The sequence below is a fragment of the Bufo bufo genome, chromosome 4 (genome assembly GCF_905171765.1).
Source record: "Bufo bufo chromosome 4, aBufBuf1.1, whole genome shotgun sequence".
Lineage (NCBI taxonomy): Eukaryota > Metazoa > Chordata > Amphibia > Anura > Bufonidae > Bufo > Bufo bufo.
Window position 1 is genome coordinate 509268149 of NC_053392.1, and position 72089 is coordinate 509340237.

At 45.9% G+C, this 72089-nt stretch overlaps 1 protein-coding gene across 1 annotated transcript; it reads right to left on the minus strand.

Moving 5' to 3' along the window:
• Positions 1 to 7037: 7037 nt before the first annotated feature.
• Positions 7038 to 47655, minus strand: LOC120999291 (heme-binding protein 2-like). The gene is made up of 4 exons (XM_040430163.1): positions 47647 to 47655; positions 38567 to 38696; positions 9602 to 9770; positions 7038 to 7463 (listed from the first exon to the last, which is right to left on the minus strand). The coding sequence occupies exons 1-4, from the start codon at positions 47653 to 47655 to the stop codon at positions 7289 to 7291; spliced, it is 483 nt and encodes a 160-aa protein (XP_040286097.1). The 3' UTR covers positions 7038 to 7288.
• Between the last annotated feature and the right edge of the window lie 24434 nt (positions 47656 to 72089).

Genomic DNA, 72089 nt, shown 5'->3' on the forward strand with positions numbered 1-72089 from the left:
TTCTGCCCCTGTCCTGCTGCTGTCACGGACAGCATACAGTGCGGTAATGCCGGCAAGGGGCCAATCAGAGTGGCCCCTTGCCGGCAATCGATCCGATTGGTTAGTCTGTGCAGACTAACGAATCGGATCGCGGCAGTGTTAAAATGCCGGTTTCAGGCTCTGATCTGCGCTCTGCAGATCACAGCCTGAAATCGGTAATGTGTCCTGAAGCCCCCGATCTGTGCCCCCTCCTTGTTCATGTCCTGCCCCCGATCTGTGCCCCCTCCTTGTTCTTGTCCTGCCCCCGATGCGGTCCGCCCCCTCCTGCACCGATCTGTGCCCCCTTCTTGTCCATCATCTCATCCTGCCCCCCCGAAGCGGTCCGCCCCCTCCTGCCCCGATCTGTAAGTAAAATGCTGCCCCCCCGTTTCCAGCGCTGCCCCCTGCCCCCGATGCGGTCCCCCTTGTGTGTGATGGCGGCGGCTCCATTCCTGAGCCGCCATCAGCAGCGTGTGTCAGCTCTATGCTGACACTGCTGTAACCCCATAGATGCCGCAGTAGCGGCATCCATGGGGGTAATAGAGGGAGGGGGGCCCCCTCTCTCTCAACCATCAGGCATAGGTGTGCGCAGCCTATTGCATTAGGGTGTGCACCCTAAAGCACAAACACATGCCGCGTGTGTGTGTGTATATATATATATATATACACACACACACAAATACACAAGGGGTATCAGGGTACATTATTATACAGGAGTAATATAACTAAGGAGGGCTATCAGGGACATTATACAGGGGTAATATAACTTATATTATATAAGTTATATTACCCCTTCATGTCCCCTGAGATAGCCCTCCTCAGTTATATTACCCCTGTATAATAATGTACCCTAATACCCCTTAGTTTTACCCCCTGTATAATTTACCCTGATCCTTCAGTTATATTACCCCCTGTAATTTACCCTGATACCCCTCAGTTATACAGTATCATATAACTGAGGGGTATCAGGGTACATTATACAGGGGTGTAATTGAGGAGGGGTAGCAAGCAGCAGGGAACATACAGGGCAGATTCCAGTGGTGTAGCGTGGGTTGTTAGCACCCGGGGCAAGCCAAGTATTTCTCCCCCCAATCTGTGGACACGCCCCTTTTTACAAATAATGCAGATGTCACCTGCAGTCCTATGTAATACTACAGATGACACAGTGGTAACTCTGAGTACAGATAATGTAGTAGATGGGTGTGAGGCCCCAGAATTCAGAACACGCACAGTGTGACCTGAAGTCTGGGACCGGACTGCGGCAGTGTGGGCTAAATCCTATAGCCACCTCCCCCAAACAGATATGTGGATGGACATTACATATAATGGTGCACACTATACAGTAGAGTACAGCACCACATACCTGTTACATCCAGTGACGTCTCCTGTGATGTAGACCTTCCTCAACGTCTTCATTCTGAGATAAGACCGCCATGATACCTTCTTTCAGCCGCGTCTCTGCAGAGTTTCACAGAAAAATGTTTAGATTTCTCACTTTACTATCATCCTCAGATAACAGACCCCCCCTCCACCCGTAGTGCCCATAAGTATAATGCCCTCCGTATAATTATAATATATACTGGCCCCTCTGTGTTGTTATTATTCTTAATATTATAATGGCCCCTCTGTATTAGGCTCCATTCACACGTCCGCAAAATGTGTCCGCATCCATTCCACAATTGTGCGGAACGGGTGCGGACCCATGCATTCTCCATGGGGACGGAATGGATGCGGAAAGCACACAGTGTGCTCTTCGCATCCGCATTTCCGGAGCGGCCTGCCGAACTTCCGGTCCGCGGCTCTGGAAAAAAATAGAACATGTCCTATTCTTGTCCGCAGCTGTGGACAAAAATAGGCTGTTCTATGGGGGTGCCTGGCGGGTGTGTTGCGGATCCGCAAAACACTGCGGACTTGTGAATGAACCCCAATAGTAATAATTATGGCGCTCTTCAGCCCCTCCAGCATACAGTCCCATGTAAAATACATCACTCCTTGCCTTCAGCCCCTCCAACATAGTCCCATGTAAATAATATCACCCTTCCTCTCTTCGCTGCCTGCCTTGAGCCCCTTCAGCATACAGTCCCATGTAAAATACATCACGCCCTGCCTTCAGCCCCTCCAACATACAGTCCCATGTAAAATACAAAACTCCCCCAGCCTTCAGCCCTTCCAGCATACAGTCCCATGTAAAATAATATCACCCCTCCTGCCTTCAGCCCCTCCAGAATACAGTCCCATGTAAAATACATCACTATCTCTGCCTTTAGCCCCTCCAGCATACAGTCCCCAGGTAAAAAAAAATATCACTTCACCCCCTCTTCAGACCCCTCTAACCTTCTGCTCCTCTCTGCAATGTGCTCTGTTGAATTTCCTGCATATCTTGAGGCCCCGCCCCCTGTATGACGAGACTCCGCCTCTTTCCCGACATCATACCTCCCTAGAGCAAATCCATTCTAGTGCTCTGTCTCATAGGATTAGGCTTCAGCAGGGCCGATCCTACACGGGGTGCAGTGGGTGCCCCGCACCCCAGCGCTGTCACCCGAAAGGCGCCGAGCGCAGGGCCGGACTGGCCTGCCGGGATAGCGGGAAATTTCCCGGTGGGCCGGCAAGCCTGAGTGCCGCAAGGCCGCGGCCCTGGTGACAAGTGGGGGCGGCCGCGGCCGGCGGCAGGGCAGAGCAGGAGATGAGCGCCTCCATTGCGGAAGCGCTCATCTCCATAGTCATCTGTATTGCCGTCCTCAGGACGGCAATACAGATGCCTGTGCTGCGGCAGAGGAGGGAGAGGTGTGTCCCCTCCTGTTCCTCTGATCGGCTTAGTGCTGGCAGCCTATCAGAGGCCGGTGCAGGCGGCGCGATGACGTCATCGCGTCGCCTGAGCCGTATAGCGAGGGACACAGACGGAAGAGGCGGCCTGCATCGCATTGCTGGAGGTAAGTATAAGTGTATTATTTTTTTTATTTTTTTATATAGGTACAATACTGGGCTGGCACATGATAAGGGGGGCTACTGGGCTGGCACATAAGGGGGCTACTGGGCTGGCACATGATAAGGGGGGACTACTGGGCTGGCACATGATAAGGGGGGGCTACTGGGCTGGCACATGATATGGGGGGCTACTGGCACATGATATGGGGGGCTACTGGCACATGATATGGGGGGCTACTGGCACATGATATGGGGGGCTACTGGCACATGATATGGGGGGGGGCTCTTATTTCTGGCATATGATTGGGGGCACTCTGGCTACTGGCACATGATATGGGGGCACTCTGGCTACTGGCACATGATATGGGGGCACTCTGGCTACTGGCACATGATATGGGGGCACTCTGGCTACTGGCACATGATATGGGGGGGGGCTCTGGCTACTGGCACATGATAAGGGGGGGGCCGTTGACTAAGTTATTGTCAAAGCAAATTGGTGGGGCTGAAGTTGGGGGCTGAAGTTGTTGCCATAGAAACATTGTAAAGGGGAGGAGTTAGTAAGATAACCACGCCCATGTGGGGGCGCCAGAAATATTTCTGCACCCAGGCGCCTGTGACCCTAGGATCGGCCCTGGGCTTCAGACCCTTAGCCTGAAGCCTATGTGAAGGATCGCATCAGGAGTTGGCAGTGCAGCACGGAGGTGATGATTAGGGTGTGCCCAGGCACACACCGTGCGCATGCCTATGCCATCAGGGCTGCTGCGATCGCAGCGCCCGATGGTTGCCATGGTATAGGCGTCCAGTGCTGCCACCTACAGGCATCTGATTGTATTATACTTTGCAATGCAAGAGCATTGCAAAGTATAGTACAACCATCAGCCCCACTGGATCTTCAAGATCCAAGAGGGAACTGATAAAAAAAAATGTGAAAATAATAAAAGTAAAAATAAATAAATGTAAAAAATAAAATTTCCTTTTCCTATAAAAAAAACAAACAAACAGAAAACCACACATATTAGGTGTCACCGCGTCCGTAACGACCATCTCTATAAATATATCACATCATCAACCCCGTCCAATAAACACCATAAAAAATAAAAAACGGTGTAAAAAAATAAGCCATTTTTGTCACCTTACATCACAAAAAGTGCAACACCAAGCGATCAAAAAGGCTTATAACCCCCAAAATAGTACCAATCAAACCGTACCTCATCCCGCAAAAAATGAGCTCATATTTAAGACAATCGCCCAAAAAATAAATAAGCTATGGCTCTCAGACTATGGAGACACTAAAACATCATTTTTTTGGTTTCAGAAATGCTATTATTGTGTAAAACTTAAATAAATAAGAAAAAGTATACATATTAGGTATTGCCACATCCGTAACGATCTGCTCTATAAAACTGTCACATGACCCAACTCCTCAGATGAACGCTGTAAAAAAACAAAAAAACAAAAAACTGTTCCAAAACAGCCAATTTTTTGGCCACCTTGTCCCATAAAGTGTAATAATGAATGATCAAAAAATCCTATGTACCCAAAAATGGTACCAATAAAAACCTCAACTCTTTCTGCAAAAAATGAGCCCCTGCACAAGACGATCGGTAGAAAAATAAAAAACATGGCGTTCAGAAAACCAATCCAGCAAAATCTGCCTTCCAAAAACCATGCGGCGCTCCTTCCATTCTGCGCCCTGCCGTGCGCCCTTACATCAGTTTACGACCACATGTGGGGTGTTTCTGTAAACCGCAGAATCAGAGTAATAAATATTGAGTTTTGTTTGGCTGTTAACCCTTAATGTGTTAAAGAAAAAAAATGTAATAGAAAAATCTGCTAAAAAAGTGAAATTTATAAATTTCATCTCCATTTTCCTTTAATTCTTGTGGAACACCTAAAAGGTTAATAATGTTTGTAAAATTGGTTTTGAATACCTTGAGGGGTGTAGTTTCTACAATGGGGTCATTTATGGGGTTATCCACTATGTAGGCCCCACAAAGTGACTTCAGACCTGAACTAGTCCTTAAAAAGTGGGTTTTGGAAATTTTCTTAAAAATTTTAAGAATTGCTTCTAAACTTCTAAGCCTTCTAACGTCCTAAAAAAATAAAATAACATTTCCAAAATGATGCCAACATAAAGTAGACATATGGGGAATGTTATGTAATAAATATTTTATGAGGTATCACTTTCTGTTTTAGAAGCAGAGAAATTGAAATTTAGAAAATTGCTAATTTTTTAAATTTTGGGGTAAATTTGGGATTTTTTTAAAAAAAAGGAGATATATATTGACTCAAATTTATGACTGTCATGAAGTACAATGTGTCACGAGAAAACAATCTCAGAATGGCGTGGATAAGTAAAAGTGTTCCAAAGCTATTACTACTTAAAGTGACGCATGTCAGATTTGTAAATTTTGACCTGGACACTGGGGCATCAATGACCTTTGGTCATGAAAGGGTTAAGAAACTCCCTTCCAGTATAAAAGTGTTTTGTATTGCAGAACTAGCTACCTGCACCATTGCCAGCTCTATAATAGGACAGATCAAGCCGCTGCTTGAGGGCGCAGAGAAGGGCGGAAAAATATGTGTATGTGTATGTATATATATATATATATATATATATATATATATATATTTATATATATATATATATATATATATATATATATATATATATATATATATATATATATAATTAAATACAAAACTTGCTGACTTACCCCGCTCCAGCCTGCAGGTGTGCCGTGCGGCCCCGGCCCTCCCCTCCTCACAGAGCGGCACACAAGCTCAGCAGCACGGCATCGGCAACAGACTGTCACAGGCTCGGGGGGGGGGGGGGGGGGGGTGTGACTGCCGAGTGGCACTGCGGCGGGCAGCAGCAACTGGTGTAGGCTGGGAAGCGGAGGTCTGGAGGCGGAGCTGTTGGTGGTGAGTAACTGTGTGGACAAATGTCTGAGTAGTCTGTCTGTGTGGCCCGCAGGGAGAAAATGTATGTGGCGGGGGGGGGGGGGGGTGAAATGGACATGATGGGGGGGGGGAGAAATGTGACAACATGGATGGATTGGGGGGGGGGGGGAATGTGGCAACATGGATGGATTGGGGGAGAAATGTGAGGGCTGATGTGACATAGGTGATTTGACATGAGGGGGAGAAATGTAACATTGAGGCCTTGAGGTGGAAAAATGTGAAATGGGGGGGCGGATGGCTGACCTGGCGGGGCTGATCTGAGGCATTGGGGATCTGATCTGAGATCCGATTAACATTGGGGGTCTGATCTGAGGCGTAATGGAAAAATATATATTTTTTCTTATTATTCTCCTCTAAAACACAGGTGCGTCTTATGGGCCGGTATGTCTTATAGGGTGAAAAATCCTCCTCTCAAACCAGTGATTGTCTGAAGCAGAGTGAAGATACCAGGACCACACAGAGGAGAAGCCAGCTGATGCAGACGGGACTGGGACCAGGGCCAGATGAGCGTCGGGGCCCTGACCTGCACACAAGTGACAGCCCTTCACTCAGCTTTTCCTGACCAAATTTGCTAAAAATCTACCCAATTATACTGGGTCTAATTCTCTTCCTATACTTTTCTTATATTGTCCCTATCACACTACATTTGTGGCAGTGTCTCACAAAAAGCAATTACACAAACCACTAAACATCCTTTCAGGTCAAAAGCTGGGGGAAAGGGGGGGGCGCTAAATTGCCCATAACAACCATTCCAATACCACCTTTTTTGAAAGGAGCTCTGAAAAAATGAAAGGTGAAATCTGGTTTTCCTTTACACCAGTTTTGATAAATCTTCAGAATGCCCCTGATTGGCTGTCAGTGTGAGCCAATCTCTTTTGCACTTTTCTGTTAAGTTATAAAAGTAACATTATTACATGTTTTTGTACATGTCAGTATGTAGCTCAGTGCTTGTGCACTCCTTGAAGTACTTAGTTTGTATATGATGCTAACATTTCTAAGATCTCATAATAAAATATTTTAAAAACTAAAAATTAGAAAATAGTGGATTTGTTAATTTTTCAGAAATTAATCTGCATTGCATCAGTTTACAACAGATTCAATATAAACCAAGAAGAGCCACGTTATACAAATATATTTGAATGCAACAAAAAGTTACAAAAACAGCACTATTCATGATAACCTGCTACATACACAAGACAATGCTCAAGATTTACCAGAGGCATTTGTTAGAAACTTTTTGCAAGTTAGTGTTTGAGTACCATTTAACACCATGTCTTGTAAGATCTTCTAAGATGGTATAGGGATCACATTTAGGGGTATAGGGATCACATTTAGGGCTGAGGAGCAGAGGAACGATGAAATCCCCACGGGTGAGAGGACTTTACTTTGCCATGTACCACACTTCATTATGGCGGTTAAAAATTTGAAAAGGAGCTTCGTAGCCAGCATATATGAAGTATGTATCATCAAACTGCAGACCAAGGATCCTCAGGTTCTCTGCTAGGGCTTTAGCTTGCTCAGCATACATAGTGTTTAGGGCATATCCTCCAAAAGTCCTAAAAAGAATGGAAAGCTTACATGAATATCCAGAAGATATAAATATTTAGGCCCTTATTTAATATGCAGTCACTCCAGAATTCTGGCTTAAAAAAATAAAATAAAAAAAATTCAGCTTTTGCAACTATTTGCATTTTAACTTCACTCACTCCAGCTTTGAAATATGGTGAGGAAGGCATGTGGTTAGCCATATTAACCCCTTCATGCCCAGTGCCGTACATGTACGGCACGGGGAGGGTGTTTAAAGATAGTGCCCGCTCCTGCCAGCTGCTGATGCCATAGCCTCCCGCTTCTTTTAGCAGACACCCGCAGCTCATGTCCGCAACCGGTAATAATGCCAATCGTGGACATTTAACCCCCTCTAAGCGCGCTGAAACCGAAAGTGCGCACTTTCAGTTATGCTCCAGCTCCCCCATGTGGCGATTGGAGGAGTCAGGGCATGTATGCATCAGCCCCTGTCTTTATGAATGACAGGAGTCTGCTGCATAGTATTTCCTATGGAGCCCTTGCCTATAATAGGGCTCCATAGGAAAGTAGTAAAATCATCATAGATTCCAATGCAAGTGCATTGGAGTCTTTGATAATACTGTAGCAATCAGACGATTGCATGTTATAGTCACCCCACCCCTTTTCCAAAAAATAAATAAAATAAAAAGTCCGGATTCGTACTGACCTGTAGAATAAAAGTAACCGGTCAGTTTTATTGCACATCGAACTCCGTAAATCTGTGGTGGAATTGCTTTTTTTTTGCAATTTCACCCCATTTGGAATTTCTTGCTTTCCACTACATCATATGCAATATTAAATGGTGGCGTTGGAAAGTACAACTTGTCCCACAAAAAACAAGTCTGCATATGGCCATGTGAATAGAGAAAAAAAAAAAATAGAAAAATAATAATGAAAAGGGTTAAAGGGTTTCACTACACTTTAAAAAGTTGCAATCTCACTCAAGTAGGAGGACTGAGTAGGAAAACTGGAGTAGCTTTTCTAGACAAGAGTGTTGGGGTGCCTTTAGGCCTCTTTCACACAGGTGTCATGGTTTTGGCACGGATAAGATGCGGGTGCGTTTTCGGGAAAATGCGCAAATTTTTCGCGCGAGTGCAACACATTTTAATGCGTTTTTGCACGCGCGTGAGAAAAATCGGCATGTTTGGTACCCAAACCTGAACTTCTTCACAGAAGTTTGGGTTAGGTGTTGTGTAGATTGTATTATTTTCCCTTATAACATGGTTATAAGGGAAAATAGCATTCTTAGTACAGAATGCATAGTGCAATGGGACTGAAAGGGGTTAAAAAAATAAAATAATTTAACTCCCCTTAATCCACTTGTTCGCGCAGCCCGGCTTCTCTTGTCGTCATCTTTGCTGTGCAGTAGGAATAGGACCTTTGATGAAGTCACTGCGCTCACCACATGGCCCATCACCACGGAGATCATTGAAAATGCATCAGCTTTGGAACAACTTGCTTTGCATTTATCAAATTTTTGCACACCAACCTTTTTGTGTTGGCCATTAAGGTGTTGTGCCTAAAGAGGCTCTGTCAGCATAATCAGCCCCATTAATCCAGGCAAACTGAATGTGTCCCAACATGATGAGCCCTAGCTATAGGATACAGCTCTGTCCTCATCATGCTGATGTCTAGGCCTCAAAGGAAGGAAGGGGGGGGGGGGGGGGCGAAATTGCGGACATGTGAATGGGGCCTTAATAGGGTTGATCATTCCGACTGCCTCTTTAATGGCTTTGTGGGGAATGACAATTTAAAAGCAGAATATTGTCACTTTTTTTGGAGTTTACACTTACCTTTAGACAGCATTAGTAAATCCGCTCCACTGTTTGCAGAAAAAGGGGACAAAAATGCAGCAAAGAAACAGCTGAAAGTTATTTTGACATTTTAGTACGAAAAAAAGCGCCAGATAATTCATGAAGAGGCCCTTATGCAGCATGTTACCTGTCAAGTTCAGCCTTTAGTGAGGTCTGAGAAATCAGCCCAGTCACTCAGTAGTTCGATATGCCCATATAAACGTTACTTTTTAGGCATAATCAGGTTGTCATGTAATGTCTAAGCCATAGTTAGATATTTTCCCACATATCACTTATAACACAAAAGTGGACCATGATCTCAACTGGTAATCACTTACTTGACATATACAGAAGCTGAAGGAAGTGGCTCCAGGTAAACCTCAGGGTCTCTAGGTTTTGCAGGATACTTCACTTCATGTGGCACAAAGAAAGACATGGTCGCATTCTCAGTGGGTGGTTTTAATGGCACGTATACCATCACAGGTACTGTCATACTCATCTTCAGCCCTATAAAAAAAAGGCAAGACTGGAAAATGAGAACTTTTACAGATACGGGATAATAGAACATCTTGCCGCCACATTGTCTACAGTATCCAAAACTCCTCACTGGATAACCAAATCTCATAAAGTACATTTATGGAGTCATTTATCAATTGTGTACAGTAGAACTGGCTTAGTTGCTCATAGCAACCAGATTCAACCTCTTATTTTCCGAAGAGCTGTGACAGAAATGGCCAAGACTGATGCAAAATGTGCATAACAGATGCTTAAAAATATAAGACCAGTTTGTCGTTTCCTGTTCTGATTTGAATTGTGAACCCAGCCTTAGTTGTCCATGGCAACCATATTCCACCTTTAAATTTTCTTATTAATGTTACAAGGAAAAATATATCAGTTGGTGCATAAAATTTAATCAATTTGAGGATACAGTAGTAATTACACTGGTCATCCGGTTGTTACAAATAGCAGTTTAAAGTTACAAGGCAAAAAAGGTATTGGGAGGCAAGTTTGAGGGAGCACTTCATTTTCTAAAAAGGAGCACACACAAAAAAAAAGAAAAAAAAGAAAAAAAAAAAGAAAGTTTAACCCCACCCCTAGTCACCAGTGCATTTTAACGGAAACCAAGATAAATGGTAGAACGTAGAAAATTAAATAAATAAAAGGAATAGAATAGGGTGGGAAATATGTGTCATGGAGACTTCCAGGAAACCCAATTACCGGTGAGTGCAATGCTCATTTCCCCAGTCATCTCCATGACAGCACATCCTGAGAACTAACAAAGTGAAATAAAACTTAGGGAGGAACCACAGCACCAAGGACCTTGCGTCCAAAAGCCATGTCCTCATTGGCGAAAACGTCAAGCCTATAATGCAGGGATCAGCAACCTCTGGCAGTCCAGCTGTTGTGAAACGACAACTCCCAGAATCCTCCTGTTGCTTCTGTCAGAGCATGCAAACTCAGAGCATGCAAACTTGGCTGTTCTTGTAACTCAGACAGAAGCGACAGGAGGATTCTGGGAGTTGTCGTTTCACAACAGCTGGAGTGCCGAAGGTTGCGGATACCTGCTATAATGTTTAGTGAAGGTATGAGCCCTCTTCCAAGTGGCCGCCCTGCTTGTTTGTTCTAAAGAGCCAGAGGCCCTTTCAGCCCATGAGGTAGACACTATGCTCACTGAATGGGCTCTAAGAGAAAGAGGGGGTTCTTAACCAGTCACTTTATAGGCCTCAGTAATAGCATTCCTTATCCAGCGGGATGTGGAGCTCTTTGCCGCTTTTCTATCCCTATTAGGACCGAAGAACTGAACAAAAATTTGTCTATCCTCCATTCATCTAAATACTGAACGGCCCTTCTCACATCCAGATTATGGAATTTAACTTCTTGTTCATTTCTGGGATTGGCAGAATGAGGGAATGACAATATCTTGGGAACTGTGGAAGGTAGATACTACCTTTAAAAAAGGACATTGGGGTCTAGTTTAAATATTAGTTTATCCTCAGACTCTTTAAGGGCTTGTGGATGAACAGAGCCTGTAACTCATAATCTAGCAGAGGATATTGCTACCAAATTTATTTATTTTTTATTTTTATTTTTAAGTGTAAGCCACTTGATAGACAGTGAATCTATAAGTTCGAATGGGGAATCTGACAAGCCTAAACTGTATTCAGGTCCCACGGAGCTGCCATATTTTTAAATTCTAGGCTTCATCCCATCTGCAGCTTTTAAGAACCTAGATATAGAGGGCACCCAGAGCAGACACCTAATTCCTTAGTGTGTTTGGGGAGAGAACCATATCCAAATCCATCCTGAAGAAAAATCAAGAATGAGAGGGATACTGTGAGAAGACTGGTTAAATGTGTCGCCACTCCAGGAGGCGAATTTCTTCCAACTTTTAAGATATGCCTTAGAGGTATTGGACTTCCTACTAAGCATTAGGGTGCCCACAACTCTCCAAGATAGACCCATAGGAGGATGGACTGCTCAGTAACCAAGATGACAGCTTGAGTAGCCTGGGGTTCAGATGATTGGACCCTGCGTTAGAAGGTCCTCTTTTGGAGAGAACAGAATATGATCCTCCGAACCAGCCTCTTCTGGGCCAAAAGGGGACCACCAGGATTAGGGTACATTTCTTGGTCTAGAACTTCTGCATGGCCCTTGGAATCAGGATTGGGGAAAAAAAAAAAAAACCCACACACCACACAAACTATATCCGATGTCCAACCCTGGGTGAAGGAGTTTACTGCCATGCAGGTATCGCTTGGGTTGAGGAAACTTGGTTTCTTTGAGGCGAACAGATTTAGACTTGGATTGCCCCAATGTTCCTGGATCACCTGAATGGTCTTTGTCAAACAGCCTTTCACCTGGATCTAGTCTGTCGACTCAGGAATTCTACCCTCAATTTGAGGGAGCGTTAGTTTGAGGTGCACCGCTGAAAAGGGACTTTTGAGGGAAGGGAATTTGAGGGAATTCTTCTCCGGCCAGGAAAATAAAAATATATAAAAAACAGCTTGAGAGGTCTTAAAGATGTCAGTGCCTCATTCCTCCCTGATGCTGGATGAAAGCCACCGCTGTGGAATTGTCCAAGTGGACTAGCACATGACGATTCCTTGCCTGAGCTGGTGTCGCTTTGAGACCTTCTCATATTGCTCGAAGTTCCCTACAATTGGACGACATCCTCCTCTGAGGTTCGGACCAAGTCTCTTGGAAGGAATCCATGGCTGCAAGGGCACCCCATCCCCAGGAACTGACGTCCATCATCAATGGAAAAAACACTTTCCTGACTCCAGAATACCCCGGTATACAGATTGTCTGAGCCACCATTGTAAAGCGATCCTTGCTTCTGTTTAGAGACATCTTCTGGTCCAGGGTGGACTGAGGCCTGTTCCATTTTCTTGAGGTTGAGGTCCTGCAAAGGTGTCATGTGGTATTTACCCCAGGCAACCACGGGAATGCAGGATGAGAGGCGTTCTAGAATCTTCTTGCCCTCTGAGCAAGTGGGTTTCTTTAGGAATTGCTGGATTCTGAGTTTTAGATCCTGATTCTTTAGGGGAGGCGAAAAGGATTTCTGGAGAATTTCTAGAAGAATGCCCAGGAGGTTGGATTTTTCCTAATTGACTATCCAGCCCAGGGACTGAAGATGGAAAAGAAGATCAGTATTTTCGGCTATGAACAAAAGATTGTCCCAATACGGAACTACCAGTATCCCTTTCTGACTTCAGTAGGCCACTACCTTCGCCATGATCTTGAAGATGTGGGGCAGAAGAGATTCCAAAAGGAAGGCAGTTAAATTGATAATGATAAATCCTTCCTTCCAACTGTACTGCAAATCTTAGGTATTTTCTGGATTGGGATGGGAAAATATGCATTCTTGAGATCCATTGTGGACATCATAGCTCCTGTCTTTATCAGCTTTACTGCAGACCTAAGGCCCCTTTCACACGGGCGAGTATTCCGCGCGGATGCAATGCGTGAGTTGAACGCATTGCACCCGCACTGAATACCGACCCATTCATTTCTATGGGGCTGTTCACATGAGCAGTGATTTTCACGCATCACTTGTGCGTTGCGTGAAAATTGCAGCATGCTCTATATTCTGCGTTTTTCACGCAACGCAGGCCCCATAGAAGTGAATGGGGTTGCGTGAAAATCGCAAGCATCTGCAAGCAAGTACGGATGCAGTGCGATTTTCACGCATGGTTGCTAGGAGACGATCGGGATTGAGACCCGATCATTATTTTCCCTTATAACATGGTTATAAAGGGAAAATAGCATTCTGAATATGGAATGCTTAGTAAAATAGCGCTGGAGGGGTTAAAAAAAATAATAATTTAACTCACCTTAGTTCACTTGATTGCGATGCCTGGCATCTCCTTCTGTCTCCTTTACTGAACAGGACCTGTGGTCAGCATTCATTATAGGTCAAGGACCTGTTGTGACGTCACTCCGGTCATCACATGATCCATCACATGATCTTTTACCATGGTGATGGATCATGTGATGACCGGAGTGACGTCACCACAGGTCCTTGACCTGTAATGAATGCTGACCAGAGGTCCTGTTCAGTAAAGGAGACAGAAGGAGATGCCGGGCATCGCAATCAAGTGGACTAAGGCGAGTTAAATTATTATTATTTTTTATCCCTCCAGCGATTTTTTACTAAGCATTCCTTATTTAGAATGCTATTTTCCCTTATAGCATAGTTATAAAAGGGAAAATAATAGCAATCTACAGAACACCTAACCCAAGCCCGAACTTCTGTGAAGAAGTTCGGGTTTGGGTACCAAACATGATTTTTCTCACGCGATTGCAAAACGCATTACAATGTTTTGCACTCGCGTGGAAAAATCGCGGGTGTTCCCGTACGCACCCGCACATTTTCCCGCAACGCCCATGTGAAAGAGGCCTTACTTTTTCATCTTGAATCTGTGATAGGTGAAATATTTGTTTAGGGACTTCAGATTTATTATAGTTATGAATCTGCTGTTTGTTTCCGTGCTAGAAATGGGGGAATAGTGACCACTTCCCATTTCCCTGCTGGGAACACATTGTCGGCATAGGAGAACTAATTATGCCTAGGAGCAATAAAAAGGGCATTTTCTATACAGTTGCGTTCAAAATAGCAGGGAGTTTAAAAATTAAAATAAGAGTGAATAAAGCTCAAAATCCTTCTAAAAGCTTTTTATTTCCATACAGACAAATGCATTAGGAACACTACACATTCTATTCCAAATAGAAACATGAATATATCAAATTTTTGTTCCTCTAAAAAAAAAAAATTGAAAAGTGAATATTAGACTTAAATAGTGTTTGTATTCATTACAAACTCAAACATTCACTATATAAACTGAAAACTGTTTAAAAGATTTTGCTTTCCTTTGAATCACTTAAATATTTAGTTGTATAGCCACTGTTTCTGCGAACTGCTGTCCATCTGTGTTGTATGTAGTCAACCAACTTCTGGTATTCCAGCCCAGGATGATTGGACTACATTCCACAGCTCTTCTATTTCTTGGTTTTGCCTCAAACTGCATTTTTGATGTCACCCTACAAGTTTTCTATTGGATTAAGGTCCAGGGCATTGGGGATCCAAGGGGGGGAAAGGTAGGAGGAGAAATGGGAATTGCCCGCCCCCCCCGAGAATATAGTTTAGCGCTCTTTTCTATTAATCTGATCTTAACAGTGTGGGGCAGGGGAGAGGTGTCTCCCTTGCCCATTCCTCTGATAGGCTACAGGCCTAGTGCCTGTAGCCTATCAGAGGCCGCAATTAGGTCATCATAAAGCCTTAGCCGTACAGAACGGGACACAGGCCAGAAGACGCCTGCATCGCAGTGTCATGGAGGCAAGTATAAAAGGGTTTAATTATTTTTAGTGCAGTATGGCAAGAAGGGGGGTGGGGCCCCATTTACTGGCACATTATGGGGGGGGGGGGGGGCACTATAGAGGCATTTAATACTGTCACCCATTTTGGTGCCACTATGGGAAGGGGGAATAGAAGCATTAGGGGCGCAGTCTACAGGGAGTGCAGAATTATTAGGCAAGTTGTATTTTTGAGAATTTTATTATTGAACAACCAATGTTCTCAATGAACCCCAAAAACTCATTAATATCAAAGCTGAATATTTTTGGAAGTAGTTTTTAGTTTTAGCTATTTTAGGGGGATATCTGTGTGTGCAGGTGACTATTACTGTGCATAATTATTAGGCAACTTAACAAAAAACAAATATATACCCATTTCAATTATTTATTTTTACCAGTGAAACCAATATAACATCTCAACATTCACAAATATACATTTCTGACATTCAAAAACAAAACAAAAATCAGTGACCAATATAGCCACCTTTCTTTGCAAGGACACTCAAAAGCCTGCCATCCATGGATTCTGTCAGTGTTTTGATCTGTTCACCATCAACATTGCGTGCAGCAGCAACCACAGCCTCCCAGACACTGTTCAGAGAGGTGTACTGTTTTCCCTCCTTGTAAATCTCACATTTGATGATGGACCACAGGTTCTCAATGGGGTTCAGATCAGGTGAACAAGGAGGCCATGTCATTAGATTTTCTTCTTTTATACCCTTTCTTGCCAGCCACGCTGTGGAGTACTTGGACGCGTGTGATGGAGCATTGTCCTGCATGAAAATCATGTTTTTCTTGAAGGATGCAGACTTCTTCCTGTACCACTGCTTGAAGAAGGTGTCTTCCAGAAACTGGCAGTAGGACTGGGAGTTGAGCTTGACTCCATCCTCAACCCGAAAAGGCCCCACAAGCTCAACTTTGATGATACCAGCCCAAACCAGTACTTCACCTCCACCTTGCTGGCGTCTGAGTCGGACTGGAGCTCTCTGCCCTTTACCAATCCAGCCATGGGCCCATCCATCTGGCCCATCAAGACTCACTCTCATTTCATCAGTCCATAAAACCTTAGAAAAATCAGTCTTGCGATATTTCTTGGCCCAGTCTTGACGTTTCAGCTTGTGTGTCTTGTTCAGTGGTGGTCGTCTTTCAGCCTCTTACCTTGGCCATGTCTCTGAGTATTGCACACCTTGTGCTTTTGGGCACTCCAGTGATGTTGCAGCTCTGAAATATGGCCAAACTGGTGGCAAGTGGCATCTTGGCAGCTGCACGCTTGACTTTTCTCAGTTCATGGGCAGTTATTTTGCGCCTTGGTTTTTCCACACGCTTCTTGCGACCCTGTTGACTATTTTGAATGAAACGCTTGATTGTTCGATGATCACGCTTCAGAAGCTTTGCAATTTTAAGAGTGCTGCATCCCTCTGCAAGATATCTCACTATTTTTGACTTTTCTGAGCCTGTCAAGTCCTTCTTTTGACCCATTTTGCCAAAGGAAAGGAAGTTGCCTAATAATTATGCACACCTGATATAGGGTGTTGATGTCATTAGACCACCCCTTCTCATTACAGAGATGCACATCACCTAATATGCTTAATTGGTAGTAGGCTTTCGAGCCTATACAGCTTGGAGTAAGACAATATGCATAAAGAGGATGATGTGGTCAAAATACTCATTTGCCTAATAATTCTGCACGCAGTGTATAGGGGCATTTTATACTGCCACATTATGAAGGGCATCTTCTGGGGGCACTATATAGGAGTATTTTATACTGGCACAAATTATAGGGGCACTGTACAGGTCATTGGATCACATGAGTGCACTCTGGAGGTATTTTTTTTTACTGCCCCACAGAGCATTTTTTGTACTTGCGCACATTATAAGGGGGCTTTATTACAACTGGCGACTATGGGAGCATTACTTCTGGGACACAATTACTGCTGGGGCACTGTAGGAGCACTATTACTACTAATTGCACTGGCACAGAATTACTTCCATTGTTGGGATTTTGGGGAGCACTTACTGTGGGGCACCCTTGCACAGTATCAGCACAGTTATTTTTGATGGACATTATGGTTACACTATTTGCTGGGTGCAGTTATTTTTTTAGAGCATTGTGTTCCAATAATTATTGAAAGGGCACTAGCTGTGTAACTAGTATTTTCAGGGGGTTTCTGTTTCTACAGTATAGTTTTGGGGGCACAGCATCTCAGTATTGGGGGTGCATGGTGGGATGTTGAGAAGGTGGGAGGAAATGTAGGAAACTAAGATGTCTAACTCTGCAGAGATGATAGCTGAAAGAAATGGTCGTCTAGTCTGAATGGAGAAGATGAAGAAAGAACATCTACATCAAAAGAGACGTCACTGGATGTGAGGTATGGGTGCGATATATGGGTGGGGACACAGGGTCCCCATAATCTCCTATTGCCCAGGAAAGTGCCCCTCCCGAGACCAGGCTCTGTATCTGCCACTGATCCAGGGATTGGGCTGGCCACTCCATAACCTCAATCTTGTTGGTCTGGAACCAAGATGTTGCACGTTTACTAGCATGTTTGGGGTCGTTGTCTTGTTGGAACACCCATTTCAAGGGCATTTCCTCTTCAGCATAAGGCAGCATGACCTCGGCAAGTATTCTGATGTATTCAAACTGATCCATGATCCCTGGTATGCGATAAATAGGCCCAACACCGTAGTATGAGAAACATCCCCATATCATGATGCTTGAGCCACCGTGCTTCACTGTCTTCAGTGTACTGTGCCTTGAATTCAGTGTTTGGGAGGGGGGGGCGGGTCGTCTGACAAACTGTCTCCGGCCACTAGACCCAAATAGAACCATCTTACTTTCAGTCCACAAAATGTTGCGCCATCTCTTTAGAAAAGTCAATGTGCTCTTGTCAAATTGTAACCTCTTCAGCACAGGTCTTTAACAGTGGGACTTTGCAGAGGCTTCTTGCAGCTAGCTTGGCTTTACATAGGAGTCTTCTAATTGTAACAGTACTCACAGGTAACTTTAGACCTTCTGTGATCTTCCTAGAGCTGATTGTTGGCTGAGTTTGGCTATTCTTCTATCCAGGCGAATGGTAGTTTTTCGCTTTTACGCATCTTTCAGGTTTGCCATTTTAAAGCATTTGCGATCATTTTAGCTGAGCAGCCTATCATTTTCTGCAATTCTTTATATCTTTTCCCCTCTCCAATCAACTTTTTAATTAAGGTACACTGTTCTTCTGAACAAATGTCTGGAACGACCCATTCCTCAGAATTTGAGAGAAATGCACTGTAACCAGCATGTACAACATTTGGTGCCTTCCATCCTTAAATAAGGGCAATAATTGCCACCTGTTTTTCAAAAAATGAATGACCTCACTCATTAAACTCCACACTGCTATTATTTTGAACATGCCCCTTTTAATTACACAGTCAGCAGCATGCATGTCATGACTGTTGGATTTCTATTACTCTACTACACCCGCTAGTAAGTTTGCCATGTAGAAATATCATTTCTACCAAAAACAGTGGTTGATCAGGTTAGTGATGTCTGACTGCTATTATTTTGAACACAACTGTAAGGGAAGCTGGGTTAAGGCGAATTTCTGTGGGGTAATGGATTCCAACTCTATTGCATAACCTTCTCTTATAATACTTGCGATATAAGGATCTGCAATTACTTGCTCCCAGGTATCTATGAAGGAGCCGAGTCTTCCCCCAAACCCCCATGGAGTCATTGGTTGGAGGAGGAAGGTTCTCCCTTATTGGGATTAAAAAGGAAATTCCTTCCCTTTTGCATAGCTCTACCTCAGATTTTCCCCTATCCAACTTGATATCTTAATGCGATTGTCTATTCCGAAAAAACTGCCTCTAGATCCATCTTCAGGAAAGTCTCTTTACGATCGGTGGCATTCTCCAAGATCTTATCATGGTCGGGACCGAAGATATATTGGCCATGGAATGGAAGAGAAATTAGTTCTTAGATATCATATTCCCAGACCAGGCTTTCAACCATAGGACTCTGAATTAGATAGTACAGCCATACGAGCAGATAGACTCCTCCACTGAGTCCATAAGGTTGCCAGAAAGCTAGTGACCATTTTTAGCAGGGGAAGGCTGTCCAAGATCTGCTCCCTTGGGGTTTTATTAATCAAGTGGAGCTCCAGTTGCTCCAACCAGACTTGAGGTACGAGCCACACATGTTGCAGCTACTCTGGGTTAAAAAAATAAAAATTGCCATGGCTTCCCATGTTTTAAAGGAGGCCTTCCTGTGCATAGGGTCCTTTAATTGCGCAGCATCCTCAAAAGGAAGAACTGTGCGTTTTGCAACTTTGGCTACAGGAGTCTAAAACCCTAGGGATAGAATCCCAGTCTTTTCACTCTACATTATCAAAAGGGATACCATCTTAAAGCCACGGGCTATGAAAAAAACCTTTAAAAAAAAAGGTTTTTCCCACTTAGTTCTAGTTTCTGTATGTTATCCGGTATCAGATACACAGATCTATGCTTCTCCCCAGACCCCAAAAAATCTCTTCCCGATTAGATCAGAATGGAGGTTCCAAGAAGCCCAGATCATGGCCCTTATAGCTTTAGTTAATTTCTCTATGTCATCAGGGTTAAACAGAAATCTCTTATATTCGTTATCTTAGTCAGATTCCTGAGTGTTATCCAAGATATCAGGATTTAACGAATCAGTCATTTCTCACATTAATATGATCCTTAGAAAAAGGCCGGTCTATGGGGAGGGAGAGGATTCCCGGGAGGCCAGGGCAGATTATAGTTAAGGAGGAAGTTCAGATTTAATGTCCTGAATTGTCTAGCCTGTTGTAGACTTAACAACCAATGCGATACAATCTTTACACAAAGGTTTAGTCCCAGAAGATGGAAGACGTTTAGAACACAAGCCACACTTCCTGGTCTTAACTAGTGATGGATGAACATCGGCCGGGACGATTCGGGAACGCAATCAAGTGTTCGCAAAACGCGCGTTCGTGGTGGGCCCTATTCACTTTAATGGAAGGCAAAACTGAAAAACCTTCAGGTCATATTTGCTGCCAGCAAACACTTACTAGAAGTACACAAATAGTCCCACAACATAGACATATGTATTTTAATCAGGGGCCATTTTTAGGTGTCTTCTGCCCTTCTGGAGCCTAGAATTTTTTTTAATTTCCTATTGGTTTGATGTATACAAATGTGCAGCACTCCATGTTTTTTGTATCCTGTACAGTCCATTAAAAAAAAAAACAAAAAAAAAAAACACACGTTAATGCAATTTTTTCTACCATGGAACTGTATGTGAACGGACGCCACTGGACAGCATCAGTCTGGAGGCATCTGTTAACACATACATTTTTGTTTTGCATTAGATGGATGGCAAAAATAGGATGTGAACCCAGCCCTAGTGTCAGAATAAGCACCAGTACACAGCGGAGCAGCATGGCGGAGAGGGGAGGCCACTATGTACTGACAGAGCGCTACCTGGTCCTGGTGGTCAGGGATGAGGACTGTTTCAAGGTTAATTTTTTAACTGGGAAATACAGGGCACAGTATAATAGAATCTAAAATATATATAGGCACACGGGTACATCAGGTGTCCTGGAAGGTTTTAGACCAGGTCTCAGCTCTAGGACGTACTTGAGATATTCCCAAAAAATGCGTTAGCCAATAGAAGCTTGGTCACATGACCTTTATCAGCCAATAGAAGCTCGCAGGTCCTTCAGCCTCCACATAGTTTTACTCCAGGTTTCCATAACAACCCAGCCATTTATCTTCACTGCTGTAGGAGAGCTTTTAAAGGAAATTTGTCACCAGGATAAATCGCTATTGAAGTGAAGCCATGGCCTAATAGCACTTAGTACCTGATTTCAAGATGTGCCTTTGTTCTAGCAATAGATGTTTTTATCCTCTAAAAATCCAGTATCTGGTATGCAAATGAGCCAGTAAGGAGCCCAGACACGCCCCCTGCCACAATGTGTCCACCCTCAAAATACAAACTTAAAACTCCGCTCCCTCCCACTCCTTAGCCGACAGGGATTGAAAAAAAAAAAAAAAGTTCGAAAGCAACTTCTGTAAGCTGCAGAGGTGGGAGGGAGGGTGACTTTCTCCCTGCAGCCCACACTCAGACAGCATAGTTCTGCTGTCTTAGACTGAGCTGTTCAAAAGGACACGCTCCCGATCCAGTTAGGTCACCCCCCTCCCACTCCTCAGCCAACAGGTATTGAGAAAAAAAAAAAGCCAGTACAGGCCCCAAAAGTTAGGCATTCACCTGACATAAAAGGCCTTATGCCGCTGTATATACATAAGGCAAGGACCATTCTTTGTTCTGGGTCGTGGCGGATGTGTGGGCGGGCATGACGAAATTCAATTACACGTGGATGTCACAGGTGTTGCATTCCTCTGAGACCAGCAATTAGGCATTCACTGTACAGAAAAGAGTGATTATGTGGCTGGAGGTATATAAGAGTCATTGGATAATCTTTTACTGCAGGCCAGTGGAGTACAGGCCCAAAACATTAGGCATTCACTGGACAGAAAAGGCCTTTGTCGCTGTATTTACATAAGACAGGGACCGTTATTTGTTCTGTGTGGTGGCGGATATGTGTGGGCTGGCATGAGTAAATTCAAATTACATGAGGTCACAGGTGTTGAATTCCTCCAAGATCCATGCCTCATTCATTTAGAAATGTGAGGTAGTCCACACTGTCGGAGCTAGGCGAGTGTGCGCATCGGTCACGATCCCCCTTGCTGCACTGAACGCCCTTTTGGACAGGACACTGGATGAGGGGCAAGCCAAGAGTTCCATGGCAAATTGTGCCAGCTCTGGCCACAGGTCAAGTCTGCACACCCAGTAGTCCAGGGGTTCCTCGCTTCTCAGAGTGTCCACATCAGTTGTTAACCCGATGTAGTCGGACACCTGTCGGTCTAGGGGCGTTCTCTGAGGATCTGGAGATCAGCTGTCAATGGGTTGGCCGCAAGAATGATCTCAAATCTGAAGTGACCAGCACATTTTTCAAACCACCCTCTTCTTGCATGCGTGGTAGGATTGGTACCTACAACTGTTTCTCTGTGGGTGGAAATTCCTCTGCCAGCGCCTGCAACAGCAGAATGCAGCATCTCACAGCAAGGCCTGAAATGCTGCCATCTGACAGCCCTCTGATGGTAACATGTCCACCATTTTGTGTTTGAACCGGGGGTCCAAGTAAGTTGTCCCCCAGTACTGGTTCTTGGCCTTTATGCTTTTTATACAGGGGCCCCTCTTCAAACACTGTAGCATGAAGGCCCCCCATTTGCACTAAACTGGAAGTGGTGGAGCGCCCTGGCTCCTGCTCATCATCTAGGAGTATGTGCAGCGTACTCAAGTTAGGTTTAGAAATGTTCCTGGGTGTTGTAGTGCAATAGACACTAACCTGAGACGGCTGACTCTCTGCAAGGGCAGGTGATGAAAAATGTTCGTGACGCCAGTGCCAATTAAACAGTGGCACGCCATTTGCTGATAGCAGGAATAACTGAGGAACCACGTGATGTTAAAGCAGAACTCAAACTTTAGTAGTCATCATATAGGGACATTAACGGAAATGCAGTTCCTTTGCAGACAGTTGATTTTCAATACAGTTGATGCAGGCAATATATGTATAGCAAGGTGACTTCAGAGTGTTAAACACAGGACTTGCAGTACAGGCAGCTTGCACTCTATTCCTGACTGATCCTGGAACATAGAAAATCTTCTCCAAGGCCCAATACCCTAGCTCTGGCGTATATCCTTGGTTTTATCTTTATCAAGTACCTCCTCTGTTGTCTTGAGTACCTCTTGCTTTTCTGAGCTTTGCCTCTGTCTCTCTCTCAGCTTCCTCAGGCTCTTTAATTGAGGGGTTCCTGCTTCTGCATAGGTGAACTCAGGAGGGGAACCTTCTCTTTGAATCTGGAACCCGGTTACAGGGACTGCAATACCCTCTCCTGGTCTGCAGGCTTCAGGCCTGGACTTGACTCAGACATAGTCTGATCTCTAACTCAGTCTAAAGTCTCTCTTCAACTACTCCTCCTTTCCTTGACTGGGCCTTATATATAAACTAGGGCTCTCTAGCTCCCTCTAGTGACTAAAGAGCTGGAATGACACCCCTAGCAGGCCTGTACATGCAAGTTTCACAGTAACAGGGAAATACATAGCATTAGTTTATAACGATGACTTATACCAACTTCCCCATAAATAAGGGGGGGACGACAGCACACAAGTGACCCTTCTGTAGTGACGGGCATTACAGTCCCCGTACACTACATGTAGTCCTCTGCCTCCTCCCCCCATTCACAGACAACACCAGGGATCCCTGAAAAGTTTAAAGTCTGCTCTCCTTGCTCCCCCCCCCACCCCCAGGCACCATCCTCCTGTGACTTGTCTCAGATGGTGTAGCCCCCCCCTAGGAATTCATTCAGCATTGCGACTTCCTCATCTTCCAGCATCTCGATGGCTTCATCAATGACACAACGCAATGCATGCTCCAGAAAGAAGGCTTAAAGGTACGATGTCCCTGATTGTGTCCTGGCTGCGACTGACCAGTTTGGTGATCTCAAATGGCTGCAGAAGTCTGCATGTGTTGCACATGAGCAGCCACTGGCGTGTGGAAAAGAAACCAAGCTCCCCAGAACCCATCCTGCTGCAGAGTTCGTACAGGTAGTCGTTAACGGTACGTTGCTGCTGGAGCGGCCCATCAAGCATATACAAGGTGGAGTTCCAGCACGTCGGGCTGTCACAAATCAGATGTCTGATGTGAGATTGTGGAACAGTTTTCCCTGTATAATGCTATGCATAATTGAACTTTAGGATTGTCATTTTGCATTTTGGCCACAGGAGGCCGCTGGTTCTGTTACAGCCAAGTTACTGCTGGACTTAAATATGCAAAAGTAGAGGATGACATGCTGCTGGTTGCTGAAAGAACCAGGAAGTGAGCAGAGATATTGAAAACACTGGATTTGTAAGATAGAATCCGTTTACTCAGCCTGCAAATAGTTAGTTAGGACTTGCATACTTGGCAGGCTTTACAGAATTGTTCTGCGGCACAGTATCGACTTGCAGGCTCTGCTGTGTGCGCACGCCATCGGCTATTTTTTTTTCTTTTTTTGTGGCACAGCATCGACTTGCAATAGCGTGCACAGCAGAGCATGCGATAGGTTTGTCCAACCTGACAGGAACAGTGACTGTTGGCCCTGGGGTATAAGATCTTTGGTGCACCCTCACATTGTTATGTCTATATTACTGTTTTAGTAAAGTTTGTTTTGCACAAAGCTGTGTGTTGTAGCTTTCCTCATCTGACTTCACTGTATCCTGGGGTCCCTCCCCGGTTCACAGTCTTACACTGTAGGTGGTGTTGCCGCTGAACGTCAGTAAGGCGAGCCATTCCTGTGTAAGATCTTCTAAAATGGCCAGAGATTTTCCTGGCCTGCTGCAAGACGTCCTGGACCCTGGGGTATTTGGCAATGAATTGCTGCATGACTAAGTTCAGGACGTGTGTCATTTTGCCCTGTTTCAACATGCTCAGCAGATTGGCACCATTGTCGCACACCACTTTACCAACTGTCAAATTGAGTGGGGTTAGCCACTGATCGGCTTGTGACCGCAGAGCTGAAAACAGTGCAGGACCGGTGTGGATCTTAGCTTCCAGGCACAACAGCTGCAGCACAGCATGGCAACATCTCACCTGGCACATCGAATAGGTTCTAGGGAGCAGCGGAAGAGGCAGTAGCAGTGGAAAAGGAGGAGTCAGCAGAGGAGTAGAGGCCTGCATGCAATCTGTGGAGGCAACACTAAATCCACACGGTAGCCACAGGTTGCATGCTTGACAGCTGTCAGAAGGTTCACCCAGTGGACAGTAAAAGTTATGTACCTTCCCTGCCCATGTTTCCTAGACCATGTGTCTGGTCAGATGTATCTTGGCACCGACACTGTGCCAGAGATACATTCACTTGCTGCTGAACGTGTCCATATAGCTCTGGGATGCCCTTCTGGGAGAAATATTTCCTTCCGGGAAACTTACATTGCGGTGTGCCAATGGACACATTTTCTAAAGGCCTCAGAGTCCAGCAGTTTATATGGCAGTAGTTGGTGGGCTAGCAGTTCCGACAAGCCAGCGGTCAGCAAGAGGGTTATCCGGTGTCAACTTTTTACATTTGAACATTTAGGCCACGAAAACCTGCCTTTTGTCAGATGAACGCGATGACGGCTCGGTGGAAGACAAATGGGAAGAGAGGAGAAGCAGGACGTGGAGCACCGGGAGTGTGGCTTTATGGGTTCTGACAGTGTTACTCCCAGTGGGCTCGGTGATGGAAGGCCAGGTCCCTTCTTAAGTGATGGGAGGCCAGGTGCTGTCAGACCGCTGGGTGGCGGCCGTTGCTACCTCCTCTTCCTGATCCGATGCAAAGAATGGCTGCGCATCGGTAAGGTCTGGGAATGGATGGGAAAATAATTCCTCTTACTCGAGTGGAGAGGCTATGGTGGTGGTGTCTTTGGGGGTGCACACAGCGAGGAGGGTGCAGAAGCGGAAGGCTGAGTGAGCCACTCAACCAACTCTGGTGCGTCCTTTGACGTAAATCGCACGCACCTTCTCCAACTTCCCACTTAGGCTCTGGCCTGGTGCACCTGCCAGACCCCTACCACCCCTGCAGAATGGCCTGCCTTTTCCTCTGCCAGTCATTTTCAAATTGACCCTGTGACAAATTCCCTATAGAAGAGCAGTTTTTGTGAAAGCAGGTATATTGCAGGCCTCAATCAATATTTGGTGGAAGCTGGTATATCGATCAGTATTTTGTAGAAACATTTATCTAGAAACCTTTAATGAGTATTTGCTGGAAGCCAGTATATCAAACCCCTTAATTTTGTGGAAGCAGGTATATCGCACCCCTTATTCAGTTTTTTTGGGGCAACAGGTATATCACACCAGTTGCAATTAGTCATTCCAATAGAGTTTGTCCCTCTATCTGGCTACAGTATGGCAGGAGAACCTGTAGTTGGCCAGCTAAGACCTGTCCTAGGTTGCCAATATCGCTTATATGTGTATACAGCTAGACCTGCCTTAATACAGTTCCTATATTTGTGTGTTAAAGATAAAAGCAGAGTTATTTACAGCGACTTCATGTTTGGATGTCATAACTGTTATATATAGTGTTCACAGAAGCAGAAAAGATAATATGCTTTTAAGATTCATTAAATGAACGTGAGGTAAGCTCAATGACACAGCAGAAACAGAAAGCAGAGAGTTACTGTTGTTGCTGGGCAGGAGTCTAGACCAATTACAGCTAGCCTCACACACAGCTTGTGTGGGAAATTCCCCTAGCGGGAGCTGCTGGTATGATTATTCACCAGAGGAGCTGAACAGACACACTCCACTAAGAGCTGTGGTTTATGGAAGCAGAGAGGCCAAAATAGGCATTTAAAACAGTTATATAATGTCCCTACTATAAATAGTGATTAGAACTGTATACTGAACTAGTTGTGTGTTTACTTACAGTTCCACCAATTGCAAACTACAAAGTTCACAATCCAAATTGCATACATCCATACTCAACTAATCTGCAAATAGTTACTGCTAACTGCATATTGCAAATTGCGACCACATTCAGCAAGTGAATTAGTTAGACCTCAGAGAGATCATAAAGTGCTTAAATTTAAAGGGAGTACAGAAACACGAGAGAAATATATCCATTTTATGTTAAATGATAAGATTGAACAGTTGAACCACCATCTTATGCATACCACCATTTTGTGATATCTTTTCAACACGTGTTATGTACATGGACTGCTGCGGAGGTGGCAGTGTTATATATGAAGAAAAGTTGAAGTTAAAGTTATTTCAAGCATTTGGTGTGCTCTTTAAAACCTACTGTTTCCATAGAATGGCGCTAGAGGAATTACAGAGCAATAGACAGTCTGGTTAGACTAAAAGTCAGATATCAAAATTCTTCTAATGCCACAGTGCAAAAGGCACTTCATAGTGCTGCGCCTGCCACAGTGGAACTATTACCCTCAGAGGGCAAAGTGATAGCGCTCCACAACTTGCACAGTAAAGGGCACATTAGTGCACCAGCATATACAGCCGCACAGCAACTGTTCCGAGTGAGCATGCAAAGACACCTCAGCAGAGCTACCATAGAACATGTGCATTAGTCAAACTGCAGCTAACTCTTAGTGGCAGAACGGCAAAGGCAAGATAGTCAGAGCGCCAACCCTCCTGCTATCCCTAGAGAGAAAGATGCATGGTGGGAGGCCAAAGTCCAGAGCTAGAGTGCCCGCACCACTATCCACGAAGAGGCCATGTACTTCAGCCAGCTAGTTTCCCGACACTAGGCCCAAAGCCTGCAGCAAGGTATCCAAGCCAGCGCATCGCAAGTCTGCACAGAGCATCACATCACAGCAAGAAAACACACGTCTCCTTTAAGACAGACATTTGTTCCTGCTCTTCAGAATGGTGGGATCCTGGACATTAGGGAAAGATCCACATGGTATTAAGGTCATCCCTAGGAGGTTCATGCTATTAGTTTTGGCGGGAATTTGTCCCGCCTTTTTTACCGTTGCCATGTCCAGGCAGATTGCCTGGGATGGCAACATTGTTTTGATTGGCCACCGTTTGGGCAATCCTTACTTTATTGGCTGATATTTTAGCCAATGGTTACCTTTGTTTATGCTGCCAAGGCTGTGATTGGCTAGTCAGGTTGAGCTAGTGCAGATAAATATGTGGGCGCAGGTGAAGCTGGGGTCCGTACCTCATCGGTGAAAGAAGAATCATCGCTGCTGAAGACAGTCCCCCTGTCCGATGGATGTGCTGATCGCTGAGGAGAAGAGCAGGCGTTGGAGGGTGAATTGCTGGAGTCTTGCCTGAGGGAGCAGTCTGCGCCTGGCCCTGCGCTGCCTGTAACAGATAATGTGGAAGTAGGGACTGTGGCATCTTTAAGTTAGCGGCACTCTGAGCGCCAGAAGAGAAGTCGCCGGGTTTTTTCTCCCTCCCCTCCTAGGAGTCTGCAGTCACTGGAGCGGCCTGTGACCCCTTCCTCCAGGCGCAAGGATGTTAGAGGTCACCGGGATGCAGCTTGTCCGCAGCAAGTACGCAGTGCGGTCTGGCTTACCTGAGGTAGCTCCTGAAGATGTCCCTCGGTCCTCTTCTGTTACGGCTCATCTGCCTCAGGAGCCGGAAGCTGTTTGTGTTCCTGTGCTTGCATCATCTTCGCAGGCTGTGTCTTCAGCCAAAGGGAGCAACTGCATCTAGAGGAAAATTTACTATTAATGAATCAGTGTTCAGCAGCATGTCCTTTTAACCCTTTAGCTTCCGGTGTTTTTTCTCAAGTGGAGCCTCTGAATACCGTGCAATCGTCAGGTCTGGTGAGCAATCTACTGCGGGTGGTAAGGGTGAATAATGATGCTATGCATGTTGTTCCTATGCCCCTAGCCCCTGTGCCGGTCTCTGCCACAGATGCTGGTCCCATCATTGTGGACATTGCCTCCAGAATTCCCTTATCGAGTCAAGCTGCAATTACTACGGTGGAGGATCCTCAATCAACAGGATCACCGGCTGGTTAGTTCTCAGCGGTTGCATCCAACTCTGCAGGAGGGACGAGTCATTGCGCAGGGAGAGTTTCCAGCTGCTTCTTCGCTTGTACCTCTGTTACAGGTTTTAAATACCTTAAAAGGTTTGCCTACGGCTCCTCAGTCGGTATCTGCCTCCCTCCCTCTCACCGGTGCTGCTCGGTTTCCATGGCCGATTGATGTATCTGCGGCATGGTGTCCAGCGGGTCTGGGTGGACAGTGATTGGGTGTTGCAGGGACGGACGAGCCTTTTCCTACTCCGCCTGTTAGGGTGAAGGGTGATACAAGGAAGCGGTGACATGTACTTTGTGTCCGTTGGGTTTTCATTTAGCTGCATCTGTTAAGGAGAAGATTTATAATAATGAATATGCTGATAGCTTGTTCCTTTTGCCAGCTTCAAAGGATTTTGTTGTGAAGCCAGAGAAGAAAGAAGATAAGCTGGGTTTGGATGACTGCAAACAGCCTGTGGCGCGGTCATTCAATAACTGGCTGCAAGCATTTTGTATATTCGCTAGTGTGTTAAGCGACCGTAGGCCTGAATATTGTTCAGGGCTGTTTCAGCATCTTGAAATGGTTTTGGAGGCATATAAAAATAAATCCGGTTTGGGTTGGTATTATGATGAGGGTTTCTGTCAGAAACTGGCTGTGTATCCGTCCGTGCTTTGGGGAGTTAAGGATGTGGGCCTATGGTTGAATTTGATGTTGCCGCAGCGTTTCTCCCCAGCGCATAGATCGATTGCTAATCAAAGTGTAGGCCTGTTGGGAAAGGGTACCCATTTTGCATTTAATGATACTCCGTGTCGATGGCCTGCCACGTGTAAATACAAGCACGAATGCTCTTTTTGGGGTGGGGGGCACCCAATGTTTTAAGAAAGCTAGCATCTCTGGCCCCCAGTCTCCAAAAGAATTGTTGGGAAAAAGCTTGGAGTCCAATAAGGTTGTAGATCATGCTGCCTTAGCTAAGGCGCTACCCAAATCAACAGATGGCTGAATTGTTAACTAATGGTTTTCAGGATGGGTTTGTAATATCGGGTTTTTCAGGTTCAGGTTTTGTGGTGGTTAGAAATCTTTTGTCTGTTCAGCAGTTTCCTAATGTAGCTGTAGATAAAGTTGTTAATGAGTTGTCTTTAGGTAGAGTAGCTGGCCCTTTTGTTTACCCCCCCCCAGTTTGAAAATTTTCATATATCCGCCTTAGGGGTTGTTCCTAAGAAGGAGCCTAACTCTTTTAGGCTCATTCACCACTTGTCGTTTCCTCTTGGTACGTCTTTGAATGACGAGATTGATAAGAGTTTGGCATCAGTGTCATATGCTTCTTTTGATTACTCCATTAGCTTGATTAAGGATTTTGGGTCTGGCTCTTTGTTGGCTAAGGCGGACATAAAATCTGCTTTTAGTTTGTTGCCGGTTCATCCGGTTGGTTTTAATTCACTAGATTTTTGTCTTTTTGGTTTCTTTTTTGACCCGTGTTCCTACGGGCTGCTCGTGGTCTTGCTTTTATTTTGAAGATTTCATGTTTTCTGGAATGGGTTGTGGCTGTTTGGATGCCTATGGGTTCATTGACACACTATCTGGATGATTTTTTGTTTATTGATCCTGGTTCCTCTCCAGCTTGTGCACAGCTCCTTGATTGGGATTGCTTTGGCTTTAGATGAAACATTTTGTTCCGTGTACATGTTTAGAGTATTTAGGAATTGTAATTGACAGTTGCTGGTGAATTCAGAATACCTTCTGAGAATAGTTAAAGCCATCTCTGCGTTCTCAGTGTTATTTTGTAGGTCGAGGGCCACGGTAAAGGAAATTCAATCTCTTGGGTTTATTGGTATATTTTTCCAAGGTTATGCCATTAGCAAGTATTTCTCATCATTTATCTTTGATTATTACTGGGCTGAGGAATCCTGCCCTTCATGTCAGGATCTCAAGGGAGGTTCAGGAGGATTTATTAGTCTGGTTGGGATTTTTTCAGGGTTTTAATGGTTGTCTGATTTGGCAGTCTGATTTTATTTATGCTGCTGATCTACAGCTGTTCACAGATGCTTCAGGTTAAGTAGGTTTTGGTGCCTTTTTTCAGGCTAAATGGTGTGCTGAGTGTTGGCCCCAGTTCTGGTTTGATAGAGGATTAGTGAAGAATTTAGTATTGTTGGAACCATTCCAATTATTGTTGCTGTTACACTATGGGGTTCTCAGTTCAAGAATAGGAAGTCGATGCTGAACACAGATAAGGGTGTGGTCTTTGCCATAAAAATTGTTTATCATCTAAGTGTAGTATGGGGATAAATTTGTTAAGGCATTTAGTTTTGCTATGCTTGAGTTGGAATATCTTACTTAGGGCAGTGCATATTCCTGGTAGATCGAATGAGGTTGCTGATGCGTTATCCCATTTTCAGTTTTGCAGATTTTGTCAGTTGGTTCCTTATGCAGAGCAGGAGGGAGAACGGTGCCCACTTCACCTGTGGACTGTGAAATGGTCATGATTATGGGACTTTTGCAGCAATAGTTTGCCCCATCTACATGGTCAAGTTATGTAGGCACTTGGTCTAAATGGTCTAGTTTTATGTCTGTCTGACTTATCATAGTCTCCCTTGATACTGTTGAAGCAGTCAACTGTTGCCTTTTGCATATCTTTGTTTTGTAAGCCTTTGGCCTATTCAACTGCATGTCTGATTCTTGTGTTTTTTTTTTTTTTTATGAGGTTGTTAGGCAATAGGTCTTTGTGAAATTCTCATTATTAAGCATCTGTTGAAGGGGTATAAGTAGGGCAATTGTGTTTGACAGGCGTTGTCCTGTTACTCCTGATAGTTTTGTCTTTGGTGTCAGTTAATAGTTCAGTTTGTTTTTCGGATTATGAAGCAGGTTTGTTTTCCACTGCCTATGTTCTTCGGTGCATTGCACATTAATGAGCTCCTTCCAAGATCTAAGTTTCAGTTGACGGGCTTACTTAGTTCCTCGGTTTTTAGTTTTTCAGACTGTTAAGATATTCATTAGTCATTCCAAGACGGATCAAGGTGATCAAGGTGGTACAGGTTGCTGGATTTGTATTGGTGTCCCTAACAGTCTGTCCCTGCTCCACACAGCAACCTCTCCCTACACTGGCAAAACACTAAATATAAAATTGTAGCCAGATCGGGTTTATTTATAAGGTAGGGGGTAGGTCCATGTGCTGAAATGTCAGTTAGCTGTCCTGTACCACCTGATGGATGTGTCATTGGTCAAAGTTCTTCACAATGTAAAAGAATATGGCAAGGGCTGACATCACCATATGTTCACCCTTTCGTTGAATGAGCAAAGTTTGCGGCGAAACGACCGCCAGGTGAACTGCAAGGCCATCTCCAGTTGTGAAAGGAAGCAAAGTATATAAGTAAATGTGTAGTCTGCAGAAAGGCACGTAGACCTACTGAAGAACAAAGAATGGCAGACTTACCGGCAGATCGTGTAAACTCCCACCACCATAGCAGAATGGATTGTTTTGGCCCATTCATCAGAACCACAGAGTACAAGAGATATAAACTAATATTTACATGTCTAAGCTCCAGAGCAATTCACCTGGAAATGTTAGAGAATATGTCAACTGACGCATTCATCAACTCCTTGAGAGGTTTCATAGCCATTAGAGGTACTGTCAGTGCTTAGATCTGACCAAGGATTTAATTTTGTCGGAGCAAAGAATGAATTGAAGAAAGCTCTAAAACAGATCAATAAAGAAAACTGAGTATTTGTTAGAGAAACAGTGCAATTTTCATATGAATGCTCCACATGCAAGCCATACAGGAGTTCAGGAAAGACAAATCAGAACTGTAAGGAATGTAAGTTTAGTGTTGAAAAAATAGATGATGCTTCACTTAGGACCCTATTCTATGAAGTAGTCTGTTAAGTCGTCCACTTAGTTGATAACAACGATCCTACAAATTTGGACCCTTTAACTCCCAACCATCTACTTCACTTTAAGTCTGATTACATACAGCCACCACCTGGCAAGTTCACCAAAGAGGATTTATATGCTAAAAGGAGATGGCGAAGAGTTAAATATCTATCAGATAAGTTTTGGAATAGAGAGGGAGGAAAGAGTACTTAGCCAATCTGATGCTAAGTAAACAGCAAACACCCAGAAGAAATGTCCAAGTTGGTGACAGTGTTAGTGAAAGAAAATTTACCTAGAAGTCAATGGAAATTAGCCAAAGTTCTAGAAGTTCAAAAGGCTGAAGACAAACTAGTAAGAGTATTGTTACAAATAGGAGACTCAAAACTTGACAAAGGAAAACTTCACTATTCCACTAAAGTTGGAACATCCTATACAGAAGTTAGTTCTACTTGAGTGATAAAATGCACTTAGAAGTTGAGATAATGGAAAATTTCTCAAATTCATGTTCAAGTCCTATCACTAAGAACATAGAATTATAGGTAATTTGGTGGGAGTGTAGCTGGCCAGCTAAGACCTGTCCTAGGTTGCTAATATAGCTTATTTGTGTATACAGCTAGACCTGCCAATAACCTTAATACATTTCCTATGTTTGTGTGTTAAAGAAAAAAGCTGAGTTATTTACAGCAACTTCATGTTTGGATGTCATAACAGTTATATATTTTGCTAACAGAAGCAGAAAAGATAATATGCATTTAAGATTCATTATATGAATTGGAGACAAGCTCAATGACACAGCAGAAACAAAGCATAGAGTCTGTTGTTGCTGCGCAGGAGTCTAGACCAATTACAGCCAGCCTCACACACAGCTTGTGGGAAATTCCACTAGCAGGAGCTGCTGGAATCAGAGAGGAGCTGAACAGACACTCCACTAAGAGCTGTGTTTTATGGAAACAGAGGCCAAGATAGGTATTTAAAACAGTTATATAATTTTCCTACTGTTAGTGATTAGAACTGTATACTGAACCAGTTGTGTGTTTACTTAGTTCCACCAATTGCAAACTACAAAAGTTCACAATCCAAATTCCATATTGCAATCCAAATTGCATACAACCATACCAGATCATACTCAATCTGCAAATAGTTACTGCTAACTGCATATTGCAACCACATTCAGCAAGTGAACTACTAGTTAGACCTCAGATATACTTCAGAGATCATAAAGTGCTTAAATAACTTAAAATGAGTACAGATACTCAAGAGAAATATTTCAACCATTTTATGTTGAACAACAAGATTGAAAAGTTAAACCACCATCTTATGCATACCGCTATTATGTGACATCTTTTTAACACGCATTATGTACATGGACTATCTGCTGCAGAGGCGGCAGTGCTATATGAAGAAAAGTTAAAGTTAATAAAGAAGTTATTTCAAGCATTTGGTGTGCTCTTTATACCTGTTTCCATAGAACAGTGCTAAAGGAATTACAAAGTAAGGCCTCATGCACAACAGTGCCTTTTTTGCGGTCCGCAAAAATCGGAAGCCGCCCGTGTACCTTCCCCAATTTGCGGAAAGGAACAAGCGGCCCATTGTAGAAATGCCTATTCTTGTCCGCAAAACAGACAAGAATAGGACATGCTATATTTTTTTTGCAGGGCCACGAAACAGAGCAACGGATGCCGACAGCACATGGAGTGCTGTCCGCATCTTTTGCGGTACCATTGAAGAGAATGGGTCCACACCCGAGCCACAACAATTGCGGCTCGGATGTGGACCACAACGGTCGTGTGCATGAGGCCTAATAGACAGTCTGGTTAGACTAGAAGTCAGAGATATCAAAATTCTTCTAATGCCACAGCACAAAAGGCACTTTATAGTGCTGCGCCTGCCACAGAACCACACACACACACACACCACTGCACTATAATATACTTTCCATGTTAAAAAGTATATTATAAGTATCACACCTATAACAGTCCTTAAAATGACTTTTTTGGCCCCATTAGCTAGCTTTTGGTGTCCCTAACAGTATGTCTCTGCTCCACACAGCAACTTCTTCCTACACTGGAAAAAGACTGAATATAAAATGGTGGCCAAATATATATTTTTTTATATAAAGGGGGGGGGGGGGGGGTATGTCCATGTGCTGAAATGCTTCAATTGGCTGCCCTGTCCCACCTGATGGATGTGTCATGGGTTAACGTTCGGTGCTATGCAAAAAAATATGGCGCGTGTGAATATCGCCATATGTTTGGCAGATCGTGAACAAAGTTCACCGCGAAATGACCGCCGGGCAAACTCTACTGGTGATGTCTCGAAAGGTAGCCATGTAGCATCATTACTATTTTTTTGTTAGCCATTACAAGGAATTAAACCTGCAATACTCCAATTTGGTTTTTCTTAATGAGAGCACTAAAACTAGTTTTCTATTGGCCAACACTCTACCATACTTTCCTTTTTCTCTTAAAAGAACACACTGGCATGGGTTTGGAAGTTTCCACATTATAGGCCAGATGTCTAGCTTTGTATGGGCAAACTCCTACACCAGAATATTTTATCTTCAATATACAGAATTCAAACTTACCAACACTCAGGTTAGTAAAAATTGGGACACTGGAAATCTCGCCTGGGAATGCCCGACTGCATCCAGAAATGCCCATTTATGGGTGGGGCTATCAGCCCCCACCCATTTTCTGCTCAAGACCACCTGAATTTGCCAGGACTGTCTCTGAAGACCAGGGATTCCCTGCAAATTCAGGACAGTTGGCAACTGAGTTTCTCTCTAATGTACTAATGTTTCATTTCATGTCATTTTGCACTCACTACTGTATTTGCCTTTATCATATGCTGCTAAATTCTTATTTCAGGCTGTTCAAACGCACTACACTTTGCCAACACTAGGTCTCTATTACATCATTTAAAATAGGCCAGCAATAGGAAGTTAGAGTTAGAGAGTGTGGGGAGAGAAGTTAGGAGACTGACTGTCCTCCTGGGCTTTGCCCCAGGAGTTACATACGAGCCCCATCGCGGGAGCCAGCGCCGAGCTGGCTTGCCGCGATGGAGAGCAAGCGCGTCATAGAAGAGGCGGGAGATCCGACTTGGATTCCCGCCAATTCTACACGTGTGCGGCGTTTGTTATGAATCCTGAGGGGGAAGTCCCCGCCGGATTTTAAATAAAAATCCGGCCTGGGTCCCGCCCTCAGGAGCATACCGGGCCCTTAGGTCTGTTATGGGTTGTAAGGAGAGCCCCCCCTACGCCGAAAATAACGGCGTAGGGGGTCCCCCTACAATCCATACCAGACCCGTATCCAAAGCACGCTACCCGGCCAGCCAGGAAGGGAGTGGGGACGAGCGAGCGCCCCCCCCCCCCCTCCTGAGCCGTACCAGGCTGCATGCCCTCAACATGGGGGGTTGGGTGCTCTGGGGCAGGGGGCGCACTGCGGCCCCCCCACCTCAGAGCACCCTGTCCCCATGTTGATGAGGACAGGGCCCCTTCCCGACAACCCTGGCCGTTGGTTGTCGGGGTATGCGGGCAGGAGGCTTATCGGAATCTGGGAGCCCCCTTTAATAAGGGGGCCCCCAGATACCGGCCCCCCACCCTAAGTGAATGAGTATGGGGTACATCGTACCCCTACCCATTCACCTGCAAGAAAAGTGGTAAAAACACAAATAAACCACACAGTGTATTAAAATATTTTATTTTTCTGCTCCGGAGGCCGCCCCCTGTCTTCTTTATTAGCTCTTTTACCAGGGGGGGCTCTTCTTCTTCCGATATCCCGACGGGTCTTCTCCGCTATCCGGGGGGGGTCTTCTCAACTCTCCGGGGTTCTCCTTCTGTCTTCTCCTTCTGTCTTGTTGTCTCCTTCTGTCTTCTGTCTCCGGGGGGGGCTCTTCTTCTTCCGATATCCCGACGGGTCTTCTCCGCTATCCGGGGGGGTCTTCTCAACTCTTCGGGGTTCTCCTTCTGTCTTCTCCTTCTGTTCTTCTTCTGTCTTCTCCTTCCTTCTTGTTGTCTCGGCGCACCCCGGTTCTTCGTCTCGCGAGACTCGGCGCACCCCGATTCTTCTCTCTGTTGTTGACTCGGCGCACCCCGGTTCTTCGTCTCGCGAGACTCGGCGCACCCCGATTCTTCGTCTCGCGAGAACCGGGGTGCGCCGAGTCAACAACAGAGAGAAGAATCGGGGTGCGCCGAGTCTCGCGAGACGAAGAACCGGGGTGCGCCGAGACAACAAGAAGGAAGGAGAAGACAGAAGAAGAACAGAAGGAGAAGACAGAAGGAGAACCCCGAAGAGTTGAGAAGACCCCCCCGGATAGCGGAGAAGACCCGTCGGGATATCGGAAGAAGAAGAGCCCCCCCCAGAGACAGAAGACAGAAGGAGACAACAAGACAGAAGGAGAAGACAGAAGGAGAACCCCGGAGAGTTGAGAAGACCCCCCCGGATAGCGGAGAAGACCCGTCGGGATATCGGAAGAAGAAGAGCCCCCCCCGGAGACAGAAGACAGAAGGAGACAACAAGACAGAAGGAGAAGACAGAAGGAGAACCCCGGAGAGTTGAGAAGACCCCCCCCGGATAGCGGAGAAGACCCGTCGGGATATCGGAAGAAGAAGAGCCCCCCCTGGTAAAAGAGCTAATAAAGAAGACAGGGGGCGGCCTCCGGAGCAGAAAAATAAAATATTTTAATACACTGTGTGGTTTATTTGTGTTTTTACCACTTTTCTTGCAGGTGAATGGGTAGGGGTACGATGTACCCCATACTCATTCACTTAGGGTGGGGGGCCGGTATCTGGGGGCCCCCTTATTAAAGGGGGCTCCCAGATTCCGATAAGCCTCCTGCCCGCATACCCCGACAACCAACGGCCAGGGTTGTCGGGAAGGGGCCCTGTCCTCATCAACATGGGGACAGGGTGCTCTGAGGTGGGGGGGCCGCAGTGCGCCCCCTGCCCCAGAGCACCCAACCCCCCATGTTGAGGGCATGCAGCCTGGTACGGCTCAGGAGGGGGGGGGGGGCTACTTGAACTTGGAGGTTAGAGCATTCCCAGCTTAAGGACTGATCAGCACCAAGTGACCAGGAGAAGCTTCCAGCAAAAACCTGGACACGACCTGACATGTACAAAGCTATGTTTAATATTTATATTGTTGCAAGGATAATAAGCCTGAGCAAGACCAGGAACAAAGCAGAGTATCTTCACCACTCCTGCATAAGTAAGTTGAGCTGGAACCTACACACAGTGCTTCACAGAGCCTGCTAATGGGAATTTGCAGCTTTATCATCTTTGCAAATTTCATGCAATACAAAGTGCTGCTACCAAAGTCTATTCACTGCAAGATTACAACTGCCAAGTAAAGTTCTTGTTTGGTTCAACTACTGCCTATCATTCCACTTCATCTCCTCATTGCACCTTATGGTGCTGGTGTCACGAACCAGGGACAGTCGCCACAAGCACCTCAAACTTCCATCTGGCTGGAGTTCCCTGTAACAGAGTGCCCTGGAAGATTTCGTGCCATCTTCCCATCCACTGCACGCCGTCCAAGGGACGTCTTAACCGTGAGTACTACCATCCTCAGCACCTCATCACTAGTACGCTCATGCGTCGTTGCATGTACTAGATGATAGTTTGACATTATGAAGTCTAGAACGCTCCATTGTTACCTTCAAGCATTGGATGCCTTCATTCTTTTAATGGTTTTTGACCATTAGGGTACCTTCAGACATAGCAGAAAATTCCACGACTGAAAATCAGCTCCATTGACCTCAATGAAGCTTGCAGAAACCCATGTACTTGCCGACTCATTCAAATTAATTGAAACGATTTTAAGTAGCAGAATTTTCTGCTGCAAAATCTGCCGCGTGTGAAGGCACCCTTATTGTTCTGGTGCAATGTTAAGTCAAAATTGTTAGCATTTACTTATTATATCTGGCAGGATTTCAGTCATTTTAATGGCAAGCATAGCACTGCAGAACACAAAGCCTTACAATATGGATGTGAGCAGAGCCTTATATTAAAAAAAAAAAAAAAAAAAAAAAAAAAAAAGGAGGACAACCTACCTTTAGCATTGTTCCCATTGAAATACCTAAACAGACGGTTGAAACTAGTCACCATCCCCATGCCAAAAATGTCCTGTTTTAGTGAAGTTGTTACCCAACGAGTTTCTTCATACTGACGAAGTTCAAAGTCCTGAAAATGTAGGAGTTCAGTTAGAAGACAATGAATCAGCTGTCAGCAACTAGGTTGACCAGTTAAATTCTTTAAATTTGCTTTATCAACTTTGATGTGCGTAGGTTGACCAGTTAAGGTAAACGGAAAAAAAAAAAAAAAATTTCCTATTGAGCTCCTCGCTTGCTCCCCCTCCTATTTACTGAATATACTGTAGCTATGAGCAGTGAATACAGACTTCCTGCTCACTGAAGTATGAGATAACAGCAGTCTATGGAGAGGGGATGGGGGAAGGTGGAGGAGAATGGAAAAGGCACTGCTGGAGACAGAGGGACTGAGACTTCTGCTGGTGTGTAAGGGATATACTGTCTTAAAGGGCATCTGTCAGCAGATTTGCACCCATTTGACAGGGCCAGGCAGTGTAAATTTAACACCCCAGAGTTGTGTTACTACACACCTCTATCCCGCTACTATCTTCTAAGAGCCTGTATATTGTCATCTGATGTAGTTTATTATGTGTTCACAAATGTGCATGTAAAACCACGTTAAATACAATTGTTCCTTGTAATTTACCTGTTACCAGCAGGTGGCAGCAATGCATTGGCCAGGTACTAGTCTCAGTTTAGTATATCTAGGCTGGAATGTATTATTCCAGCTTAGCTCCCCCTCTGTGGAGGTGTGCACTGTTCCCACATCCTGCAGCATGGGTGGATAAGGAAGTTAGATTGAGTGTAGCCCACCCCCTGCTAGGGGGTAGGGTGTGTGTAGGCGATCCCCTGTATAGGGAAGACAGCAAGGATCTTGTCTCGGCTGAGACCTGATCATATACCCAGGCTGAGCTGCAGCCTCAGCTGGATGAAGAATCAGAAAGCCAGACAGTCTCCAGAGTTCCAGGAAGCAAAGCATCCCCTGAGAAACCATCTGTGAGTTAAAGGGACTCTGTCACCACTTTCTAACCCCCCCTTTTAAAAGTATTGTTCTCTCCATGGCGCCCTTGTGATTACAAAGGTGTTGTTATAAGATAAATTCGCCGTCTCGTTTTGATAAAAAGAGCTTTTATCTAACCTGTCAATCTTGTGGATAAGGTGCCCAGGGCGTTTCTGAAGGTCTCAAGCTGCCGCCCGCGTCGTTGGTGCCCAGCTCCTCCCCTGATCCTTTCAGCGCCGCCTGAATGTAATGAAATCCGCCTCCGGCTCTCGCTCAGTGCCCCCTCCTCCTTTTCAAAGATCCCGCGCGTGCGCACAGGCCTGTGCCTGATGCGCCCGTGCGTACATTTAGAATCAGCCTCATTGAGCGAAGTGCGCATGCGCGCACTTCGCTCAACCTCCTCATCAGATGAGCACTGCAGCCAGCCACTCAGAGCCTGCCAAGCGCTGTATGGAGCCGCAGGCTCCGAGTGGCTGGCTGCAGTGCTCGTCTGATGAGGAGGTTGAGCGAAGTGCGCGCATGCGCACTTCGCTCAATGAGGCTGATTCTAAATGTACGCACGGGCGCATCAGGCACAGGCCTGTGCGCACGCGCGGGATCTTTGAAAAGGAGGAGGGGGCACCGAGCGAGAGCCGGAGGCGGATTTCATTACATTCAGGCGGCGCTGAAAGGATCAGGGGAGGAGCTGGGCACCAACGACGGCGGCGGCGGGCGGCAGCTTGAGACCTTCAGAAACGCCCTGGGCACCTTATCCACAAGATTGACAGGTTAGATAAAAGCTCTTTTTATCAAAAGGAGACGGCGAATTTATCTTCTAACAACACCTTTGTAATCACAAGGGCGCCATGGAGAGAACAATACTTTTAAAAGGGGGGGTTAGAAAGTGGTGACAGAGTCCCTTTAAGTCCAGAGACTTGGAGAAGCCATTCCTCCTCAGCTAGTTTGTCCCCATACAGCAGTAGTTATAGAAAAGTGCAGAAGATTAGTTCCTGCCACAATTATAGAGCTACTAAGCAGACGACTTATCCTGCAAGCTCACATTTAAAGAGCAGAAGCATTAATTTCCTGCCAATCATTGCTAAAACCTGCTGGGACCAGAGACCAAAGCTGTATACTGCTTGGATACAAGTTATCTTCAGTAAAGAAATGTTTGAACCTCATCTAAAAGGTCTGGACATCATTTCTGCTGCAAAATTCCTCCTACTATCAGTACACTCAATTTATTGCAAGTGAGCCAGGAACTAGGAGTTCAGCCGTACCCAGGTAGGAGACACCGTTGACAATTATCATCACCCTATAGAGACATAGGCCATTACATCACTCTGGCATTCCTAATCTGGGATGTACGTTATAACACCTTGGAAGGGCCCTGTGATTGTACCCTGTGCACGCTGCAATTGGCGTCACAACAAATACAGAACTATTATCCACCCGTATACTGGCCCACTGCATAAGTGGCTTCAGCGTATCCGTTCCTCGTCACTGTATCCATCACCACACCTGGCCCTGTCACTCAAAGTCAAGAGGGCGTGACAGTTGCAGAGAAAGCAGAGCCTCTAGCTGTAATGGCAACACCCCCATTAGTCCTAGAGGCTCATTTGCATATATATTAAAACTAGGGTTGAGTGAACCGGTACTGTAACGTTCAGGTTCGTACAGAACTTTAGGATTTTTGGATCCCGGACATTTCAGTAAAAGTCTGGGTTCGGTGATTTCTCAGTGCTTTTTGAAAGGCTGCAGAGCAGCCAATCAACAAGCGTTTAACTGTCTGACCTTAGAAGCCATCACAGCCATGCCTACTAATGGCATGGCTGTGATTGGCCAGTGCAGCATGTGACCCAGGCTCTATACAAGCTTCAGTCACGTAGCGCTGCACGTCACTCTGCTGTTACAAGTGTTGGAGAGGATGCTGCTGGACTGGTGATTTCAGGGAGAGAATCTAACAGCAATCTACATACAATTAATTGTGTGGGTGCAGGGCACAATCTTTTTACCCTACCCTGAGCACATTGACCGAATTTTTTTTTAAACTTTTATCCGTCTGTTAGGTGGGCGGCGGCCATTTTATGCAAGCTCAGTGCACCAGCACTGCATCTGAGCTTTTGGGACATTGAAATCCAAGCTTTAAAAAACAGCACAAATATCAGTTTGAAAAAAAATATATATATAATTTTTTGGGCAATTTACAAGTGGTGCATTTGCAGGCTTATTCAGTGTGCAATTTAAGCTAGAAATACAGCCATAATTTTCTAGGTTTTTAAACTTTTTTGCCAGATTCCACTATTTTCTGGCCTTGCATCAGCACGTGTGAAATTCCAGGGTTATATACTGCTGTCAAATTCAGTTAAACAAAAACACCCGTTTGGGCAAAAAAAAATTATGAAAAAAATTGTTGGCAGCCTTTGCTGCAGATGTAATTGTGAGATACTGCCTTTACATACTGTCTTTCTATTCAGTTATTTGAAATAGCCATTTTGGGTACAATTCTTTGATAGCATCCTAGTGTGGATCACGGCGTGTGAGATACACCCTTTAAATACAGGGGTTCTATTCAGGTATTTGAAATACAGCCATTTTTTGGGCAAACAAAATTTAAAGGCCTAGTCTGGGTCAAGGCGTGTGAGATACACCCTTTAAATACATGGGTTTGATTTTTTTTATTAATAAAACACTTTTGTGCAAAATACACAATTTCAGTCCTTGCAGCGTCTCGATGTTTGAAATTCCAGGGTTATATACTGCTGCTATATTCGGTTAATAAACAAACACCCGTTTGGGCAAAAAAAGTTTTTGGCAGCCTTTGCTGCATAGGTCATTGTGAGATACACCCTTTATATATTTGGGTTATAATTACCAGGAAAGATTAAAAGGACCTTAACATGTATAGCTTGGAAGAAAGACGAGACAGGGGATATGATAGAAACTTTTAAATACATAAAGGGAATCAACAAGGTAAAAGAGGAAAGAATATTTAAAAGAAAAACTGCTACAAGAGGACAGTTTTAAATTAGAGGGGCAAAGGTTTAAAAGTAATATCAGGAAGTATTACTTTACTGAGAGTAGTGGATGCATGGAATAGCCTTCCTGCAGAAGTGGTAGCTGCAAATACAGTGGAGGAGTTTAAGCATGCATGGGATAGGCATAAGGCCATCCTTCATATAAGATAGGGCCAGGGGCTATCCATAGTATTTAGTATATTGGGCAGACTAGATGGGCCAAATGGTTCTTATCTGCCGACACATTCTATGTTTCTATATTTAGATATTTGAAATACCGCCTTTTAGTGCACAAATCTTTAATTGAGGCCTAGTCTGGTTCAGTGCGTGTGAGATACACGCTGTACATACTGTCATTCTATTCTACTATCAAACACCCATTTAGGGCAAGATTCTAAATTCGAGAAATTAGGAAAGCATCAAATAAGGGACGTGGCCCAGGTCATGGTGCTGCTGGTGTCGCTCCTGTTGCAGGAAGAGGACGTGGTCGATCTGTGCCAGCTACATGCACAAGTGAAAACCCTTCCTCAGGTGTGAGTAGGCGACAGAACCTGCAGCAGTATTTGGTCGGGCCTAATGCGGCTCTACGAATTGTGAGGCCTGAACAAGTACAGGCGATAGTAGATTGGTTTGCTAACAGTGGATCCAGTTCCTTCACAGTCTCCCACCCAGTCTCCTGCTGAAAGACCACAGTTGGCACCTGCAGCCAATGTCCAGTCTTTCACCTCACCTCTTGCAAATCAGCCAAGCAGTCTGAGCCCCAAGTCTGGGAGCAGTCTTCTGCTTTTTGATGACTGTTAGCAGGGTTTCCCAGGGCCATCCACCTAGCCCTGCCCCAGAAGTGGAAGAAATTGAGTGCACCGATGCCCAACCACTTATCTTTCAAGACGAGTACATGGGAGGACCATCACAACACGTCTCGGATGATGACGAAAGACAGGTGCCAACTGCTGGGGCTTTCGAAAGTGTGCAGACCGACAAGGCAGGGGTGAAGACTGGGTGCAAGATTGAGAGGACGATGAGGTCCTCGACCCCACATGGAATCAAGGTTATGCGAGTGACCCATGTAGTTTGGAGGAAGAGGCAGTGATTGCACAGAGCCACCAGCACAGCAGAAGAGGGAGCAGGGTGCAAAAGCAGAGCGGACATCCTCTAGACAGTATGCCTGCTACTGCCCACCGCAGCAAGGGACCGAGCACACCAAAGCCAGCGCCAAGGAGTTCACTGGCGTGGCAGTTCTTCAGACAATGTGCTGACGACAAGACACGAGTGGTTTGCACGCTGTGCACTCAGAGCTTAAAGCGAGGCATAAACGTTCTCAACCTGAGCACAACCTGCATGACCAGGCATTTAAGTGCTAAGCACGAGCTGCAGTGGAGTAGACCAGTGTTTCCCAACCAGTGTGCCTCCAGCTGTTGCAAAACTACAACTCCCAGCATGCCTGCACAGCCAAAGGCTGTCCGGGCATGCTGGGAGTTGTAGTTTTGCAACAGCTGGAGGCACACTGGTTTGGAAACCCTGGAGTAGACACCTCAAAAACCAAGAAAGGTCTCTGGCTTTTCCTGCTTCCTCTTCTGCTGCAGTCGGCCTTTTCATCCACCTCTGGAGTGACAGTGCCACCTGCCACCCCGCAAACAGGATCTGCCAGCAACACCAACACCTGGGTCACCAAGCATCTCCACAATGTCCCACGGAAGTGTTCAGCTCTCCATCTCCCAAACACTGGAGGGGGAAGAGGAAGTACCCCCTTAACCACCCACGATCCCTAGCCCTGAATGCCAGCATTTCTAAATTGTTGGCCTTTGAAATGCTGTCACTCTGTCTGGTGGAGATGGATAGTTTTAAAGGCCTTATGGCGGTAGCTGTCCCACAGTAAGTCGTGCCCAGCCACCACTACTTTTCCAGGAGAGTTATCCCTTCCCTGCACAACCAAGTTGTAACGGTCGCATACACACACACATAGGGGGAAGGGAAGTGACCACTGCGCTCCACCCTTACCCCTGGCCCTGCCTACTTGCCTCGCGAGTCCTAATGACAGGGGACAACAATCCCTAACTTGGAGTAAGTGCAGGGATGACAGACAGACAAACAGGACGTGAACGGACCGAGTCAATACCAGGAAAGCTGCAAAGTACAAATGGAGCAAGCAGAGAATTGTCAGGAGAAGCCGGGGTCATAAATACCAGGAGAGCAGAGAAGTACAAGACGAGTCCTAAGAGAGTAGTCAGGTGGGAGCCGAGGTCACAATACCAGGACGGATGCGCAGTACAGGAGGATCAGGCAAAAGGATGGTCAAGGAACAGGATCAGGTAAGTATTCAGCAGTCCAACAAATACCAGGAACCTAGAAATTAACTGGCAACCTGTAGCCAGCAGGCTGCCTGTATTTATAGTGGGGAGTGAGGGTCATGTGACGTGGTCAGCGTCACATGACCGACAGACCAACCAGTCGAGCACCGAGTGATCAGCTCGGCGCTCAAGGCAGACTTAGGAGCAAGGAGCCACCCAGCTAGTAAAGCCGCCCTGGGAATGAGGTCAAACACAGAACCTCATGCCAAAAGCTAAGCAACAGTTCTGCGGGCAATGGGGGACCGAGTGCACCTTCGGAACCCCGTGACACAAGTAGGTGACAAAATCAGGTGTGCACTGTGCAACGCCATCTGTGGCAAGGTGCACCTCAATACGGATGGATACGTGGACCAGTAAGCACGGTCAGGGACGTTATATCTCCATAACAGCACACTGGGTAAATTCTGTGGCAGCTGGGCCTGAGGCGGATAGCAGTTTGGCACATGTCCTTCCACCACTGAGGATTCCAGGGTGCTTCAGTTTGCCTCCTGTTGCAGGAGGGGGGGAGGCTTTCTTTGAGTCATAACACCACAAGATTTCAGATTTGCAGATCTGATCCATCGGCTATTAGATGTTTTGCTTCCCGCATTTCCCCTGTTCGGGCCTGAAAATTGAACAGTCTGTCAGTCTTTCTGAAGTCCTCCGTGGCTTTAAGGTAGGTCAGCACTACTCTTCTCACATCTAGGTTATGAAAAAGTCTTTGTTCCTGACTGTCAGATGGAGACCTAAAGGATGGAAGAGACACTTCCTCTAGACAGTGGAACTTAGAGACCACCTTGGGCAAAAAAGGAGTGTGTTTTAATACTATTCTATCATCTCTGATGGTTAGATAAGGAGGTCTGCATGAAAAGGCCTGTATTTCCCCCACCCTTCTAGCCGTGGTAATAGCCATCAGAAAAACAGTTTTGAAAGTAAGCCATTTTAAAGATATCTCCAGTAAGGGCTCAAAGGGACTGTCTGTTAAGGCAGATGGTACCAGGTTTAAGTCCCAAGGGGGAACAGTGGGCCTAACCATGGGTTTTCTCTTGGCCCCTTTCACAAATCTTTTGAGGAGGTCCACTTCTGCAAGTTTAATGTCCAGAAAGGCACTTGAGCAGATATCTGGACTTTAATTGTGCTAACTCTAAGACCCTTTTTGTAGACCCAACTGGAGAAACTCCAGAACCTTAGCGATCATAAAGAGGCCCATGATATCACCATCTGTAAATTTAAAAAATAACTGCCAGATTCTGTTATAGATCTTTGATGTTACACTTTTGCGGCTATAGAGAATCGTGGAAATTACTGCATAAATGCCGTTCAGGTTCCACTCTGCTAGCTGAAGTAGAGTTGCCCTGGAATGCCAAACTGGGCCCTGGTGAAGGAGATCCGGTAGTAGATAAAAGTCCCCTGCTGACATCTTCAGTAGTAGTGGGAACCATGATCTCCTGGACCAATAAGGTGCAATCACAAGCAACCTGTGGCTTCCCAGTAACACTCTTTGTAGAACCTTAGGGATTAACGCAAATGGAGTAAAGGCATACAACTTCTCATCCGGCCATGGCTGGGAGAGAGTGTAGACTATGAATGGGTGATCCGTGTAGGATAGAGAACTGAATTTCCAGGACGTCCTCCATGACAGCACTACATGGGAGGTTGTCTCCCCCGCCCACTATTGGGACAGGAAACAGAGGTTAAAAGCTCCCCCCACCCACCTTCACCAGTGTTCTTTCCTGTCCCAATAATGGACGGGGCAGAGAGAAGGTCTCTTTGGACCTTTTAATTTTTTCTTTTTTTCTTACTTATTTCACCGGGCTAAAACCCTTAAGCTGGGGTCCCTTAGCCTCCCAAGCCCCTCCAGTACCTGTGGGTCATGCGGCTCACTGCTGGGAACTAAGAGCCTAGGGGCTGGGGAACGGTAGCCGCAACCCCGCTGGGGCTCTGGGCTGCAGGATGCTTCCTCCAGGGGAGATCACGCGGGAGTCGGAGTGTCTTGTCACTTCCGGCCTTCTGCGCTGAGCTGGAAGTGATGTAGAAACGCTGGGGAAGGAGTGCGCATGCATGTAACCTCCGACACCGGATCCAGTATGGCGGCGCCCTGCGATCAATCCCCACGGCGAGGGACGCTGGAGGCCTGGCATTCCGGCCTCGCGTCCCATCCGGATTTCCTAGGAATGACCGGAATGGGAGGAGCATCCACGACAGGAGGGGTAAGTGCCAGTGGCATTTAAATTCTGGTTGGGCTAAGTGGGAGTCCCTCAGTTATGCATTCATCCAGTATGAGAGAGCAGTCCCCAGACCCTCCTGCCCAAGGACATGCGAGTACCCAGCACTACAATGGGGGTATAAGGATAGGTGTAGCAAAGCATTATAGCCTGCCTTTCTATCATCATGTCTTAGGGAGAAAAAGATTCTACCCTCAAAATGGAGAGTAAAAAGAAGCCTAAAAGATGTGCCATCTGCAGCAAGAGGCTTCAGGACTCATACAAAAAAGCTTTGTGCAGACTGTATTAATAAAATGATGAAAGGAACAGTCGTCCCTATTAAACAGACCTTAGGGCCATCATTAAAGAAGTTAAAGCTTCAGTTTCCTCTCTGATAACGCCTAAAAGGTGGCTGAGCAAACCACCGGGATAAAAAGACCTAGAGAAGTCTTAGAGTCAGACCCGGAGGTTATAGAGGTGGAATATTCGGAAGAAGAGGTAGAAGAAGAGTCCTTGCCTTCCTCATCTCACGAGGAGAAACGTAAATACTGTTTCTCAACTGAGGACATGGATTCCCTCCTGACTGCTGTTAGGCAGACCATGGATATCTTGGACGAACCGACAGATCCATTCAGGAGGAAATGTTTGCTGGCCTAATAACAAAGAAAAGTTTTTCCCTTGAATTCCAGTTTAAAGCAAATGATCTTGGATGAGTGGGAAGATGTAGAGAAGAGGCTTTTTATTCCTAGGGAATTTAAAAGTCGCCTATCCTTTGACAAGGAAGATACTAAATTATGGGAAGAAATCCCTAAAATAGACGCCCCAGTCGCCAGGGTAGCTAAAAAAACAGCGATCCCATTTGAGGACTCTTCCCAGCTGAAAGACCACATGGACCGCAAGGCTGATAGTCTCCTGAGAAAAATCTTGGGAGGCTTCTGCAGCGCCAATTTCAACCAACGTGGCAGCCACATCAGTGGCTAGATCCCTATTAATGTGGTTCTCTCATCTGGAGAATCATCTGTCAATGGGAACCCCCAGGGAAGACATTTTGGAGACTATCCCGCTCCTAAAGATGGCAACTGCCTTTACAGCGGACGCCTTGGCTGAGTCAGTCAGGTTTGCAGCTAAAAGTAGGGCCCTTCTGAACACCATGAGGAGAGCTCTGTGGTTGAAGAACTGGTCTGGCGATCTTACTTCAAAGAATAAATTATGTGCAATTCCATTTTCAGGATCATGTGTTTGGGCCTAGCCTGGATAAAATCCTTGAGAAAGCCTCAGATAAAAAAAAAAAAAAAAAAAAAAAAGGGTTTCCAGAGACCAAAACTAGAAAGGCACATTTTTTTCGTAAAAAATTCCAGCCAAAGAACCAAACGTATAAAGATAAGAGAAAGTCGGGGAGATGGTCCTATCCAAAAGGGGGTAAGGGCAGAGGATTTATGCTTAACCCCAATGCTTCCCAAGACAAACAATGACGCCAGGCCAGTCGGGGGGAGATTAAAATCTTTTTTCCCAGCATGGAGCCAAATAACTCGAAACCCATGGGTGCTCCAGATTATTCAAGGATACAAGATATAAATTCTATCAGCTCCGCAACAAAAATTTGTGCTGACAGGGTACGGAGAAGGTACGTCACAAGAAAACCTCTAAAGACGTTGCGAAATTAAGGAACCTAGGAGCAGTGACCCGCGTCCCTGTAGATCAGGAAGGCAGGGGCTACTATTCAAGATTATTCCTGGTCAAAAAGCCAGATGGTTCATTCAGAACCATAATCAACCTAAAACCCCTAAACGTCTTTATAAAGTATCGCCGCTTCAAGATGGAATCAGTAAGATCAACGACACCCCTCATTTCTCAGGGAGCGGTAATGTGCACCTTGGACTTAAAAGATGCTTACTACCATGTGCCAATACATCCAGACCACCAAAAATGCCTAAGGTTCACAGTAAGAGAAGCGGGGAAAATAAATCATTATCAGTTTCAATGCCTGCCCTTTGGGATATCAACAGCCCCTCGGGTATTTACAGAGCTGGTAATAGAGATAGTAGCCTTCCTCAGACTTAGGCTACATTCACACGTCAGTATTTTTCTATAATCTGATTTTCTGTCCGTTTTTTTGCGGATCCGTTGTTCCTGAAAATGTTTCCGTATGTCATCCGTTTTTTGCGGATCCGCAAAAAACGGAAACATGTATAAATTTCAATAAGCAAATAAAGTTGTTTGGATTTCTTAAAAAAAAAATTAAAATGTAATTTCCAGGAACGGATTCCGTATAAAACGGATGACATACGTAATTACATCCGAATGTCTTCCGTTTTTTGCGGATCCATTGACTTTGTATTGTACCAGGATCCGATTTTTCAGGAAAATAGGACATGTTTTATATTTAAACGGACATGCTGAACGGAACAACGGAAACGGACAGCACACATTGTGCTGTCCGTTTTTTTCCAGGACCCATTCAATGGGTCCAGATCTGTTCCAGAAAAAAATGGAACAGATCAGGAAAGAAAAAAACGTACGTGTGAAGGGACCCTAAAGGGAATAAAGATTGTACCTTATTTAGACGATCTTCTCCTAACCGCGGATTCCGCGATAGTACTAACGGAGCAAACACAGACGACAATTTCCCTCCTACAGGACCTAGGCTGGATCATAAATTGGGAAAAATCAGACCTAGTACCAGAAACCAGAAAGATTTTCCTTGGAACGATGCTAGATTCGAATCTACAGAGGTCTTTTCTTCCAGTTCAGAAGAAACAAAACCTTGTCAAAAAATTGAAAGCGTTTGAGAAGAAATCTGTGTGCACCATCAGAGAGGCCATGAGCATTCTGGGCCTAATGACATCTTGTATATTTATGGTGCCGTGGAGTCAACATCACACAAGAGTCCTACAGAAAATGATTCTAGTGGTCTGGGATGGAGACCATCGTTCCATAGACCGGAAGATCCCTATAAAAAAGAGAATGCGCAGAGATCTCTGGATTGGTGACAAATTTCAAGCAACCTATCAAAAGGAGTCTCCTGGAATCTAAGCCCATACACTTTAGTGACAACAGATGCCAGCCAACAAGGATGGGGTGCAAAGGTTGGAATCTACTACTTCCAGGGAACCTGGAACCAGACCATAAAAAACAGATCTTCAAATTTCAGAGAGCTTCAGGCCGTGTGGGAGACACTCAGACAAAGTCAAGATCTTCTGAGCAGACAGAATATAAGAATCCTTTCAGACAATATGACAGTGGTCTCCTTCCTCAAACATCAAGGGGGAACAAAATATCTCCTTCAGAATCTGACAAACAAGATCTTCTCCTGGGCAGAGGAGAATGTGCTGTCAATCTCAGCGGTACACCTACAGGGTTCAAGAAACCAGTCGGCCGATTTCCTCAGCAGACATTTTATAGATCCAAACGAATGGACTCTTAACAGACAGGCGTTTCTAGAGCCGACATCAACTTGGGGGTACCCAGAGATAGATCTCTTTGCATCAAGGGAGAATGCTCAAACAGCCTCCTTCTCCCAAAATCCAGCCGATCATCCCACAGCAGTAGACGCCTTATCCCAGCCCTGGGACATGAAGCTAGCCTATGCGTTTCCTCCTTTCCTCCTTTCCCTCTGATTTCAATAGCTCTGAGGAAGATCAGCAGGGAATCATCCAGAGTGATCTTCATAGCTCGCTTTTGGCCAAAACAAGCCTGGTTCCCGGTTCTGTCCTCGCTAAGTCAGGAGAAACCGATCCCTCTCCGGCCAGACCTGTTGCATCAGGGTCCAATCTGGAATCCGGAAGTAACCAGGCTGAAATTAACAGCGTGGCTTCTGAAAGGGACTTGTTGAAATTACAGGGATTCTCAGACGGAGTAATATCCACCATTCAGAGAGGCCATAAACAGGTGACATCAGCAATTTATAATAAAATCTGGAAAAAAATTCTGCTCCTGGATGACAGAGAGAAGAACCCTCTACTCTCGAGTCTGGGAGATAATTCTTGATTTCCTCCAGGAAGGGTTCAACATGGGCCTTAAACACAGTACCCTTAAGGTTCAGACTGCAGCCTTAAGTTGGTTTTTAAATTACTCCCTTTCAGAATATCTATGGGTAAACAGGTTTTTAAAGGCAACCACGCAGATTAGACCAACATTAAGATCCCCGGTCCCACCTTGGGATCTGTCGCTAGTTCTTAATGCCCTAACAAAACCACCCTTTGAACCCTTACATGAAAGCAGCTTAAGAAACTTAACCTTAAAAATGATGTTTCTAGTAGCTATCACATCAGCTCGTAGACTGGGAGAAATCCAAGCCCTTACTATCCGTGAGCCATACCTTACAATTTGCGAGGATAGTCATACTAAGGTTAGACCCATCCTTTATACCAAGGTGGTTTCGTCCTTTCACCGTAATCAGGAAATAGTACTACCAACCTTCTATACAGATCCGAAGACCGAAAGGGAGAAGGAGTTCCATCTTCTAGACGTTAGACGTTCTCTCCTTTCCTACCTAGAAGTTACCAGTACCTTCAGATTGGACTCAAATCTGTTTATTCAGTTTTCAGGCCGCAACAAGGGCAATAAGGCTTCTAAAGCGACATTAGCAAGATGGATTAAAATGGTCATTAAAGAGGCCTATCAGGGCCAGGGACTTCCCTGTCCTCAAGACGTTAGGGCTCATTCAACGAGAGCAGTCTCGGCTTCATGGGCCGAACATGCAAATGCTTCTATTGACCAGATATGTAAGGCAGCCACCTGGGCAAGTTCCCAGACCTTTTGTAAGCATTACAGATTAAATGTGTCCGGGAATAATGACCAGTCATTTGGACGTAAAGTTCTTCAGGCTGCGGTCCCTAGTTTTTGATTAATTTGGTATTCCTACTCCATGTAGTGCTGTCATGAAGGACGTCCTGAAAAGTAAGAATTAGTCTTACCGGTAATGATATTTCCAGGAGTCCGACATGACAGCACTGGTAGTTCCCTCCCTAATGTTGAGTATTTTCTCTTTTGTATTACGATACCCATTATTGTGTGATAATCTATAAAACACTGGTGAAGGTGGGTGGGGGGGAGCTTATAACCTCTGTTTCCTGTCCCAATAGTGGCCAGGGGAAGACAACCTCCATGTAGTGCTGTCATGTCGGACTCCTGGAAATATCATTACCGGTAAGACTAATTCTTACTTTTTCGGTCTGTCTAGTCGCGTTGCGAATAGATCTACTTCTGGAAAAAACACTTTTGGTTCAGGCACCACTCGCCCTCTTTCAAGACATCTCTGCTGAGAAAATCCGCGACCTCGTTCTTCCCCCTTATGTGAACTGCTGAGACTGACAGTACATTTCTTTTCGCCCACTGGAATATTTCTTTTGAGACTTTTGCTAGGGCTGAACTTTGTGCTCCCTTGTTTGTTCAAGTAAGCTACGGTTGTGGTATTGTCCGATAATATTTTTATCTCCGAGTTCTGGGTGAAGGGCTTTTAATGCTTCCCAAACTGCGGTTAACTCCCTTAGGTTGGAAGAAGCTAAGCTTAGATGTTTCTGCCAGGTACCTTGTACTATGGACTGATCTGAAAAGGCTCCCCAGCCACTTCTGCTGGCGTCTGTAGTTATTGTAACAACGTCTGTTTGCTGCCAAGGAATGCTCCTGCGTAAATTTTTCCTGATCAGCCACCAGCTTAGAGTCTTTTACGTATGGAGGAACTCACTTTCATCTCCAGTGAGTCTACACTCTTGTTCCATGTTCTGAGCATGAATGACTGGAGGGTCCGAGTGTGAGCTTGGGCCCACTTTACTGCTGGCTACCAAATTGTTACCGGACAGAATAAAAATAAAAATATTGCGAAGAATTGCGGACCCACAAGGAGCCTTAACTATCAAAGAAATTGCACAAAAATCTTCGCATAGTAAATATAAATAAACTTTATTGACAATGTAAAATACATACATAAAAAAAAGGCAGCACAAAGGTGGAACACAATGGAGAGGAATAGGACCGAAGGAGGGGCTGGGAGGTCAGCACACCAGGAGTCAGGGAAAATTATTATTATAATAATCAGATGCTAGTCACCAAGACAATAAGCCCCCAAGCAATGGAAAATGGAGACAAATGTGAGGATAAACAGACTTGGTGATTAAAAGAAAAGGATAAGCATACCCTGGGTGGTGTGTCGATCTCTCAGCCACCTCCTGACCCAACACTGTTTCGCCAGTCAATCTGGCTTCTTCTGATTATTATAATATATTTTTCCCTGACTCCTGGTGTGCTGACCTCCCAGCCCCTCCTTGGGTCCTATTCCTCTCCCTTGTGTTCCACAAGCAGATGATGGTTCAGCCTTTTTAGATTTATAATGGCTCTGTAAGCCAGCCATTCAGCTTTTTTATGAGGAATATAGGAGAATATCCTGTTCCTTCTTCTCCAGGCCTGCACGAAATCCTTTAACCTGCCTCCTACCCTGCCTCTGGTGTCATTGTTTTGATGATTTCTGGGAAGAATCTGAGGGGTTGAATAAAAACCCTTTTCCTCTTACCAAAACGCCATCGGGACGAGAAGTCTCTTTCTGATCCTGCCTCTTAATGATGAAGGAAAGTTTCGTCTTTGACGAAAATTTCTCGGGTCTGAGGGAAAACCCTTTTTTATCCGTGGCCTTTTCTAAGATATCATCCAGAACAATATCTCCTTCACAGGGGATGCCGCACAAATTTTTAGATGCGTCACCCGCCCATGACCTAAGCCACACTGCTCTTCTGGTGGCATTTGAGAGGGCCGCTGATCTGGCTGCCAGTTTAACAGTGTCTACCGAGGCATCTGCTAAAAAACTTCACCGCCTGCTTAAGCATCGGTAAGGAGGCCACAATATCTTCTCTGGGGGTCCCTGCCACTAGGTGTTCTTTTAATTAGCTTATCCAAATTAACATTGATCTGGCTGTGTAAGTGGAAGCTACACTAGGCCTTAGGATGGACATGTAGGCTTCCCAGGATTTTTTCAGTAGCGCCTCACCCTTTTTGTCCATAGGGTCTTTCAGCAGACCTAAATCTTCAAAGGGCAACGCTGACTTTTTTGTAATTTTTGCAAATGGGGCATCTACTTTTGGACACTTCTCCCAAAAAGCTGTATCTTACTCTGCAAAAGGGTATTTTCTTTTTAGGACTCTAGAAACCCCAGGTCTTTTTTCTAGGTCGACACATTCCTTATTAATTAATCCCGTAATATTGGAGTGAAGGGGGAAAGACTCTTCCTTTTTTCTCCTATACCCTTGAACATAAATCCTGCACCGTCTTGGATTCTTCTAAGTTTAGGGTCGCTCTAATAGTTTAATAATGCATCAGTGTCCTCTATGGAACAAAGCAGCCTCCCAGACTCATCCTCTGAGGAATCCGACTCAGACCCAGAGGGAAGTTCCCCTTCATCTAATTCATCTTCCTGACAGTCAGTCTCTAAGGAAGCGGACATCTCGGTCATGGAAGTAGAGGGTCTTAGAGACGTGGAAGCTAATTTTTGATCCACCGCACTGCTCACTTCCTCCTTTATAATGTGTCTTATGTTATCCAACAGGGAAGGAGACTCCTCAGAAACAATCTTTTCCAAACAGCTTGAACAGAGTTTTTTTTTATATGCAGACGGCAAACCTTTTACAGATGGAACATTTTTTGGACCCGCTGCGAAGATTCCGCTGATTTCTGAGCCTCCCTGAGATACATAAGAGTGCTTTTTCAGAAAAGGGGCTGCCCCACAATATAATAAGTTAGACCCTCACCCTGGTGCAATAAAAGATTGTTTCTGACCAAAAGGGGTGCACAGATAAGAGCAATCATCTTTAACCTCCCAAGTTACCAGGCTGCCAGTTTTAGCTGGGTCTGCAAATCACGTCCTCTCCTGGTGCCAACATACTTTGATCGGCTTGCTGCACAGAGGACGCCAAGTACAATCCCCGCTTGTTTTCTAGGGGAAATCGTGTCACCAGAGCTCCGCCTGCTCGTGAGTCAAGGCTCACATGACCCGAGCATCCTCTCGCGAGATTTCTCACGGAAACACCGCCTGGGGCCGCCCCCACCGGAGGACTTACACCTAGGAATCAGGAAGGGCTGTACTGAGCCCCACCCGGAGTTCTTCTTGCTGACCGGGTGCTGCTCCTGAAGACCAAAGATTCTCCCACAGGAGGATCTCCACGTACTCCCAGAGGGACAGGAAACAACTGGAGCAGGTAAGGGGACCATTTAAAAAGATCTCCATGTTGTTTCCTGTCCCTGGGGAGGTGGGGTATCCTCCTGTTACGTGCTGTTGTGGGGGCATTTGGAAAAAATAAAAATTTAATATAGGACCATGGATGGGGTTAAAACTTAACAGGTTCCCTACTTAACGGCGGACATGGAGTAACGACACGTTTACATATACTAAACCATCAACGGTGTGCAAAGTGATTGAAGTAAACATCTCCAGCTGCCGCCAGAGAACGGGATTGGGACTCACCCGGTAATGCAGTTCTCCGATCCAGTTGTAATTTTAATAGCCGGATCTGGAGAACGGGAGGGAACTGGCTGAATCCCATGCCTAGATGGGACCAACGAAGATACCTTCAGCTGTCAAGAGCACATGCAACGGGTCAGCCAGTTTCATAGGTACAAATCTGCTGACAGATGCCCTTTAAAGGGGTTATATGATTTTTAATATTGGTTGGTGGGGTTCCAACTCCAGGCACCCCTACCAATCAGCTGTTTGAATTTGAAGAGAAGGTGTATGAGCGCTGCCTTCTCTGCCCACCACAGCAATTGCACTGGTGAGCAGGTGTAATTACAAGTATGGCGTCCCCATTCACTCCTATGGGACAGCTCTGTAGTAGTCACTTGAGCAGACAGCTGTCCCATATAAGTGAATGGCTGCTTTCTCTTCAAACAGCTGATCAGAGGGGGTGCCAGGAGTCAGATCCCCACCGATTGCATATTGATGATCTATCCTTAGGATAGGTCATCAATAGTAAAGAGCAGACAACCCCTTTGATTCACCTCTAAACTGCTCAATACTGCTGTGTAATGCCCTTAGTTACTGCACCAACTTCCGAGGTTTGGTAGAAAGTTAGGGACTAGGAATCCTGTATGTGTTTTAACCCCTTAAGGAACCTGCCATTTTTAGCAAATCTGACATGTCACTATGTGGTCATACTTTAAAACGCTTTTACTTATCCAAGCCATTCTGAGACTCTTCACATATTGTACTTCATCTGGTAAATTTGAGTCAAAATATTTTATGGGGAAAAAAAAAAAAAAAAAAAATTTATATATATATATATATATATATATTTGTGGTAGGAGTTACTCAAGGAACAGAGTAGGCATGCCTAAGTACTGCCCTGAACCAACTGGCTGGAGTGTGCCTGGTGCCAGTGACGAGGTAAGGCCTAGATAAGTGGGCAAAGAGAACCGGCCCGGAGTAGGGTGCAATGTATTTATTGGAGCATCATGGAACCCATAAAGCCCAAAGAACGAAAGGCTCTGACAATCTCAACTCACGGATTGGGAATGTACCTTGCGTAGCAGGACGACCGCTAACGACCCACCTTGAGGATGACGTGTGCCGGTACCTGATGACTGGATGCTGCGGAAGCAGCCCCTACGCGAGAGGAGTGCCCGGATACCGTGCTAGGGTTGAACCCCCAACCCTGCTGCCAGGGTGAGGATATTGGAGACAAACTGGGCCGAAGAAGGGGGGCCTACCGTTAATTGGGAGCAACGGGTCGTCTACCGCGGGAGACTGGAGTGAGGCCAGAAGCTCTTGGAGCGCCTTGACAGGACACCAACAGTTGGCCGTAGGGAAGAACTCTACATCTGTGGGTGGACCAGCCTGATTGGACTTGGTGGCAGGGATGGACAGTATGAAGTGGACCGAATGCCAGGTGAGATGTCGCCTGAGCAGGGTCGCTCGGTTGACCGTGCCGCAGGTGAACTCCCCGGGTCTAAGAACCCAGAGACCCTAGGTACATGGCTGCTTGGTGATGATGCTTGCTGAGTGCCCAAAAGGGGGACCGTCTAGGGCTACAGACAATCTGTGGAAAAACTCGCCTGACACTGGTTGCCTACGCACCTGGACCGCCGCGCTAATGCTGAGGGTGGCTTTGATGGCCTGATATGAAAAATGGATTTGGCAGAGGGGTCGCCGAGCATCCGATGGTGTTGAATGCTGGCAAAATACAGCTTGGTGTTAAATGACAGGAGGCGGTGCGTGTGGCAATGGGCTATAAAGCCATGAAAACGTGAGGAACCCTAAACAGGGACTGGAGTTCCCACTTGGACAGGACCCTGGAAGAAGCCGTGGATGAAACGGCGGCCTGGATCTTAGCCAGCTTGGCGGCCGCCACGGGGGCCTCAAGCCTGGCGAAAAGCTGGAGCAACTAGCCCAGCCCGAGGGGACGCCCTGAGGTCCCTTGATGATCAGGAATCAGGGTGCCGACTGCCCAGGTGAGATTGAGCAAAACCATGACGTGGCAATGAACACAAGAATGCCTCTTGAGTGGGAGCAGAGTACAACACCTGATGTAACCACAGTTGTCGAGATAATGGATGACTATGTCCAAACCCCCGTGATGACCCGGATCCAATGCAATCAGGGATTCAAACATGCGGAACCCGAACCGGATAAACAGGAACCACTGGAAAAACCCAGAGCGTTTCAGGCAAATATATCAGATCCCTTAGTGATTCAGGCAAATGCAAACAACTTGTGGGAAAAAAGACCTGAGCGATTCAGGGAATACGCAACCTGAGTGAATCAAGAAAAAAAAAAAAAAAAAAAAAAAAAAAACACACAACCTGGAGATACTGCCAACCTGAAAGACAGGAAAATACGTAACCTGGGTGAATCAGGAAAACGTACGACCTGGAAATACCGGCAACCTGAGCGATTCAGGGAAACATGAACCCGGGCGATTCTGGAACATAAAACCCGAGTGATTCAGGTAAATACATGAACCCGAGCGATCCAGGAAACACGTAAAACCCGCGCGACTCCGGGGAATTAGACCTGGGTGAATGGGTAAATACGTGAAATTTTTGAGCTAATCTGGGAAATACATGAACCTGAGAATCAGAAGGGAACAGGAATGAACATGGACTAGAAAGGATCACAACCTAACCGAACCAACGGACAGTGCTGCCAACTCTCCGGCGATACTGAAGACCTAGGAATGGAGGCTCGTGATGAATGAAGGAAGGCTCTGAGCTGCGGAGAAGCGTCCCGCCGCCACCCGGCTGGAACTTACCTGAAACCCGGCACCGTGGAGTGACCGGGCATGGAGGAGCCCTGAGACACAATTGAGGAACCGGCAACCTGAAAGACAGGAAACACGCAAAACCCGCACAACTCCGGGATGGATCGAAATTCCGGTGGCCTGAGAACCTGCTTACATGAAAAATAAGCTTGCGTTGGTACGAGACCCAGAGAGAGGTGCGATCTGGTGGCACTGGAAAGAGGCGACGGAGAACCAGGATGCAGCCTGGGCTCCATGGCCAACTGCTGGGTGACCCTGGACAGCCAGAATCAGGGCCCGAAGTCGGGGTGCACGCAACAAACCTGCAGAAACAGGAATCCAGGGGGAAGATCGGTCAATGTACTGGCGTGGTTGGTAGGCGCCCAGCCTGGCATTGAATCAAAGGTTCCCCTTTTTTTTTTTCACAGCAGTGCAGGGGTTAATGGGCAGCAGGCCAACAGCCAGGAATTCAGCCGGCGACTTGTTCAGGAGAACGGTGCCCCCCCCCGGAGGCAGGGCTGCTGCGCTTGCTAGTCCTGCCGCCCGGGACCCCCGCACTGGGAATATGGCAGGAAGATGGTAAGGACGCCATGGTCCCGCTACCAATATTAACAAAGTGGGAACACCCCTGACCAAATGAACCATGGCCCGATATGCAGCTTGTGTGAGTCGTCCCCGCCTGCCCCCCTCACCCCCAGTGAGGCGCACCGTCCCAATTTGCGGCACATGCGCCGGAGGGGCCGGTATCTGGGGGGGGGGGGGGGAAGAGGCGCCGTGATGTGCACTCATCGGTAGCAGTCGCGGTGGCGGGCAGTGCGAGGGTTAACGGGCAGCTGCTGCGCTGCTAGTCCTGGACCCACCGGAGCTTCAGGCCGGCTGAAACAGGGAACACGAGGTGCCAGTGGCAGGCACGTCCGACCAGGCCGCAGAGCGGTAATACTTACAAGAGGCGACCAGATCCTTAACACAAAATATGTTTTGTTTTCTTTTGTTTCTTGCAGTGCGGGGGTGTTAAAGGGCAGCAGCTACCCGGCAGACCACCAGCCGCCGACCCGCAGGGATCGAGAAGCGGTGCATGCTGCAGATCTAAGAAATGGGCCCCCCTTCTCTGGTAGCCAGGCGGTGGTCAGGACCCTGGCAGGGCCAGAACGGCCAGCAAGGAATCCCGATCCCCACCTGGACCACGGCGCTGGATGCCGCCCCTATGACAGCCGAACCGCCCCTTGCCAGCGACCCCAGAGCACAGCACCTGGAGGGGGAGGCGACTGAGGATGCCGTGCATGCCCCGCGACCGGAACCCCAGGGAGGGCCGGGCGCCTACCTCGACTGCAGAGCGTCCGGACAGGAGGTAGGCGATGCAGGGGAAGAAGCGCTCACGGCCGCCGGTAGGCCTCATCTGCCTGGCCGTGCCGCAGCCACCACTTACCGAAGGTGCCGCGCTCTGGAACCACGGGGACCCGAACCGGAAGTGGCATCACGGGAGGATACGACCGGAAGTGGCGTCACGGAACAGGTACAGACCAAGCAAAGAATGGGCGCCCTCCTGCTTGTACCAGGGGGTTTAAATAGGGGAGGTCGCTCCACCCACAATTACAGGCTGCACGCAGTGTGTATATATATATATTTTTATTTTTATTTTTTTTTACACACCAAATTTACCAAAAATTTCCTATGTGAAGGAATGTGCAATTGCATTGTCCCATATGCAACATTCCTTATACTATAAGAAACAGATAGTTGGAGTTTTGGGCAGCGTACTTTATGTGGAGTTTCCGATTTTGCGTTTCTGCACCACAACACCACCCTCTGCATGTGTCACTGTTTTATTTTTTGCAGATTCACCCTTCGCATTGCAGACAGTTCACATGCTGCAGATTTTAAGAACCACACAACAGGTCAGATGCCACAAAAAAAAAAAAAATATATCCACTGTTTGGAAATTCTCTAGGCTAGATGCCCTAGGCCATTTCATAGGCAGGCACTATACTACTTTGCATAGTGAGGAGAAGCCCGCTAGGTCACCACCAGTAAACAGACCTTGCGCTGCAGGGGATAGCATCGGAGGAAATGCTCCAATACTCCACCCATATATAGTAAGAACAGCTGGTATCTGGGTTCAGCCCTGAACCCAGACAACCCCTTTAACCTTGCTGGTGCTGCATGAAATAGAAGATTTCCAACACAAAATTCAGTACAGAAAAACAAGTGTAATTTGCAACATGTCCAGGTTCTCATATAGATAAACATTTGAGGCAGGAGCAATAAGTGTCAACAAATTGAACACATCAGCATTACTACCATAGAACTAACAGAGGGAGTCAGTCAGCTTACTCTAATGCCTGGATTGCATACCCTGCTCTTTTTCACGTTCGGTGTATAAGGTTCAGGTTATCTAAATACCATTATGGATTCCGCTAGTAGCGGACCGCTACCATGGACCATAAGTTATGGTCAGTGGTAGTGGAATCCATAATGATATTCTTAGATAACCCAAACCGTCTACGCCAAACTTGAAACACAAGTTCTCATCCCTAATACATAACCATACTGGAGTAGGTGAAGCTCCACTGTATTAACAAGTACATTTTCCCATCCCAGTCATGCAGTAGTGACCACCATGCTTTCCCAGTTACAGATACATAGATTAGGACAACACAGGATTTCTTTTTACCAATTGACAGAAGAGAAATGGTCACTTTATAACATTAGGTGGAAATCGTAACTAGAAAAGTGAATCCACATCTGGAAGTCATAAGACATGATGGCTGCAGTGCTGAACAAATAGTAAGGCTACTTTCACACTAGCATTAGAAGAATCCAGCAGGAAGTTCCGTTGCCAGAACTGCCTGCCGGATCATTAGGCAAATAGATATTTGTTTTCCTGATCCATTAGACTTTTGCATTGAAATACTAGTTCTGTCTTTCCAGTATCCAGAATAACTGATACAGTATTTAATTTTTTTCAGAACTAGAAAGAACTGCGCATGCACAGACCAGAAAACCGGATCCAGCAATTTCCAGAACACTTGGTATCAGATCCAGCATTAATACATTTCAATGTCAATTAATGCCAGATCCAACAAGTGTGGTAGTGTTTCAGGATTTTGCCCAGAAAAAAAAATACCACAGCATGCTGCAGTATTTTGTCAGGTCAAATATCTTACAAGGGACAGATCAGAAAACATCCTGATGTATACTGAATGGATTGCTTTCTATTCATAATACATTAGAACAAAACTGATGTTTTTTTCCAGTATTGAGACCCTTCCCCAGATTTCTATACTTGAAGAGAATAACACTAGTGGGAAAGTACCCTTAATCATGAAATCTGCACCAGAACACCCCTTCCCCATATTTACATCATATTGTCTCACCAGCTGGTACTTTGGACAGTCATAATTGTGACAAAATGGAGGCAACTGGTGCTGAATGGAGACATCAGACACTTGTGCTGCAATCCCCAGTACAGAGAGCAACCCCAGCAGAAGTCTTCTCCTCATATCCATCTCTGGATGTGTCTGTGGGAGAGCTCAGCTGCTGATATAGGAGGTGGATATGGGTGGAGCAGAGAGCTTGTGTAACCAATCAGCAAGTTAAGATAAAGCCTGGCGTTATCTCCCATCACCCTCACCTGGGGACAAGGATGTGTGTAGGGTTTTATAACTCATTGGGGGTCATTCATCATGCTTGTCTGTCTTTTTTTTAGAGTGCGATTAGACAGGCATAGTGGACTAGTCTGTCGCTATTTTGCATAGTATTTATAAAGAGTATCACAGCAGGTGATGAATTAGGAGTTGTGTCTTTGTATTCATCAGGGTGAAGGTGGATTGGGGCACATTTATCAAGCCCACCTTTTTTTAGCCAAAAAAATGAGACTGGTGTATTTCATTTGTCTTTCTTTTGCTGCGTATTTATTAAGAATCACACAGCAGTTGATGAATTAGACTGTATTTTTATTAGTCTGCCCTCTAGTGGTTCTTTTTCAGTTCAACAGGTTCATATTCACTTAGACTGGTCTAATTAGTATGAGCGTGGAAAAATCCATGCATATAAAAACATTCACCTACATACACATAAATTGATCAGAAAAAAGTCACAAAAAGTATAGAAATTCTGAATCAGTCTAAAAAAAATCTAAGTAGGAGAACGAGACAGAAAAGCATCTGAAACAGGCACAATTTCAGTACTAAATGCCACTAAAATATAAGACTGTCCACAGCATTTTTCAGACTAAAACCAGGCGCAGACACTATAGTAGATGTGCCCAATATGCCCCATTGTTTGCAATTAGACAACTCGGTTCACAAAGGTGTAAAAGTGCAGCGAAAAAGTTCCATATTAGGCCGGGTTCACATCACCGTTTATTTTTCCATTCTTGTGATCCATCAGAACAGAAAAAAAAATGAGAGGCTATATTTTAATCATCCATTCTACATTTTGCATCCGTTTTAGACATTTCCATCTGAGATTCATTTTTTTACCTGAAAAAAATGCATGCATCTAAAATCAGAAGAGAGGAAAAATGAATTCACACGACCGTATGACTTTTTCAGTGTTTTGCGGTCCGTTTTTCACTGATCCGTTGTTCCGGTTTTAGTTTCTGTTGTGTTTCCGTTTCCGTTCCGTTTTTCCATTCCATTTTTCCGTATGGCATATACAGTATACAGTAATTACATAGAAAAAATTGGCAAGTTCCTGCAATGCCAGTCCGGTATCTCACGGACCATGTTCCACGGAAGTCTGCATGAGGCTTAAATGCTGGTAATAAGTTCTTATCAGTATATTGTGCTATAGACTTGTGTTACTTATAATTAGAGATGAAGGAAGTTTTGATAAATAAATTCAATTTGTGATTATTTATAGAGTTGAGCGAACACCTGGATGTTCGGGTTCGAGAAGTTCGGCCGAACTTCCCGGAAATGTTCGGGTTCGGGATCCGAACCCGAACCGAACTTCGTCCCGAACCCGAACCCCATTGAAGTCAATGGGGACCCGAACTTTTGGGCACTAAAAAGGCTGTAAAACAGCCCAGGAAAGAGCTAGAGGGCTGCAAAAGGCAGCAACATGTAGGTAAATCCCCTGCAAACAAATGTGGATAGGGAAATTAATTAAAATTAAAATTAAAAAAATAAAAATGAACCAATATCAATTAGACAGAGGTCCCATAGCAGAGAATCTGGCTTCACGTCAGCAGAGAATCAATCTCTTTATGCCATAGCAAAGAATCTGGCTTCATGTCAGCACAGAATCAGTCTCTTCATGCCATAGCAGAGAATCTGGCTTCATGTCAGCACAGAATCAGTCTTCATGTCATAGCAGACAATCAGGCTTCACGTCACCCACCACTGGAACAGGCCACTGTCACACATTTAGGCCCCGGCACCCAGACAGAGGAGAGCGGTCCCGTAACAGAGAATCTGGCCTTATGTCAGCACAGAATCTGTCTTCATGTCATAGCAGAGAATCAGGCTTCACGTCACCCACCACTGGAACAGGCCACTGTCACACATTTAGGCCCCGGCACACAGACAGAGGAGAGCGGTCCCGTAACAGAGAATCTGGCCTTATGTCAGCGCAGAATCTGTCTTCATGTCATAGCAGAGAATCAGGCTTCACGTCACCCACCACTGGAACAGGCCACTGTCACACATTTAGGCCCCGGCACCCAGACAGAGGAGAGCGGTCCCGTAACAGAGAATCTGGCCTTATGTCAGCACAGAATCTGTCTTCATGTCATAGCAGAGAATCAGGCTTCACGTCACCCACCACTGGAACAGGCCACTGTCACACATTTAGACCCCGGCACCCAGACAGAGGAGAGCGGTCCCGTAACAGAGAATCTGGCCTTATGTCAGCAAAGAATCTGTCTTCATGTCATAGCAGAGAATCAGGCTTCACGTCACCCACCACTGGAACAGGCCACTGTCACACATTTAGGCCCCGGCACCCAGACAGAGGAGAGCGGTCCCGTAACAGAGAATCTGGCCTTATGTCAGCGCAGAATCTGTCTTCATGTCATAGCAGAGAATCAGGCTTCACGTCACCCACCACTGGAACAGGCCACTGACACACATTTAGGCCCAGGCACCCAGGCAGAGGAGAGAGGTCGCATAACAGAGAATCTGGCCTTATGTCAGCACAGAATCTGTCTTCATGTCATAGCAGAGAATCAGGCTTCACGTCACCCACCACTGGAACAGGCCACTGTCACACATTTAGGCCCCGGCACCCAGACAGAGGAGAGCGGTCCCGTTACAGAGAATCTGGCCTTATGTCAGAGCAGAATATGTCTTCATGTCATAGCAGAGAATCAGGCTTCACGTCACCCACCACTGGAACAGGCCACTGTCACATATTTAGGCCCAGGCACCCAGGCAGAGGAGAGAGGTCTCGTAACAGAGAATCTGGCCTTATGTCAGCACAGAATCTGTCTTCATGTCATAGCAGAGAATCAGGCTTCACGTCACCCACCACTGGAACAGGCCACTGTCACACATTTAGGCCCCGGCACCCAGACAGAGGAGAGCGGTCCCGTAACAGAGAATCTGGCCTTATGTCAGCACAGAATCTGTCTTCATGTCATAGCAGAGAATCAGGCTTCACGTCACCCACCACTGGAACAGGCCACTGTCACACATTTAGACCCCGGCACCCAGACAGAGGAGAGCGGTCCCGTAACAGAGAATCTGGCCTTATGTCAGCAAAGAATCTGTCTTCATGTCATAGCAGAGAATCAGGCTTCACGTCACCCACCACTGGAACAGGCCACTGTCACACATTTAGGCCCCGGCACCCAGACAGAGGAGAGCGGTCCCGTAACAGAGAATCTGGCCTTATGTCAGCGCAGAATCTGTCTTCATGTCATAGCAGAGAATCAGGCTTCACGTCACCCACCACTGGAACAGGCCACTGACACACATTTAGGCCCAGGCACCCAGGCAGAGGAGAGAGGTCGCATAACAGAGAATCTGGCCTTATGTCAGCACAGAATCTGTCTTCATGTCATAGCAGAGAATCAGGCTTCACGTCACCCACCACTGGAACAGGCCACTGTCACACATTTAGGCCCCGGCACCCAGACAGAGGAGAGCGGTCCCGTTACAGAGAATCTGGCCTTATGTCAGAGCAGAATCTGTCTTCATGTCATAGCAGAGAATCAGGCTTCACGTCACCCACCACTGGAACAGGCCACTGTCACACATTTAGGCCCAGGCACCCAGGCAGAGGAGAGAGGTCGCGTAACAGAGAATCTGGCTTCATGTCAGCACAGAATAAGTCTTCATGTCATAGCAGAGAATCAGGCTTCACGTCACCCACCACTGGAACAGGCCACTGTCACACATTTAGGCCCCGGCACCCAGACAGAGGAGAGGTTCATTCAACTTTGGGTTGCCCCGCAATATAATGGTAAAATGAAATTAAAAATAGTATTGAATGAGGAAGTGCCCTGGAGTAGAATAATATATTGTTAAGGGGAGGTAGTTAATATCTAATCTGCACAAGGGATGGACAGGTCCTGTGGGATCCATGCCTGGTTCATTTTTATGAACGTCAGCTTGTCCACATTGGCTGTAGACAGGCGGCTGCGTTTGTCTGTAATGACGCCCCCTGCCGTGCTGAATACACGTTCAGACAAAACGCTGGCCGCCGGGCAGGCCAGCACCTCCAAGGCATAAAAGGCTAGCTCTGGCCACGTGGACAATTTGGAGACCCAGAAGTTGAATGGGGCCGAACCATCAGTCAGTACGTGGAGGGGTGTGCACAGGTACTGTTCCACCATGTTAGTGAAATGTTGCCTCCTGCTAACGCGTTCCGTATCAGGTGGTGGTGCAGTTAGCTGTGGCGTGGTGACAAAACTTTTCCACATCTCTGCCATGCTAACCCTGCCCTCAGAGGAGCTGGCCGTGACACAGCTGCGTTGGCGCCCTCTTGCTCCTCCTCTGCCTTCGCCTTGGGCTTCCACTGGTTCCCCTGTGACATTTGGGAATGCTCTCAGTAGCGCGTCTACCAACGTGCGCTTGTACTCGCGCATCTTCCTATTACGCTCCAGTGTAGGAAGTAAAGTAGGCACATTGTCTTTGTACCGGGGATCCAGCAGGGTGGCAACCCAGTATTCCGCACACGTTAAAATGTGGGCAACTCTGCTGTCGTTGCGCAGGCACTGCAGCATGTAGTCGCTCATGTGTGCCAGGCTGCCCAGAGTTAAGGACAAGCTGTCCTCTGTGGGAGGCGTATCGTCATCGTCCTGTGTTTCCCCCCAGCCACGCACCAGTGATGGGCCCGAGCTGCTTTGGGTGCCACCCCGCTGTGAACATGCTTCATCCTCATCCTCCTCCACCTCCTCCTCATCCTCGTCCTCCTCGTCCTCCAGTAGTGGGCCCTGTCTGGCCACATTTGTACCTGGCCTCTAGTGTTGCAAAAAACCTCCCTCTGAGTCACTTCGAAGAGACTGGCCTGAAAGTGCTAAAAATGACCCCTCTTCCTCCTCTTCCTCCTGGGCCACCTCCTCTTCCATCATCGCCCTAAGTGTTTTCTCAAGGAGACATAGAAGTGGTATTGTAACGCTGATAACGGCGTCATCGCCACTGGCCATGTTGGTGGAGTACTCGAAACAGCGCAACAGGGCACACAGGTCTCGCATGGAGGCCCAGTCATTGGTGGTGAAGTGGGTCTGATCCACAGTGCGACTGACCCGTGCGTGCTGCAGCTGAAACTCCACTATGGCCTGCTGCTGCTCGCACAGTCTGTCCAGCATATGCAAGGTGGAGTTCCACCAGGTGGGCACGTCGCATATGAGGCGGTGAGCGGGAAGGCCGAAGTTACGCTGTAGCGCAGACAGGCAAGCAGCGGCAGATGTGAACGCCGGAAGCGCGAACAGACGGCCCGCACTTTATGCAGCAGCTCTGACATGTCGGGGTAGTTGCGAATGAACTTCTGCACCACCAAATTCAGCACATGCGCCAGGCAAGGGATGTGCGTCAAACCGGCTAGTCCCAGAGCTGCAACGAGATTTCGCCCATTATCGCACACCACCAGGCCGGGCTTGAGGCTCACCGGCAGCAACCACTCGTCGGTCTGTTGTTCTATACCCCGCCACAACTCCTGTGCGGTGTGGGGCCTGTCCCCCAAACATATGAGTTTTAGAATGGCCTGCTGACGTTTACCCCGTGCTGTGCTGAAGTTGGTGGTGAAGGTGTGTGGCTGACTGGATGAGCAGGTGGAAGAAGAGGAGGAGGAAGCTGAGTAGGAGGAGGAGGAGACAGGAGGCAAAGAATGTTGCCCTGCGATCCTTGGCGGCGGAAGGACGTGCGCCAAACAGCTCTCCGCCTGGGGCCCAGCCGCCACTACATTTACCCAGTGTGCAGTTAGGCAGATATAACGTCCCTGGCCGTGCTTACTGGTCCACGTATCTGTGGTTAGGTGGACCTTGCCACAGATGGCGTTGCGCAGTGCACACTTGATTTTATCGGACACTTGTTTGTGCAGGGAAGGCACGGCTCTCTTGGAGAAGTAGTGGCGGCTGGGAACAACATACTGTGGGACAGCAAGTGACATGAGCTGTTTAAAGCTGTGTGTGTCCACCAGCCTAAATGACAGCATTTCATAGGCCAGTAGTTTAGAAATGCTGGCATTCAGGGCCAGGGATCGAGGGTGGCTAGGTGGTAATTTACGCTTTCTCTCAAATGTTTGTGAGATGGAGAGCTGAACGCTGCCGTGTGACATGGTTGAGATGCTTGGTGACGCAGGTGGTGGTGTTGGTGGTACATCCCATGTTTGCTGGGCGGCAGGTGCCAACGTTCCTCCAGAGACGGAGGAAGAGGCCGAGGCGGCGGCAGCAGCAGCAGAAGAGGCCGAGGCGGCCGCAGCAGCAGAAGAGGCCGAGGCGGCAGCAGCAGAAGAGGTAGCAGGGGGAGCCTGAGTGACTTCCTTGTTTTTAAGGTGTTTACTCCACTGCAGTTCATGCTTTGCATGCAGGTGCCTGGTCATGCAGGTTGTGCTAAGGTTCAGAACGTTAATGCCTCGCTTCAGGCTCTGATGGCACAGCGTGCAAACCACTCGGGTCTTGTCGTCAGCACATTGTTTGAAGAAGTGCCATGCCAGGGAACTCCTTGAAGCTGCCTTTGGGGTGCTCGGTCCCAGATGGCGGCGGTCAGTAGCAGGCGGAGTCTCTTGGCGGCGGGTGTTCTGATTTTGCCCACTGCTCCCTCTTTTGCTACGCTGTTGGCTCGGTCTCACCACTGCCTCTTCCTCCGAACTGTGAAAGTCAGTGGCACGACCTTCATTCCATGTGGGGTCTAGGACCTCATCGTCCCCTGCATCGTGCTCCACCCAGTCTTGATCCCTGACCTCCTGTTCAGTCTGCACACTGCAGAAAGACGCAGCACTTGGCACCTGTGTTTCGTCATCATCAGAGACGTGCTGAGGTGGTATTCCCATGTCCTCATCATCAGGAAAAATAAGTGGTTGTGCGTTAGTGCATTCTATCTCTTCCACCCCTGGGGAAGGGCTCGGTGGATGCCCTTGGGAAACCCTGGCAGCAGAGTCTTCAAACAGCATAAGAGACTGCTGCATAACTTGAGGCTCAGACAGTTTCCCTGATATGCATGGGGGTGATGTGACAGACCGATGGGCTTGGTTTTCATGCGCCATCTGTGCGCTTTCTGCAGAAGACTGGGTGGGAGATAATGTGAACGTGCTGGATCCACTGTCGGCCACCCAATTGACTAATGCCTGTACCTGCTCAGGCCTTACCATCCTTAGAACGGCATTGGGCCCCACCAAATATCGCTGTAAATTCTGCTGGCTACTGGGACCTGAGGTAGTTGGTTCACTAGGACGTGTGGCTGTGGCAGAACGGCCACGTCCTCTCCCAGCACCAGAGGGTCCACTAACACCACCACGACCATGTCCACGTCCGCGTCCCTTATTAGATGTTTTCCTCATTGTTCCCGTTCACCACAATTTTGAGAATGGCAAATTTGGGAATGCTTTTTCAACCCAGAACAAAAAGTCTGCTTTTACGGTCACTACAAATAACTTGACCAGCTACAACAGTGCAGATTTGGTTGAATAGAAATGTGAGACCTGTTTTTTTTTGCGCTGTGTGACAGGTATAGGTTTAATCACAGAATCACACTTCTATCGTGCTGTCTTAGATTTTTAGATCTAGCGTGTGTCTTAGATTTTTCTGAATGACACTATCAATACCTTCAATGTAAGATTTTCTTTTTGGGATAGATTTCAAGTAGGCCTCAAATACCAGAAACTAGTTATTTTGAGAATGGCAAATTTGGGAATGCTTTTTCAACCCAGAACAAAAAGTCTGCTTTTACGGTCACTACAAATAACTTGACCAGCTATAACAGTGCAGATTTGGTTGAATAGAGATGTGAGACCTGTTTTTTTTTGCGCTGTGTGACAGGTATAGGTTTAATCACAGAATCACACTTCTATCAGCACGCTACCGTGTGTCTTAGGTTTTTCTGAATGACACTATCAATACCTTCAATCTAAGATTTTCTTTTTGGGATAGATTTCAAGTAGGCCTCAAATATCCAGAAACTAGTTATTTTGAGAATGGCAAATTTGGGAATGCTTTTTCAACCCAGAACAAAAAGTCTGCTTTTACGGTCACTACAAATAACTTGACCAGCTACAACAGTGCAGATTTGGTTGAATAGAGATGTGAGACCTGTTTTTTTTTGCGCTGTGTGACAGGTATAGGTTTAATCACAGAATCACACTTCTATCAGCACGCTAGCGTGTGTCTTAGGTTTTTCTGAATGACACTATCAATACCTTCAATCTAAGATTTTCTTTTTGGGATAGATTTCAAGTAGGCCTCAAATATCCAGAAACTAGTTATTTTGAGAATGGCAAATTTGGGAATGCTATTTCAACCCAGAACAAAAAGTCTGCTTTTACGGTCACTACAAATAACTTGACCAGCTACAACAGTGCAGATTTGGTTGAATAGAGATGTGAGACCTGGTTTTTTTTGCGCTGTGTGACAGGTATAGGTTTAATCACAGAATCACACTTCTATCAGCACGCTAGCGTGTGTCTTAGGTTTTTCTGAATGACACTATCAATACCTTCAATGTAAGATTTTCTTTTTGGGATAGATTTCAAGTAGGCCTCAAATATCCAGAAACTAGTTATTTTGAGAATGGCAAATTTGGGAATGCTTTTTCAACCCAGAACAAAAAGTCTGCTTTTACGGTCACTACAAATAACTTGACCAGCTACAACAGTGCAGATTTGGTTGAATAGAGATGTGAGACCTGTTTTTTTTTGCGCTGTGTGACAGGTATAGGTTTAATCACAGAATCACACTTCTATCAGCACACTAGCGTGTGTCTTAGATTTTTCTGAATGACACTATCAATACCTTCAATGTAAGATTTTCTTTTTGGGATAGATTTCAAGTAGGCCTCAAATACCAGAAACTAGTTATTTTGAGAATGGCAAATTTGGGAATGCTTTTTCAACCCAGAACAAAAAGTCTGCTTTTACGGTCACTACAAATAACTTGACCAGCTATAACAGTGCAGATTTGGTTGAATAGAGATGTGAGACCTGTTTTTTTTTGCGCTGTGTGACAGGTATAGGTTTAATCACAGAATCACACTTCTATCAGCACGCTACCGTGTGTCTTAGGTTTTTCTGAATGACACTATCAATACCTTCAATCTAAGATTTTCTTTTTGGGATAGATTTCAAGTAGGCCTTAAATATCCAGAAACTAGTTATTTTGAGAATGGCAAATTTGGGAATGCTTTTTCAACCCAGAACAAAAAGTCTGCTTTTACGGTCACTACAAATAACTTGACCAGCTACAACAGTGCAGATTTGGTTGAATAGAGATGTGAGACCTGTTTTTTTTTGCGCTGTGTGACAGGTATAGGTTTAATCACAGAATCACACTTCTATCAGCACGCTAGCGTGTGTCTTAGGTTTTTCTGAATGACACTATCAATAACTTCAATGTAAGATTTTCTTTTTGGGATAGATTTCAAGTAGGCCTCAAATACCAGAAACTAGTTATTTTGAGAATGGCAAATTTGGGAATGCTTTTTCAACCCAGAACAAAAAGTCTGCTTTTACGGTCACTACAAATAACTTGACCAGCTACAACAGTGCAGATTTGGTTGAATAGAGATGTGAGACCTGTTTTTTTTTGCGCTGTGTGACAGGTATAGGTTTAATCACAGAATCACACTTCTATCAGCACGCTAGCGTGTGTCTTAGGTTTTTCTGAATGACAATATCAATACCTTAATCTAAGATTTTCTTTTTGGGATAGATTTCAAGTAGGCCTGAAATATCCAGAAACTAGTTATTTTGAGAATGGCAAATTTGGGAATGCTTTTTCAACCCAGAACAAAAAGTCTGCTTTTACGGTCACTACAAATAACTTGACCAGCTATAACAGTGCAGATTTGGTTGAATAGAGATGTGAGACCTGTTTTTTTTTGCGCTGTGTGACAGGTATAGGTTTAATCACAGAATCACACTTCTATCAGCACGCTAGCGTGTGTCTTAGGTTTTTCTGAATGACACTATCAATACCTTCAATCTAAGATTTTCTTTTTGGGATAGATTTCAAGTAGGCCTCAAATATCCAGAAACTAGTTATTTTGAGAATGGCAAATTTGGGAATGCTTTTTCAACCCAGAAAAAAAGTGTGCTTTTACGGTCAATACAAATAACTTGACCATCTAAAATAGTACAGATTTGG

What these genes read in the sequence shown, in the direction of transcription:
- LOC120999291 (XM_040430163.1), bottom strand. An exon ending in CAATGGGAACAATGCTAAAG is followed by an intron (nt 9,771 to 38,566) that starts GTAGGTTGTCCT and finishes TTTTTTTTATAG; the next exon opens with GGCTGAAGATGAGTATGACA. An exon ending in TCAGCTTCTGTATATGTCAA is followed by an intron (nt 7,464 to 9,601) that starts GTAAGTGATTAC and finishes CATTCTTTTTAG; the next exon opens with GACTTTTGGAGGATATGCCC.